This window comes from Peromyscus maniculatus, chromosome 3, assembly GCF_049852395.1.
Source record: "Peromyscus maniculatus bairdii isolate BWxNUB_F1_BW_parent chromosome 3, HU_Pman_BW_mat_3.1, whole genome shotgun sequence".
Classification (NCBI taxonomy): Eukaryota; Metazoa; Chordata; class Mammalia; order Rodentia; family Cricetidae; genus Peromyscus; species Peromyscus maniculatus.
This window is the reverse complement of record NC_134854.1, coordinates 105373869-105444427: the sequence shown is the minus strand read 5'-3', so window position 1 is coordinate 105444427 and position 70559 is coordinate 105373869. Positions and strand designations below refer to the sequence as shown.

Genomic DNA, 70559 nt, shown 5'->3' with positions numbered 1-70559 from the left:
TGCAATGGTAAACTTCCTAGAGTGCACAGCTGAGGCAGGAAGGTGCAGGACCCAGGGAAAGATTGCTAATGAACAAACAAAGCTAAAGCCGGTGGGAACAGCACAGTTGCCTGCTTTCCTACAAGTCCCGGGTTGATAGGTCCACAGCTGCAAAAAGAAATCTGAGAAAAAGGTTTCCTATTAGAGAAAGGACCTTTCTGGAAAAACAGTAAAGCTGAACTGTGTCTGAAGCAGTCGTGCTGCTGAGTCAGAACGCTGTCTGGGGAAAGAGCCCAGCCAGGGCAGAACAGAACTATCCAGGAGTAAAGCTTGCTTTTCTGTCAGAGAAAGCATCTCTTTGAGAAAGCTTTGTTTCAACTGACTCCCTGAGATGAGGGAGTGTAGCCCTGAGGGGTGATGGCCTCTGGCATAAACTCTGTTCTTGAGCACCCAGACAAGCAAACACAACCCACTGGGGGACTGGGCCAGGTGAAGGCCTGATAAGGCAAAGCACCTGTTCTAATGGGAGTTTAGAAACGGCAAAAACCTCCCTTGTTAGATTTTCAGTCTGTACGCAAACCACACAGACCCTGAAAACAAACGGACAAAAAGCCCCTACCTTCAGTAGCAGGGAAAGCCGCCACTGTAGTGTCGGAAACTGTTTCTGGGGTAGAGGGGATAAACTGAGACCAAACTGGGAACTGTCTGGGAGAAAGACTCTGAAGAAACAGAGAAGGGACATAATCCTCCCCAGAAAATATGACCTGAAAAAGCTGCTAGAATTTGAGGCAGATTCAGGGGGAGAAAAAAAAAAGCCCCTACCTCCAAAGGCAGCTAGCAGAGGTACAGAGCCGCAGACAGATAGCTGAAGCTCTGCATCTGGGGAAGGAACAAACAAGCAAAATGAGAAAAAAATCAGTGGGAGAAAATCTCTGAAGGAGCTATGGAAAAGCTGTTGCACATAATCTTGTTTTTCACTGACTGGCTAAGACAAGCACAAGCCCCGAGGAAAGTTGCTATCAGAAATGCCAGCCTCAATGCCAGCTAATGAGGCAGGTGCAGTTCTGATTTGGGGGCCAGTGTCTGATGAAGGAGAAACACCTGTTGAAGCCAGCGGAGAGCCCAGAACCTCCCAATGTACCATAATTGAAAATGTAAAATGCTTGTTCAAATCTCCTGTTGCAAAAGCAAATAACTTCGTTCAAACCTCCCGGGCAAGAATTTGTAAGCAAGTATGGTAAAAGAGAACCAGTTGACTCTCAAACCCGAAAAGAAATATGGGAAATGATATAAGGGACTGATATTATTATGGACTGATATAAAGGAAATGCATTCTGGGAAAGGTAGTTTTTCCGCTAAAGATGGCGACATTGCCCTGAAACACTTTTGCCAGCTCTAAACTTAAAATACAGCTTTTAAAAGAATAAGGAGGAAAATCATCTAAGAGTTTAAGTGTCAGTTCCAATGAAAAATTGAAAGGATACGGAACTAGGTGCTTTGCAGTTTGGGGGGGTTGGTAAAATGCCTTATTTACCCTAATAGCTGTGCAAAGTTTTTACAGTAGCTGGATGACAGAAAGCTACCTATAAGAGCAAACAAGCCACTTTAAAATCCTTAAAACAAGGGAAAGCAGTTTATACACTGAACGTTGTCTTAGATATGAAGAAACTTATGTTGAAATTAAAAAAGTTTTTGCCTTTTGAACAAACTACCTACAATGAGTAATTCCTTTGCAAATCTAATAAGGAGACAAGGAAACAGGCATTCAAAAAAGAAATGACTGCTTTATAGATGGGAAACAAACTTAAAATCTATCTGTCTTATAAAAGAGTTGCTTTACTTGAAAGTTCCTTATAAGAAATCAATGCTAAATATCACCGCTGCTAATAACATCAGGAGTTAAAGCTAATGAAGTGAAAATACTAAATCCTGAAACTCAAGTGAAATGGAAAGATCCCTGCTCGGGATTATGGAAGGGTCCCGAGCCTGTGTTAATATGGGGTCGAGGACATGTTTGTGTTTTTTCGCAAGAGGAGAATGAAGCTCGGTGGTTACCGGAGCATTTGGTAAGGAGTGTGGAACTAAGAAAAGTTAGCTCCAATGACGTTCCTGTAAAGGAACCAGAATGAAAGTGGCTCGATTAGTGCTTCTGAGGTTTTGTCACTGGTTTAATGCAAACAGTCAGGAAATAAGAGTTCAGAGCTGTGCTGCCTTTGGCTTTACTAGCTCCTTTAGAAAAATACCTTATATCACCTAATAGCTGTGCAGTATTGACGAAGAGCTTTACAGCAGCTAAATACAGTAATTTCACCCTCAGCGTAAAGTTTTTCAGTAGAACAAACCAAAAGTACTGCTGTGATAGAAACGTTTGTTTGAATTGAAGTTCTTAGGGGAGCTATTATGAATTTGGGTGAAGGGACAGTCTCTAGTTAAAAACCGTTTACCGCTGACAGTGCATCTCTGCCGGTCCGGAACGGCTGAGAGAACTGGCAACTTTGGAGTGTGGCTTAGTCCTGAGAATGTTACAATCCCCTAGCAACAAGTATCACAACTCTATAATGACAACACTCACTAAATCCCAGTGCTTTATAACAAAGCTAACTATAAACTGTAAACTTTAGAAATGATGTACGTACTTCCTGTCTAGTTAAGAGAATCTTTCTAATAGAGATGGTGATAATAATTAAGAGTAAGAAGTAGAAAGATGAATATAAGATATGTGAGTTTGTAAAAATTCTGTCTTGTTAGATCTGTATTAAGAAATCTTTAGGTGTTTGCTAAGTTATATAGGCTACCATTAGCACATATCTAAGTTTGTAAAATAGATCTATAGAGTTCATTTAAGAATATAAGCTTGTAAGAAGTATCTAAGGTAGTCTTAAGACATGTAGTAATAAGCTTGTAAGATGTTAGTTGTAAATGTAAGTTTAAATAAGAAATAAGATGGAATGAATATAAGTATATAAGAATTAATAAGAAATATATTTGCTGAAGTAGTTCTATAGTTTCCTTAAAGTATAAATAAGTAGATGTTAATATGTGAGTTTGTAAAAATGTGTAATGTTGAGTGAGTTTATGCTTAAGCACATGTTATGTGAGTTTGTGAAAAAGTGTAAATGTTAAGTGTGAGTCTATTCTTAATGTATATGGTGAAAACACCTGAGACACAGGAGATAGTGTCCTAGTAGACTGCAAAGTAGGCAGTCTGAATGGTTTCAAAAGCTCCAGAAGCCGCTAAGAAGCTAAGAATGGCGGATGCCAGAACCAGCACAAGGCATCCGCAGCTGAGATCCGTGGAATATCAACGCAGCACAGAAAAACCTGAGCTAACAGCAAAAACGGTGCGGTTTAAAATATTACTATAACTAAAAAGATCTGTCTGTGAGAACAAAAGTTGCAGAGATGCTTGTTTGAACAAAAATTACTAACTGCAAAAAGTTTTGGTTGAAAAACGTCTCTTCATATTTGGAAGTGAAAGCCTGATATCAGAATTTTTCTTGTTTGAACTTTTTGAACTTAAAAATGAGATAAAATTACAAAAAGATTTTGGTTATGGATTTCTCATATTTGGAAGGCTAGTACCAGAATTTATCATTTGAATTTTAAGACTTAAATGAAATGAACAATAGAGATTTCATTGCAATGGGACAATTTTGAGCTTACTTATAGTAATGACCTAGGAACAGTTTTCTGGAATTGGGTTAAAAATGGAACTGTATAAATGAAGAAATGTATTTCTACTTAGAATCAAGATGCAATTTTGTGTATGCGTATATGCTTTATTAACTGGTGATTTATGAGTTGTTTTGTGGAACTGTTTATGTAAAAATGGAATTACTTATGGAACTGGTTTTGTGTTACAAATGGAACTGTTTAAACAGATAAGTTTGGGTTCCTCTAACTAGGTTTGAGACTTTGTTTAAAAAATTATAAAGAAAAGGAGGAGTTATGAGATTGAATTATGTTCACAGAAACCTATTGATATTAATGCACCCTGGTTTTGTGGAGTTAAGGAAATATTTAAGTTTGATGTGAATACATTGAAGTTTTTCCTATGTTCTGTTAACAAGAAAATTCAAATGATTGAGTTAAAGTTGTAAGACGGAGAAAATTGTTAACTATATATAGCACCATATATGCTAATTCTAATGGTTCTGTTAAGAGTTTGCTTTGAGTTGTAAGATTGAGAGAATTGTGACTATGTATAGCAATATTTATGTTAACCTGTTAATGGTAATGATGAAGCTAAGGGATTCTTTAAGTTTGTAGTCGCCTTAAGAGTTTTGGTTTAGAAAGGGCCTGAGGCAGCTAAGACTGCTGTGGTCACCTTGGACCTAATTCAAAAGAGAAATGCCATTTATATCATCCTCTACTCCCATACTGGGAGGTGTAACAGCTATGGAGATTGCTGTAAGCCATTAATAGTTATTTTTTTATATATTAAGAAGGGGGGACCTGTGGGAGCCCGTTCTGGGGTTCCTTGTGGCTTTACCCAGCAGGTCCGAATAGAGGATGATCAGGACCACGGGCCTGAGTGCAGGTGTCTGAGATGGCCTGCACTTGGCTGTGCTGGGGGAGGAGGTCTTTTGCTCCACCCCTTGGCGACTCTATAAAAACCCTGGACCAGAGACAGTCCGGGCCCGTTGGAATAGGTTCCAGGCCCTCTTGAGGCTATCCTTTATTTTCTATCTGTTTATCTCCGCAAGATTCTCCACTATAAATCCTTCTATCTAATATTTCCTGCTGATCGCACTCAAGAAAACTCTGGGAAGCTGTGGGGGTGGTGGGTAAACGCCCCACATGGGAGCGACTATGTACAAGATGGGGTTAGGTATGCAGGAACAGGTGTGGGTGATGCTCATGGTGGTAATCTGGTCCCAATCTTCTTGCCCAAGAGACATCAGCTCTAAAAGCAGAACCGATAGCCTTGACCCAGGCACTAAGGTGGGGAAATAGCTACGCTGTAAACATCTATGCTGATGACCAGTATGCCTTGGCCACTGCACACATTCATGGTGCTTTGTGCCAAGAACAGGGTCTGTTGACCTCCACAGGAAAGGAAATAAAAAACAAAGAGATCTCTATTCTCTTAACATCTTTTTTTCTCCAGGAGAAGCTTGCTATATTATCAATTGTTCAGGACATAAAGAAGGAGACTGTGGTTGTTTCAGTAAGAATGGACCCAGAGTCACAGACCATGACAGCTAGATCTGAAAATATCAGGGAAGGATGCATGAAGGTGTCAGAATCAAAACAGAGTCATTAGTGTCAGCCCTAACAACAATAAAATGAGAAAAGCACAGACAGGGGGAAGAAAGGATTCAAATACAATCTTACACAAGATTGCCTGCTAGTCACAGAGACACTTCCAAAACTAGGAGCTTCCCCAGATGCCACAAAGTTATGTAGAATATCCCTTCACAAGTTCTGCCCAGCCACCCTCCATCCAACCTCCACTGGTTCCTACTGCTCCTTTGCTACATACCCCACTGCCTTCACACCCAAGAAACGCCATCCTATCCCTAGAGTCTCTTCTCCCTCACTTCTCTCTCTCTCTCTCTCTCTCTTTCTCTCTCTCTCTCTCTCTCTCTCTCTCTCTCTCTCTCTCTCTCTCTCTCTCTCTCTCTCTCTCTCTGAAAAACATCTTACTATGTGCCCTGATTGGCTTGGCACTCAGTTAGGTCAGGTCTGCCTGAAACTCACTGAGATCTACCTGTCTCTGTTGTGATAAAAGGTGTGTGAAACCATGCCTGACTGTTTCTGGCTTCTGGGACTGCCTTTTTCATAGGACTCTTTTTGGAAAATCTCATATTTTATTTTATGTATCCAAATGTTTTCCCTGCATGTATGTATACTACATCCCTAGAATGTTTTGCTTGCATGTTTGTATACAACCTGTCCTAGTGCCCAAAGATAGAAGACGGCATCAGATCTCCCTATAACTGAGGTTATGGAGAGTTATGACCTGCCATATTTTGTTGGGAAATTAACTCAGGATTTCTACAAGAATAGTATTCTTCCTACTGAGTCATTTCCGTTCACAGTACACTTTTGATGGTTATTGGTGAGTTTTGATTCTCATTCCTATGATCTTAGTTGAGTATGAAATATATGTGCTGGGAAGGGCAGAAATAGCCTAATATCCCTCTCATGTTCTGGAGTCTGCATAGAGATAGCCCTGCCCTTGGTCATACAGCAGTCTGTGGGCAGACGAGGGAGGGGTGTGCTGCCCTAGCTGGTGGCTGTGTCTTTGACAGGCTGGGGACTAACTCATAGTCTCAGAGGGGACTCAGTGACGAGTAATGAGGGTGTGACTAAGGGTGCCCCTTTACCAAGTTCACCCTGGCCATACTAAGGAATTTCAGGGCTGGGCTCTCCCTCTGCTTGTTCATGAGGCCTCTTGGTCTCCTCCCTGCCTGTGCCAACCAGCGTTCCTGACAGATGGTGGCCCATGGTGCACACATGTGTATATTAGTGAGTGAGTGGAGAGTGGGGGGCAGCCCCGTGGACTGTCTCGGTCCTTTGGGAAGCTTGATCCTGCATTTCCCCCTTCTCTTGGGCCAACACCCTACCTCTGTTTCTTAGGATCCCTTCAACTGACCTCGTGACATTTTCAAATCCAGATCCCAGGTTGATGAACAAAATATTGGAAGTGAAGAGTGATGCTGAGATGTTGAGAGGTCGTGTGGACAATATCAGCACCCTGGGTTCTGTTCTTGAGAAGGACAGAGGCCGTGTGGAGAAGGCTGAAGTTCAGATGCAGACACTGAACACCAGCCTCATCCGTGTGCATTCTCAGATTCTGTCTTTGAGGATCAGCATGGCACAAGCCAGTGCTCAGATTAGTGCCTTAACAAGAAGATGGGAGGAGGTTGATAATGTCAGTTCCAGAATCCCAGAGCTACAAAGAGATCTGGATAAAGCCAGCACCTTGAATGCGAGGGTCCGAGGACTGCAGAGCAGCTTGGAGAATGTCAACAAAGTGCTCCAAAGACAGAGTAAGTAAAGAGAAGATCACCCTGCAGGCTGACCAGTGGCCATAACACCCTACCTGTCTCGGAGAGCAGGCCAGCTAGTTTGTGGGTAGACAGAGGACAGGGAAGGGGGTGGGCTGGAAAGTTAACAAGGGAGGTGTCTTATTTAGGGTTTACTATTGCTGTTAAGAGACAAGTATTATAAAGAAAATATTTAATTGAGGGTGACTCGACTACAGATTCAGAGGTTCAGTCCATTATCATCATGAAAAGGAGCAAGGCAGCGTGCAGGCAGACATGGTGCTGGAGCTGAGAGTCCTTACATCTTGATAGGCAGGCAACAGAAATTCGATTGACTTCCTCACTGAGAGAAGCTTGAGAAAATGGATCTCAAAGCCCACCTCCACAGTGACACACTTCCTTCAACAAGGCCATGCCTCCTAATAGTGTCACTCCTTTTAGGCACCATTTTCTTTCAAACCACTACAGTAGGCCTTAACTATTGATCTGAGAGAACTTGGGTCAGTAGGAGAAAAAACACCAGGCCTAGCTTGGGTCTCCACACTAAGGTGCAGAGTGTAGAAGCATTAGGGAGCCTGTCCTGGTGTTCCCTATGCTCTAAAAAAAGTCGTATTTTAGCTTTTGAGAGAGTGAGTTTATTAAGTATATAGTGAACTAAATATAAAAGAGTGAATAACAAATGACAGATGGATAGATTACTGATAGACAGGTAGACAGATTCATAGGTGATAGATTGATATAGGAAAACATCAAGTTGGGCACTCAAAACATCCAGCAGAAATCAACTGGGGAAACCTGACTGAGACCCTCGGTTGGAGTTCTCGATGGAGAGTCCCTGAGGAGCAGAGTGTCCCCTTGGGTAAGGCTTTCAAGTAAAAGAACAAATAACAGCTGGAAGGTGACATCATCAAGTGGGGAGCTGCGAACATCCAGCAAAAACTGACTGGGGAAGTTGAAGCAGACAGCTGGAGTTCTAAGTTGAGCTTGCTCTCCTTAGAGGGGGCTTTGAGACAAACATGCTTGGGTCTGAAATTGGGAGGGGTAGGCAAACCCCTCCAGAGCCAGCTTCCCATTACCCCACATAACGACATTTCACTAATATAATATGTACACACGGCCTGTATCTTGCCTCTTCCCATGAAGTCCCTTACTGTGAGGCAGGGCCCAGGGGTAATGGCCTTTGTGTTCTTCTCATGTTCTCCCCTCCCTGCCCCTGTGCCTTTTCTACCCTCAGAGGGTCTATCACAAGTCTCAGACCTTTAGAGTTCCAATAGAGTGTCCCCAGTCTCTGACACTGGGAACCCAAGGACCCTTGGATCCATTCACTGCTGTCCCCAGGATTCCATCAAACACCCCATGCCAGTCAGGATGCAGAAGAATGTGGAGCACTGCTGTTACCTCAGCCTTTGCTTTCCAGGTGACATTCTGGAGATGATGTCTCGAGGCTGGAAGTACTTCGGGGGGAACTTCTATTACTTTTCACACACCCCAAAGTCCTGGTACAGCGCAGAACAGTTCTGCATTTCCAAGGAAGCTCATCTGACCTCAGTGACCTCAGAATCAGAGCAAGTGAGTGCAATCATCACAGACTGTGTGGAAGGCATGTGAGAGAGGCTGGGCAGGAGTTTGCTGCAGAAACAAAAATTCCTCAACAGTAGATGATCTAAGGATAGAGGCTCATTTCTTTTGTGAGTGTGTGCATGTGTGTGTGTGTGTGTGTGTGTGTTGTGTGTGTGCATGGGTCAGGAGCATGCACCCATGCATATGTGGAGGACATAAATTGTCCTGTTATATAACTTTGTCTCATTTCCTGGGTACTGACTGGTAACCAGCAAGTAAGTCTCAGTGATCTTGTGTCTCTGTCTTCCACAGGGCTGGGGTTATACGGGTGCCAGGGATTTGAACCCAGAGCCTCATGCTTGAGTAGCAAGGTCTCTTACCTACTGGGACATCTCCTTAGGCTCACCACCCTTGAAGGTTTATTTCTCATGTATACTGCCCATCTTTGAGGGACAGCAGGTGTGCTCTAAGTGTGGGTATCAAGGACCTAAGCCGTAGGAGGGTTTATTTCATCACACTTCACAGTTGCTGAGCAGCAAGGAGACACTGCCAGCTTCATTGATGTTAAAGATCTTACACTCAACTAACATGTCATTTCTGCTCACATGTCCCTAGCAAGAGTCTGTCACACAACCCTGCTAGCTTCAAAGAGGGCAGCGAGGGGGCGCTCTTTCCATGTGCCAGAGAATAGAAATAACTTGAACAACATTAGTGATGCCCCAGGACCCAGGAGGCCTCCCTCCTGGTGACGGAGTGTAGATGGGCTCATGATCTGGGAGTTGGAGGAGTGAAGCAGAGTGATGCTGAGTGTCACAGTCTGCCATCAAAATGTCCTGGAGCTTGGGGAGATGACTTACTTTTCCCAGGCCTCATCTTAAGTGAATTGATGAAATAGTGCCTGCCCCGGAGGATAAAGTAGGGAGGGAGGCATAGGGTCTTCTAGTCTCTGGCAAAATTAATCATGTAATTTAGATATTACAATTAGGACGATCCCTTGATGTTCTTTTTTTGCAGTTTAGCTGAATTTTCTTTTTATCTTCCTTCCTTCCTTCCTTCCTTCCTTCCTTCCTTCCTTCCTTCCCTCCCTCCTTCCCTCCTTTTCTCCTTCCTCCCTTCCTTCCCTCCTTCCTTCCTTCCTTCCTTCCTTCCTTCCTTCCTTCCTTCCTTCCTTCCTTCCTTCCTTCTTTCCTTCCTGTATTCCGTTCCTCCGTTTCTGTTTTATGGCTGTTTTCTTTTGTCACGATCTTAGTATGTAACTCAAGACTGGCCTTGAACTCTCAATCCCCTGGCCTCAGACTCCAGAGTGCAGGCATCTGCTGCCATGCCTGTCCAGCTGTGTCTCCCTTGTTCTCCAGCACCTCACTGGAGAGCACAGGCTCCAAGTTGCTAGCTGATAAGCAAAGAGCATCTAGGACTTGGAAGTGGGCTCTGGGCTCCAGACAAGGGCAAGGAGGTGCTGAGAGAAGATGCTGTACCAGTGATTTTGTGAATCGCCTGGGGTACCGTCAAGTTCAGAGGCTGCTGACTGCTCAAGTGAAGAGTACCCAATGGGCAGGTACTCAAAGTTTTCTGGTGGCGGCATGCCCTCACTTACTGTGTGTTCCTCACAGGAGTTTCTCTACAAGGCAGCAAATGGGCTTCCACTCTGGATTGGTCTCACCAAGGCAGGGAATGAAGGGGAATGGTACTGGGTGGATGAAACATCATTCAACATGAAGCAAAGTGAGAGGTGAGTGAGTCTGCTGTGGCCGCCCCAGCCTGTCTTGCTGGGTGGAGAGTTCCCATGAACACAGGGCTGTGCACTGACCCCCCCCCCCCCCAGCCTGTCTTGCTGGGTGGAGAGTTCCCATGAACACAGGGCTGTGCACTGCCTTTTTCTAGCACAGTGGCAGCTGAGGTGGACACCCAGCTAACTGCTGATGCTGCTCACAGGGTGGTACCTGGGGCCAGTTAGGACCCTGTATGTCCTGTGGTCTTGGCAGCAAGATGTTCTGCCCAGCTTGGGTGAGGGACTGACCCAAGTCCAGGCCTATGTGGTATGGGATTGTGAGAGCCTTGAGAGAAGGGGGCAGGGACCCAGCAACAGGAGCAGAGAGGAAGGTCTACTCATCTTCTTAGGGTTGGGAGCAGCACCTTGTAGTATTGTCTCTAAGGATGAACACTGGGATTGAAGCAGCCCATCAAAATGATTTATTTATTTTATTGTGTATGTACATGGTGTTTGTGTGAGGACATGTGCCACATCTGTGTTGAGGTCAGAGGACAACTTGTCATAGTCTGTTCTTTCCTGTCATATGAGTCCTAGGGATTAGACTTAGGCCATCAGGTTTGGTTGTAGGTACCCTAGCCCACTGAGCCATCTTTCAGGCTCTAAAATAACTACTTTATAAGACATTATCTCCCGTATCTCCGGCTGGCTTGGAACTTGCTATGTAGCCTAGGTTGACCTTGAACTTCTGATTCTCCTGCCTATACGTTATGAGTGCTAGGATAAAGGCATGTGGTGCTGTGGATCCAATGCAGGGCTCTCTACATTCTAGGCAGGCCTTCTGCCAGGTGAATAAAGTGTATTTGTTTTCTCACTTGTTAGGTTCTGGATTCCAGGTGAACCCAACAATACGGGGAACATTGAACATTGTGCCAATATAAAGTCATCCTCCCTCCGGGCCTGGAATGATGCCCCTTGTGACAACAGGTTCCTTTTTATTTGTAAGCGAGCTGCCATCTAGGCAGTCCCATGACAGGCCTGGCCCTGAGCTCAGCATTTGTGTTGCAACAGTGATCCAGCTTGAGGAGATGCTCTCTTTCACACTCCATTTTATGCCAGGCATTGATCTTGGTACCTAGTAGCCATTTTGTCTCTGACTCAAATTCATGGGAGCTAAATTCCATGCAACCTTGACTTCTTGACCCCAATCCAGAAAAGTGCAGCCGTGATGTGACCATCTGTTGTTATGCTATGACAAACTGCTGCATTTTGGCTTCTGTAACCTGCTTAGTCGGGTATTCTAGGACTGTTTTGAGGTCATCTTGAACACTTAATCTTGGCCAAGCAGAACAGCTCTTCTGAAACTTGTTTATAGTAGGACTTCTTGTGGCTTGCACCTTTAAAAGCCCCTCCTTCACCTGCCTCTGGGTAGCTTGTCTCTGAGTTGGGTTAGAGATTGCAGCCCTGCTGTAGTTTTAATAAATTTGGCTAATTATAATCTGAATTGAGTCTGGTAGTCTTTTCCTGGTGCTCTCAAACTCCGTAACGTTAACTTCATGGGTTTCCCTTCCTTGCTGCCTGGGAAATCCTTCAGCCGGCCAAGTTCATCTTGGGTGGGGTCATTCTCTCCATTGTGTGATACCTGCCTGCACCACCTTCAATCCTTGCTGATGGCTCTGCTCCTAGATGTCACTCTATGGGTCTCTGCAGACTGCAGAGAGGTGTCCTTCTCCCCTAGACACTGAGTATATGTGACTGGGAAGCCTCTGCTGGTCTATCTGTTCTGTGTCAGGTGTGGTTTGCTGAGTGAACACAGCTACATTGACCATTGGGATGAAGAGGAGGCCAATAGGAGTCTGTGGTTGTTCTTAGTGAGATGAGATGAGCTAGGGGGATCAGATTATTTTTCTGGGAAAAGAAACTGAACCAGAAAATACCAAGGGGGATGAATCAAACAACCAATGGGGGAAGCTATGTTGGAGGGTCTTGAATTGGAACAAAGTTAGGGGCACCATGGAGACCCAACAACAGAACCTCACAGCCCTGAGCCCTCATAGCCCGGAGCCTTCACGTTTCCGAGCCCTCACAGCTCTGAGTTCTCATAGTCCCGAAGTCCTCACAACATCAGGGGGAAGAGCTTCTCTTTTCCATTAGTTCTAACAAAAACTCAGGGCTGGGTCATATGCTGGTCTCTGAAGCCATGAGGAAGTCAGGGCAAGGGGTACTATGGGTTGTAGGTAGAGTTTTTCTGTCCCAACTGCCTGCTCCCAAATAACTGACACAGAGGCTTACAAATACTCAGCCAATAGCTCAAGCTTGTTACTAGTCAACTCTCATACTTAAATTAACCCATATTTCTTTTTTTAAAGATTTATTTATTTATTATGTATACAGTGAGTGTTCTGTCTGCAGGCCAGAAGAGGGAGCCAGATCTCATTGTAGATGGTTGTGAGCCACCATGTGGTTGCTGGGAATTGAACTCAGGACCTCTGGAAGAACAGCCAGTGATCTTAACCTCTGAGCCATCTCTCCAGCCCCCATATTTCTTATCTATGCTTTACCACACGACTCATGGCTTGTTGCCTCATTTTCTATACATCCTGCTTCCTCGGCAGCTGGCTGGCATCTCTCTGACTCCACCCTTCTTCCTCCCAAAGTCCTCTGTGTCTGGATGTCCTGCCTATACTTCCTGCCTGGCTACCCGCCTGTCAGCTTTTTATTAACCAACGAGAGCAATATATATTCACAGTGTACAGAAGGATTATTCCACAGCAATGGGTCAATCCAGTTTTCACTCCTGGTGCTGGGTCTTGGTCCAGCCTTGGCCATGCTGGCTAGGCTCATGGTGAGGAAAGGATGTTGCCAAGGCAAACCTTAAGTATGCAAACCTGAAGCTGGGAGCCATGTCAGCTCGCACAGGCACCTGTGGTGGGCACCTTGCTTGGGTCTTTCCCCTTCATCAATGGTTGATTAAGCCACTAGCAGGCTAACTCATCAGTTCTGAGGTGTTACATATTGACATTGTGTGTGTGTGTGTGTGTGTGTGTGTGTGTGTGTGTGTGTATCAACCTATAGTTGCTGAACTCACCCATCTCTGAGACCGGATGTGTGTCTCAGTGGTAGAACACTTGATTACTATGCACAGGTCCTGGATTCAATCTCCAGTATTGCTAACAAACAGAAAGGCAGACAAGCAAACAAATGAATAAATGGAATAAACACTCGAGGACCTTTAAGAGTAAGCCCCTGGGAATGTGCAGTGGGAGTGGAAAATAAACATGTGAATGATGCTCCTCGTGCAAATGTGCAAAAGGCCTCTTCACTTTTCTTTGTCTGAGAGTAGAGAAACCTCTAAGCAAGGACAGCACAGCATCCTGGACTCCATGCCTGCAGATGGTGTTCCCAGGGGAAACACAAGAGCTGGGACCCTGGAGTGAGGGGAGAGAACGGGGAAGGTGAGCAAGCCCAAGACACCTGGTCACAGACTGTGGGACGATGTCCCGCTCCTGCCCAGACTCTGCCCTTCTGCTGAGCAAGGGATCCCCACTGTTCTGCTTTCCAGGTCCTCCCAGCCTCTCAGGATGTCAGAGGAAAGAGTTTCTGAGTTGGGTCCAGCTTGACTCTTGTTGTGTATGGGGAAATTGAAACTAAGACCAGCCTTTTCCCTCTCCCTGTGATGCCTGGGAAGGCATTGCCTGTGGCACCCAACCCCACAGAGACAGGGGCTTGGCAGACCCTGCTGGGGTTCAGGTAGGGCTTCTGACTGACTTAGGATGGGTGCCTTTCCCCACACACCAGGCCAACATTCAATAGACAAGAGATGAAAGGTTAACAGTCGGTGGTTTTGAGATCCTATGTGTTCTGTTCTTCCCTGCATAGCTTTACACACACACACACACACACACACACACACACACACACACACACACACACACACACACACACTATCAAGAGTTGGATGAAGGTCACTTTTTCCTCTCTACCCAGCAGATCTACCTCCACAGGTCTATTTCCCACTGAGTGGACAGCAGTGCAGAGCCATGACACAGGCTCCTCCTTGACCACCAGGGCCACTGCTGGTCCCTGTCAGAGTGGCGTCTCTGATACTGGACTTGCAGGGTTCTCAGGCACTGCCCATGGGCCTATGGGAGGGTGGCTCGAAGGTCTGGGGGAGAGATAAGGGAATGAGATACAGGAACTAAGTATGAAAACAAGAGGCACCATATGGTACGCATGGGACAAGGTATCCACAAGTTTGTAATTGACAACTCCCGAGAGGCTGTGATACTGGCCGATCACTGTCATCAGGGTTGTAAGCTCCCCGAGGCAGGACCAGGGGGGAGGGGATTAGACTCTGCCAGGCTACCCTGACTTTGGAGGGGTGTCTTGGCTAGTAAGTGGCACTATTGGCCCTACTCCTGGTTCCCCCCTCAGTGGGATGGGGATACTACCCTAAAGAATGCCAAACTGCCCCCCGGAGGCTTCCCTTCTCATCCTATGGCCAATGAGCAGCAGGAAGCCCTAAAACAGTATTTGTTTTGGGTTTTGGAGACAGGATCTCACTCTGTAGTCCAGGTTAGCCCCAAACTCACTATGTAGTCCAAGTTGGTCCCAAGCTCGATGATCTTCCTGCCTCAGCCTCCTGAATGCTGCGAGTATAGACATGTGTTATCATGTGTCTTAGCTACTTTTCTATTACTGTGATAAGACACCATGGCCAAAACAACTTATAAAAGAAAACATTTCATTTGGGGCTCATAGTTATAGAGGGCTAGAGTCCATGACCATCGTGGTAGGGAGCACAGCAACAGACAGGCAGGCATGGTACTGGAGCAGTGCCCGAGAGCTTACATCTTGATCCACAAGTAAAAGGCAGGGAGAGAGAGCTGGTTAGGAACGGCATGGGCTTTTGGAACCTCAAAGTCCACTGCCAGTGACACAACAAGGCCACACCTCCTTCCTTCCCAAACAGTTTTACCAACTAGAAACCAAACATTCAAATATGTGAGCCTATGGGGGCTGTTCTTATTCAAACCACTGCACCATGCCAGACCCAAAGCACTGCTTATTCTCCTGGAGGAAGTGTTACAGGTCTCATTTAAAGCAGTACTTTGGGTCTTGTAAATTAATTTTGAGAACTTGGAGATATTGCACCTGATTGCTAATGAAGGCTTTATCATCGGTTCTCAATGTGTGGGTAACAACCCCTTTGACAAACTCTATCTCTGAAAATATTTACAATTCATAATAGCAGCAAAATTACAGTTATGAAGTAGTAACAAAAATAATTTCATGGTTCGGGGCACCATGACATGAGGAACCATATTAAAGGATCACAGCATTAGGAAAGTTGAGAACCACCGGCTTAGATGAAGGTGGATCCTGCTTCGTATTCTCTGACAGCTCTTCTGATACCAAGCTGTTTTTTCCTGCCATCAGCCCCTTTCCAACACCAGTGGTGCGCCCATCATTTGATTACTCTGATGTTAACTTAAGGCAGCTTCTTTTATTGTTTTATTAATAAAAAAAAATGGTCGCGAGTCAGATATTCGGGTAAAACCTGGTAGAGCCACAGAGCGATGGAGAAAACAATCAGAGACCTCTGCTCTCCATGCTTCTCCACCTGAAAGGGCTGGTGCATCTTCTTTGGCCCCTCCTTATTCCTCTTGTGTGTCTATCTCCTTTGAGTTTTTGAGGAAACTCCATGGTCCACTCCTGAATGTGGACCCCGCTCTCCAAATCAAGGCCAGACTCCCAACTCCACTGGCCATCTCCGAGCAACAACACAAACAAATCTCCCTCAACTCAACTCCCCAAGATAGCAGAGACCTCACAGTCTGAGAGCTCTAGCCCACAGGACTGCCTCCACTTCAGAAACCAGTGACTGTTGGGTTGCCAAGGGACCCACTCTTCTGCCTACCTTTATAGCCAATGTCACAACATTCTCTCACTTTTGATAGTTCCCTAGAACAAGCCATAGAGCTGTATAAACACTAAGTAGACTATTAGAGTTTATTGGAAGGGATAGCCTGAGCAAATGGAAAGACATGGGACAAGGTTTAGCAGGTCCTGAGCACAGAACTGTGTCTGAGGAGTCAGGGTGAGATTGATTCCTCCTGGATTTTCTTGTTCAAGTTTTTTGTTTGTTTGTTTGTTTGAGACAGGGTCTCATGTGTTCCAGGCTGGCCTCAAACTCTCTCTGCAGCTCAGAATGACTTTGAACTTCTGGTCCTTTCCTGTGGCAGTCTCCTGAGATGGACAATCAATGGCATGTACCCCTACAGCCTCTTTAAAGGCTGCTTGGGATGGAAGCCAGGGCCTCATGAGTGCCAGGCAAACTCTTTACCAACTGAGCCACAGCCTGAGCCCTGCCGTGTGTTAGGTATTAGTGTTCTTGTGACCCCCTTGAAGTGCCCCTCACAGGGATGACTGAGAGTAGGGGAGGGGGATGGAGGCTTCTAATCACATATGGTCTTTCTGGGACCAGTGGCTATCTTGAGAGAGCCCAAATCATCTCACCAACATGAGCACAGGTGTGCTCAGAGGAAGCTCATTATGAATAACCATCGGCGCTCTGTCACTCAGGAGTCAGGGTTGCAGAAACTCTGGACCAGGATCCAGCCAAAGACAAATACAAAGCACCTCAGGTCCTTTCCTATGACCTGTCTGCAACGTTCCGGAGTTCTGAACGGGTAGTCACCCACCCTTTGCCCATCCCCCAATCCTCCCCACCTCATGCACTGTTTTTGTTTGTTTGTTTTTGACACAGGGTCTAACTACGTGGCCCTGGCTGCCTTAGAACTCACTTATGTAGACCAGGATGACCTCAAACTCATAGAGATCCTCCTGCCTCTGCCTCCCAAGTGTTACCACCTCAAGCCTCATGGAAATCAGAGGTCAATATGTGTGTCTTCCCTGTTCTCTTTCCGCCCTTATTGAAAAAGAATTTCTTGCTGAATCCTGTGCTCACTGATTCAACTAGGCAGGCAGACTAGAAAATTCTAAGGATCTTCCTGCCTCTACCTCCCCTGTAACTATAGGCACGTGCTGCCATGCCCAGTTTTTGATGAGGGTGCTGGGGATCCAAAGACTGGTCTTCATGCTTGTGTGGCCGGCGCTTTACTGACTGAGCCACTCCTCAGTCCCGCAAGGATGCTTCCCCTATAAGGTTGGTGCTCCCCTTTCTGGTGCCTGTCTCAGACCCCACTGAAGAGGACCGGGGAGTATGTGGCTCAGAGGGTGGTGTGTAGGGCGCTGAGGGGGAGGGGCAGAGAGGAAGAGGGCTGTTGGGCTCTTGGCCTCTGGTACTCCCAGAGGAGGGGCCAGTGGTGACTCTGGGTTTCTGCAGAGTCAGAAGGGAGGAGGCAGGGTTGGGGAGTGGTCATGACCTCCTCAGGAGGACATAAATCAGTTGTCCCAGCTCCCACTGCTGTTGGCTCACAGGACGGACCTTTGGGGACCAGTGGCAGGAGCAGGACAAGAGGATGAAGGAGGTGGCGTTGAACAGAGATGTGGCCACATTCTGCAAAGGCAACCAGCGTGTCTCCCTACAGGCCCGAGGTGAGGACACTTAGGGTTCTTTCCTGTACCCTGCCCTCTGAGCCCATCCTTGTCAGTCCAGAGACTCATCTCACCTCCACCTTGGTCCCATAGTAAACAGGTCAGGGTACAATAAATGGGTCAGTGTAGCAGGGATCTTAAAAGTTCTTATTAATAAAATCAAGCCTGAGGCCAGTTATTGGGGTGAATACTGGAAGGTCAGAGAGACAGAACAAGCCACAGCTATCTCACCTGGCCAGCTTCTCAGCTGGTCCTGTTTCCTCAGGTTGGAAGCCTCTGAGTCCTCATCCAGAATGAATCTCAGCTGAACTGTGCTGCTTCAAAGCCTGAAAGCTTAACCAGCCACATGCTTAACCAGCCACATGCTTAACCAGCCAAATGCTTCTAGTTTCTGGCCCTCACGCCTTATATATCTTTCTGCTTTCTACCACCACTCTCTGGGATTAAAGGCTGGCTTTTTGGGATTAAAGGCGTGTGTCACCATGCTTGGCTGTTCCAATGTAGCCTTGAACTCACAGAGATCCAGAGGGATTTCTATCTCTGGAATGCTAGGATTAAAGGTGTGAGTGCCACCATTTTCTAGCCTTTGTATCTAGTGGCTGTCTGTTCTCTGACCCCAGATAAATTTATTAGGGTACACAATATTTTGGGGAACACAATACCACCACAGGTCAGCAGACCCGCAGAACTCTGAGAGCCCCAGCCTCCATATGGAACCTTCAGGAGACCCTCCACTGGATACAGTAACCCGATGGGAAAAAAGAGAGTGCATTTTGAGTTCAGATGGGCCTGGTTTTGAACCCCAACTTTGCATACTGCCTACCCCTATGTCCGCTGGGGCTGGTCGTTTCTAAGGTCATTAGTGGGTGTACCCTTGGCCCTTAATCACAGTTTCTAGAAGGTAAGGACACCTGTGACAACAAGCTCTGTGAAAGGCTCCAGGAATGCAACTGTCCACCCCAGGGGGCTATAATGCTTAGGTCAGGTTTGTTAACAAGACCAGATCTGGAGGTCTGGGCCCCTGCTGTGCGGGTCCCTTTCATCTCCCTCCCTCCTCCACTTTCTTCTCTCTTTCTGATCACACTTCTGTAGCCATGCCCTCTGGGGCAGGTGTTGTGTCTAGGGCCCCACTGCAGCCTCTGTGTGGTGCGAGCCCCTGATCGCTGGCTGTGACCTTGTCCACTGCAGCCTCTGTGGGGTGCGAGCCCCTGATCGCTGACTGTTACCGTGTCCACTGCAGCTTCTGTGGGGTGCAAGCCCCTGATCACTGACTGCTGTCTTGTCCACTGCAGCCTCTGTGGGGTGCGAGCCCCTGATTGCTGGCTGTGACCTTGTCCACTGCAGCCTCTGTGGGGTGCGAGCCCTTGATCGCTAGCTGTGACCTTGTCCACTGCAGCCTCTGTGGGATGTGAACCCCGATCGCTGGCTGTTGCCTTGATCACAGAGAACGTTTCCTTTTCCTGCTGATGGCTCCCCTGTGAGAAGCACGGTGGCTGTTCTCATCTCTCATGAACAAGCCAGGGTACTGTGCCAGAGACCAAGAGTCCTAGCCCTCCCAGCACCCCACCCCCTGCCACCAGGCCTTGGCTTCTCCCCTGCAGGGCTGGACCCTATACCAGCTGCTCCCAGGATGCTGAGGCATGTCCAGGCCATCTTGACATTCACGGCTGTGTTCCTCTCTCTCCTGGCTCTTCTTGTGGTGGGTAAGTTCTCAGGCGACCTGAGCCACCACCGAGTTTCTGTGCAAAGTCCCAAGGGATGCAAAGACCAGTCCTCTGGACATTTATGCTCTCAGAAGCAACAGCTTACCACCAGTCTAGGCCCAGACCTGGAGCCCCCCGTGCTGTGAGATGGCTTACGAGAATGGAGGCTTTCCAGAGAAACTGTGTGGGGTGGTCCTTGTGCCCCTCCCTTTGTCTGGGCTCTAGTTGGTGTGGGGCAGTCTGTGGTGTCAGGACTACAGATTGAGCTGACCCAGGAATGACTGCTTTGCAGCTTTACAGACTTGGAGACCCACGCAGAATGAAGATCACTTGTCTCTGGAAAACAAGCTTAATCGTCAGGAGGACAGTGAGTAGTCACAGTGAGGACAGAACTGGGGAGCCGGGCACTGGGGAGCCGGGCATTGGGGAGCTGGGCATTGGGGAGCCGGGCACTGGGAGCCAGGCCTTGGGTTCAGCTTCTATTGCCACATCCTAATTCCACCTCCCAACCCCCTCCTTAAAAGAAAATCTTTTAAACTTATTTTTTGATACAGGGTCTCATGCAGTCCAGGTTGGCTTCAAATAAAAACGCTAAGGATTTGGGGAAATAGAGTTCAACATACCCCAAGTGCAATGGGTGAGCCTTGTCCTGGGAAAACCACCTGCTTGAACATGGTGTCTCCCCTGATAGGCTGGGAGGTGGTAGCACACACCTTTAATTTCAGCACTTGGGAGGCAGAGCCAGGTGGACCTCTGAGTCTGAGGCCAGCCTGATCTACAGAGCGAGATCCAGGACAGACACCAAATCTACACAGAGAAACCCTGTCTTAAAAAAAAAAAAGCTAAGGATGACCTTTAACTTCTGATCCTTCTGCCTCTACCTCTCTAGTGCTGGGATTACAGGTGTGTGTTACCACACCCAGATTAAGTGGTGCTGGGGACTGAACCCATAACCCTGTGCAAGCTAAGCAACTATTCTATCAAATGAGAGATGTCTCCAAGCCCAAATTGCTCTGTTTTAAGCACAGCTTTATTGAGGTATAATAGGTGTAAATGTTGGGCACATACTTAAAACCTACAATCTGATAAATCCTGATGAAGGTTCCTGAAACCATCTCTATGGTCAAGATGAGGAGCCAATTCACCATCTCCATCCCCTCACACCTCCCCTCTCCCCTCACCCCCCCCCCCCCCCCCCCCCCCCCCCCCCGCGCCCGAGTTTACTTGCAGCCTTGATCCTTCCCATTCCCTCCTGACTTCAACCTCAGGCAGCCACTGCTTGTCATGACTAAAGAGCAGGTTTGTTATAGAGTTTCATACAAAAAAGGATCAAAAAAATCATGTTTTTCTTTTTAGTCCTTTTTCAGTTATATGATCTGAGAAAAATATTCTGGGTAGTGCTGGGAACTGAACCCAGGCAGAGTTTCAATTTTTCCTACTCCTTCACGTGTGTGCAGCAGCCAGTTAGCACTCCATCCACCTTGTTTTTAGGCCTGCATCCTTGTTTTTAGGACTCCATCCCTGGAGTCTAGGAAGCTGCAGGGACCAGTGGGCTGCCCTAGAATCACCGCGCTGCTTGTGGAGGTTTCTCTAATGTATCACACCATTGCAACAAACGCGTTATAAAAGCTGCTTAAGGAAGAGTTTGTCATGGCTCACAGTTTGAAGTCACAGTTCCTCATGGCCGGAAGGCACGGAAGAGAGAGTTTGAGGTAGTCAATTACATTTGCACCAGGAAGCCGAGAGCTATGGCGCTTGGTGCTCAGCTCTTGCTCTTTTTTCTTCATTCTAGGACCCCAGCCTATGGGATGGTACAGCCACATTCCACCCCCCAGCTCATGGGATGGTACAGCCTACATTCCACCCCTCTCCCCCCAACCCCCCACCCCCGGCCCACGGGTTGGGTCTTTCCATCTCAGTCAAACCTCTCTGGAAACTATCTTATAGACACACCTAGAGGTTTATCTTCTGGATGATTCTAGATCCTTCTGGATGATTCTAGATCCTTCCAAGTTGATAGTATTAACAATCATAACCTGGAACATTCTGAGTTGCCATCTGAACTTCCGTACATAATGGGCTTCTGTGGGCACCTCCTGTTTCCTCTTTTCAGATCATCAACAGCTTGGCAGGATGGCAGAAAAGCAAGAGGCTACCGAGGGCTTCAGGGTCTATGTGGGGAGTTCTAGCACTTGGCAGGAGGAGCTACAGATGCTGAAGTACCAAATGGACAATGTTAGTTCTCAGGTCCAGTTGCTCGGGAACCATCTGGAGAATGCCAGTGCGGACATCCAGCAGGCAAAAGGTGTGCTCAAGGACTCTGGTTCCTTGGCTTTGGAGACCCAGGCACTGAGAAGCTCCTTGGAGTTGGCCAATGCTGATATCCATAATCTGAAAGGAGATTTGGGAAAGGCAAATGCTATGACTTCCCAGACCCAAGGTCTCTTAAAGAGCAGCACAGAACACACCAGTGCTGAACTCCTCATGCTGGGCAAAGGCCTGAAGGAAGCCCAGACTGAGATCCAGGCGTTGAGGGGAAGTCTGCAGAGTTCAAATGACCTGAGCTCCCAGACCCAGAGCTTTCTCCAGCGCAGTGTGGACAACACTAGCGCTGAGATCCAGGCTGTGAGAGATCACCTGGAAAGGGCTGATGATGAAATGAGCTCATTAAAGAAAGATCTGGAAACAGTCACTGCTCAGGCTCAAAAGGCAAACGGCCACCTGGAGAAGGCCGATACCCAGATCCAGGTGTTAAAAGCTGAGCTGAAAAGCACCAGTTCCTTAAACTCCCATATCGAGGCAGTCAGTGGTCAACTGAAAGACACCACCAGGGAGTTACAGACCCTGAGAGGGGGCCTGGGGGATGTTGCAGCACTGAAGTCCAAGATCCAGGCGCTACAGAGCAATCTGCAGAAGGCCAAGGCAGAGATGCAGAGCTTGAAAACAGATCTCGAGGCTACCAAAACTCTCACTGCCAAGATTCAGGAAGAACAGAGCCGCCTGGGCGCCCTGCAGGAAGCTGTGGCTTCACAGGAGCAGGTGCAGAGGAATCAGAGTAAGTGAGAGATGTGTGTGTGTGTGTGTGTGTGTGTGTGTGTGTGTGTGTGTGTGTGTGTGTATCTGGGGAGGGACAACCTCTGGAAAGGATTCTGGCCTCTGACCCTTTAGCCTCTTTGCTTACCTAAACATCTGGGGAGGAAGATCAGGACTTTAGGAAAAGCTAATAGTTGCTTCTAGTAGCAGCCATCCTTTGACCTTTTTTCCTCCTCTTCAGTGTGTGTAAGGTAGGTACAGGTTACATAGGCGTGCACATGAGTACAGAGGCCAGATTGTCTGCCTCAGTCTCTCCCCACTCAATTTGTGTTATCATCTAGCTATTATCTCTATCTATCTATCTATCTATCTATCTATCTATCTATCTATCTATCTATCTATCTATTATCTATCTATCTATCTATCTATCTATCTATCTATCTATCTATCTATCTATCTATCATCTATCTATCATCTATCCATCCATCCATCCATCCATCCATCCATCTTTGAGACAGTTCCTTATTCCTAAGGCTTGCTATCTAACCACGGATGACCTTGAACTTCTTATCCCCCTGCCTTCACCTCCATGAGTTCTGGAACCTCAGAAGTACCCTACTGAGCCTGGGTTATGCAGTACTGTGGCCAGAACTCAGTGCTTTCTGCACAATAGGCAAACACTCTACCCACTGAGCGGCGTCCACAGCCCTCCCACCTTGTTTTTGGAGACAATGTTTCTCATCAGTCCCATTAAGCTGACTGGCCAATGAGTTTAAGAGACCTGCCTGTCTCCACCTCCCATCACTGATATTACAGGCACACCGTGCAGCACACTGGACTTTTATGTGGGTGCTGGGAGTTGAACGAGGTCCTCACACTTGTGCAGCCATCTCCCAAGTCCTTGAACTTTTTCTTTAAGGGAAAAGTAGAGAGTATTTTAGGCTTCTGTGTTGGAGGGTCTCTGTCAGAACTGCTTCCTGCTGCCCTATAGAGGAAGCAGCCCCCGATACCACAGGGCTGTGCTCCAGTAAGACTTTCAGTTTGCCCATCTCCGTTTCCACCTCAGACCTCAGACAATGCCAGAATCACCCACAGGGCAGGCAGAACCATGCACGCATGGTGTGTGTCAAAGGGCATTTGGGAGTTGAGCAGAGAAGGAACGTGCATCTCGGCCAGTTTCCAGACCATGCTGGCTCAGCCAGGTTGGGACCACACGTTGAGAATCCCTGTTTTCCACACTCACCGTCTTTCCCTGAGACCTCACTTCTTGCGTGGTCCTTGATGTTTCTGACTGATTGACAGTGTCTTCTTCCTGGCTGGGCCAGCTGGCTCAGCAGCTGAAGTGCTTGTCACCAAGACTGACAACCTGAGTTTGCTACTCGGAACCCACACGGTGGGAAGGGAGGACTGCTTCCTGCAAGCTGTCCCCTGGCTTCCACATGTGTGCTGTGCCACATGCGTGTGACGCCCTTCTAATAAATAAATTTAAAAAAATGTAAGCTGTGCCTCCATCCTGTTCTGGCTTCTCCAGTTTGAACATTCTCACAGAGAACGTGGGTGTGTGCTGGAGTCTGTGGGTGGAGAAGAAGTCAGGAAGTGAAAGAGGTTGCCAGTCGCAGGATCGGAAGTGGACTGAAATGGCCGGTGACTGTTATGAGTGGGAGAGTGTTGTATATCAGAAAGCAGGTATTTGCAGAGAGTGCTGATGGGTGACAAAGCTGAGACTCCCCAGGAGTGACAGAGACACCTAGGTGTCTTGGAAAACTGCTTCTAGGATGGGGCCATGGGACTGGGGTGTGATGTCCCAGTCCTGCTCCAGGAGCGCTGAGCATTGGGAATTGGCTGGGCTTGTGGTCATCCAAGGTCAGACCTGGTACAGTGGAGGCCGGCTTTGGGACATCCCTGTCTGCTTCTGACCCTTCCTCCCGACCTTTGTTCTAGATCAGCTTCTCCAGCTGATCCTACAGGGCTGGAAGGTCTTCCGTGGAAGCTTGTATTACTTTTCTCACGAGGAGAAGTCGTGGCACGAGGCTGAGGAGTTCTGTGTGTCCCAGGGAGCACACCTGGCATCAGTGACCTCTCAGGAAGAACAGGTCAGAGCTGCGGGCCTGGGGCAGGCTGAGGAGAGGTGTATGGTCAGGGGCACACAAACTTAGCCTTCTGTCCCCCTGATGGGTGGTGGAGCTCCTCATGTCCCCATTAGGCAAGGAACACGCATTTGCTGAGTCCCCAAGAGAACTCTGTACTGAGGCGGAAGCACCGCCAGCTGCTGCCAGCTGCTCAGGAAGGGAGGAAGACCTTCCAGCAGATACCAACAAGAAGGGCAGGAAAAGACACCTGTCCCACTCTTCAATCTAGGAGATGCGACTCTCTCTCAGCTCCTGCCAGCCTTCCTTTCTGGGCATCGGTCTAGATCAAAATGTTCAGTAGAAGCCTGCTGAAAAGGAGACGCAGGCCCTCTGGGAGCTTGACTCACTCCTAAAGGAGGGGGACTCTCTAAGGAAATACTGTCCTTAGAGGGGCTTCGGTTCAGGGCCTGGAAGGAACTCACCAGCCTAACAGGGGACTATGCAAGGTTCAGGTTGGTTCAACTTGCAGAACTGTCCGTTCCTTGCCATTCTCCTAGAACTTGTTACAGCTCAGCTAAGAATAAATTAGGATGAAAACTTCTGGCCCAGCAAAGCCACACCCCTTAAGACAGTCAATATGGGGGAAGCTGCTCCAGGTATTGGATAAGCCATGGAAGGTTCTGGAAGCTCCTGTATTGAGAAGGGCTTCCTGCGCAGGGGTCAGGGGAGGGATGGTCCGGAGAGTCAGTTCCTCACAGTCCTGCCTCCTCTGCACAGGCATTCCTGGTAAAGTCTACAAGTACTGTGTACCATTGGATCGGGCTCACTGACCAGGGTATGGGAGGCAACTGGCGCTGGGTAGATGGGACACCATTCAATCATGCCCAGAGCAAGGGGTGAGTCTAACCTCTGTTTAGCACTGTCTGGGAATTGTCTTGGGCAAGCTTTACTATCCTATGTGTATGATCCTGTGCAGTGAGTGATAGTTGTGTGTGTGTGTGTGTGTGTGTGTGTGTGTGTGTGTGACATATAGAGTGTATTTGTGATGTGTGCATGGAGTGTATATGTGTGTTCATATATGTGATGTGATGTGACGAGTGTGACATGTATGATGTACAATGTTTGTAGTGTGTGATAGGACATGTAGTATGTGGACCTATGAGGCCAGAAGAACAGCATCAGGAAATAACAGGCCCTGGGGCTGGCAGGCCAGTTGTCATCTTGTTTTTCTGATGTCATCTGTTCATCTGTCTCCTGCCTACTTGGCCTGGGCCCTTTTGATAGAGAGCCTCCGAGTGTGATTTCTGTGGAGGATGCCCCTGCAGACCCTGGATGATCTGTAACAGAGGGAGGGCAGCCTCAGCAGGGCCACTCTGAGGGCTCCTCCAGCCCCAGTCCTGGCCCCATCTGAGGTCTTTCTTTATGCATGGGAAAGGAATCCTGCTTTCTCCAGCAGAGTAAGGCCATGTTGCTTCCAGGTTTTGGGCAAAAAATCAGCCTGACAACTGGAGACACACGAATGGAGAGTTTGAAGACTGCGTCCACATGCAGCAGCTGTGGAATGACATACTCTGTGGGGCCACCTACCCCTGGGTGTGCAAGAAGCCCATAGGTCAGGCTGTGGCCTGAATGGTCCCGAGTGGAGTCCCAGAGCCTTGGACTCGCCACGGGCTTCTTGTGTCCGGTGCTGCCCCTTGTTTAACCATTTCATGCTTGCTTCTGGTGGCCCCTCCAGCGAGATGGCTTCTTAAAGATAAGCCTGCGTGCTTGTGCCCCCTTGGCACCCCGACATCCCTGCCCTGTCAGGTCTTCAATAAACACTCACTGAATGGAAGAAACTTGGTACCCGTTTGTCCTGTGGCTGCCTTCATCCTTGCGTCTCCCGGTACCGGCCCTCCTTCCCCTCAGGGTCTTTCTGTTCTTCCAGGCACACTTTCCACAGGTTTTGCAGTCAGCAATAGGGGTTCCCCAAGAACTGCAGGACCTTCTTAAGCCACCCCAGGTGTTACATGGGTTTCTTTTGGGTGCAGATGGGGTCCTGTTTCTCCCCCTTGTCCCCTGGAGGTGGGTAGGGTCTCTACCTTCTTGCTCATCTTGCTAATCTTTACAGGGATTCTATGTTTTGCTCACCTTAGGATGAGAACCTCAGTAGCTCTCCGTTGGTGTCTGTGGAACACAAGGAATCCCATGCAGGTTTCTGGATCTCTGTCTGTCTGTCTGTCTCTCTGGCTTCTTCATACTCTGCCCTCAAGTTGTAATGAGCTCTCTCTTTCCTCAGTGTGGATAGAATGCCATACCTTGGTTAATACTCTTTCCCCTGCTCTGTGGAAGAACTTTCAGAAAGAAAGCCAGGGAGGCCACAGGTTCCCCATCTGCTTCCCAGCTCCCTAACTTGGCCCAAAGTTTTAGTCTGCCTGTTGTCCAGTATCTGGAAATAGTGGTTTCTTGTATGTTAGTATGATGAGTTTTTTAGTTGTTTATGGCAAAAGGGCTCCTCCAGCTACGTCCAGAACTGGAAATTTGGGGGCTGGATGAAGGGCTCTGTGGTTAAGAGTGAGTACTGCTCTTGTAGAGGACACTAGTTCAGTCCCCAGAACGCTTGTCAGCAAGCTAACAACTGCCTGTAACTTCAACTCCAGAGAGTTCATGCCCTCTTTTGGCCTCCGTGGGCACTGCACCCCTACACAGATGCATGCACATACACATAATTAAAAATAAAGTAAATATTACAAGAGAAGTGGAATTTGTTAAGTCTGTTATTATTTTTTGACTGAACAGAACTTTATCTTGTTTATATTCATTTTTAACATTTTTTGTTTATTTCTTCTTCCTCCTCATCCTCTTCCTCCTTTTTCTTTGTGTGAGTGTGTGTGTGTGTGTGTGTGTGTGTGTGTGTGTGTGTTCGGTCATAGGAGCCAAGTGGCTCTATGTTTTGTTTTATTTTATTTTATTATTATTAAGAATTCATACAATATATTCTGATCATAGTCCCTTCCCTCATTTCCTCCAGATTGTTCCCATCTTTCCACCCAACTCCATGCCTTCTTTCCCTCTCTCTTTAGAAAACAACCAGGCAAGTAAAAACAAGAAAACAGATTTAAAAAACAATGAACAAGCACAAGAAACACACACACACACACACACACACACACACACACACACACGAGAGAGAGAGAGAGAGAGAGAGAGAGAGAGAGAGAGAGAGAGAGAGCGCAAAACCTATAAAAATACAAAATTGGAAAGTATAATATATAAGCAAAAACCAGTAAGGTAAAAAATACCCCCCCAAAAAAAACCCCAACATGAGACAAAACAAAAATAAAAACAAAACCAAAACCCTACAAAAACATCACTGAGTTCGTCTTTGTTGGCCACCTATGACATGCAGCCTACCCTTAAGTGTAGTTTGTATACCCAGTGAGACTCCATTGGAGAAAATTGATTTTTCCCTTGTAAGCGTTGTCAGTTGGAGACAGCTTCTCGGTTTGGCATGGCAGCCCGTGTCCACTTCCCTCTCTCAGTGCTGGGACCCCATCTGGCTTGAACCTGTGCAGGTCCTGTGCGTGCTGCCCTGTCTCTGTGTTCATATGTGTGTCAGTCCTGTAGTGAGACAGTTTCCATGGTGAGATCCACCCCCTCTGGCTCTTACAATCCGCCTGCCTTCTCTCCAAATTGTTTCCTGAGCTCCAAGGGGAGAGACTTGATGGAGCCATCCAATTTAGGACTGAGTGTTCCAAGATCTCTCCACTCTATGCTTATTGTCCAGTTGTGGGTCTCTGTATTCGTTCCCATCTGTGCAGGAGGAGGCTTCTCTGATGATGTCTGAGTGAGGCACTGACCTATGAGTTTATCAGAATGTCATTAGGAGTCATTTTATTGCTTTCTTTCTTTTTCTTCCTCCCTCCCTCCCTCCCTCTCTCCCTCCCTCTCTCCCTCTCTCCCTCCCCCTCTCTCTTTCTTTCTTTTAGCAGAACAACAGTATTTGGTTTTCCCTCAGGCCTACGACCTATCTAGTCTCAGTTTCTTGGTCACCTGAGCAGTGTCAGGCAAGGGTTTCATCTCATGGAGTGGGACATAAATCCATTGAGAGATGACTTGGTTACTCCTGCAATGTTTATGCCACTGTTGCCCCAATGTGTCATTCAGGCAGGTCGCCACTATAGAGCAAAGGGTTTGTAGCTGCATTGGTGGTTACCTTTTTCCTCTGATAGAGTGCAGACTACTGTAGCAGGAATCTTAAAAGGTCTTATTATTAAAATCAAACCTGAGCCATGTATTGGCGTGAATGCTGGAAGATCAGAGAAACAGAACAAGCCACAGCTTCCTTACCTCGGCAGTTCCTCAGCTGGTCCTGTTTCCTCAGACTGGAAGTCTCTGAGTCCTCATCCAGAATGAATCTCAACTGAACTGTGCTGCTAAAACCTGAAAGCTTAACCAGCCAAATACTTCTAGTTTCTGGTCCTCAGGCCTTATATATCTTTCTGTTTTCTGCCATCTTTCCCTGGGATTAAAGGCATGTGTCACCATGCCTGGCTATTTCCAGTGTGGCCTTGAACTCACAGATATTCATGCCTCCAGAAGGCTAGGATTAAAGGTGTGAGTGCCACCATTTTCTAGCCTCTGTATCTAGTGGCTGTTCCGTTCTCTGATCCCAGATAAGTTTATTAGGGTGCACAATATTTTGGGGAACACAATACCACCACAGACTACCTTTTAGTACCATGAACACTAGTCAGTAGCAACAAAGACTCTAGTTAGGCTTCAGCCAACTTCTCTGGGTTCAAGGAGTTATGTATTACCTTCATCAACAGGACTTTACCACCAGTTTGCAGAGTTCAACGAACAGCCTTGGCAATAGCTTGAGATGTTTGGGGGCTTTCTTTGGTCAATGGCTGGAGTAGATGTGGCTCGTTCCTGCACTGGGAGGTCCACTTGGTGGGAAGATACCTAGGTGGGGCATGGCCTCCCCTGTTATTTGGTGACTCCATTTTTATGTATATATTTGAAGCAGCTTCTGCTGTGGTAGGTTCCCAGTGGCCCCTCAAATGGCCTTTAGCTTTTGCTGTCCCTCCCTGCATTGCCACCTTTACTCGTCTCTTGGATCCCCCCCTTGTTTAATCATCTTGTTCCAGACTCCCCTATCTCCCCCATAGCTGTATATTCTATTTCCTCTTCCTTGAGCAATCCTCCCCCTCCCCTAGTTGCTTACTTTATACTTAAGCTCTGTGGTTATATGGATTGTAGCACTCCTATTGAAGGCTAATATATAAGCCACATGTAAGAGAATACATACCATATTGTCTTTTTGGGTCTGGGTTACCTCACTGCAGTTGAGTTTTTCTAGCTCCATCCATTTACCTGCAAATTCATGAGTTTTCAAAAACTTTCCATTGTGTAAATGTACCACATTTTCCTGATTCACTCGTCTGTTGATGGACATCTATCTAGGCTGCTTCTGATTTCTGGCTATTATAAATAGGGCAGCAATGAGCACGGATGAATGAATGTCTCTGTAGTGGAATGTTGAGTCCTTTGGCTATATGCCTAAGAGTGGTATGGTTTAAAGTTGAGGTAGATCTATTCTCAGCTTCTCGAGGACTGCCACACTGGTTTCCATAGTGGCTATACCAGCAATGGATGAGTGTCCCTTTTTCCTCACATCCTTGCCAGCATGAGCTGTCATTTGTTTTATTGATCTTGGCCATTCTGACTAGTACATAAGGTGAAATCTGAGAGTAGTTTTGAATCACATTTCCCAGATGATTAAGGATGTTGAAAATCTCTCTAATTATTTCTCAGTCATTTGTGTCTCATCTTTTGAGAACTCTGTTTAATTCTGTACCCCATTTAAATGGGTTATTTGTCTTCCTGATGTTCAGTTTTTTTTAGTTCATTGTATGTTTTAGATATTAAGCCTTTATTGGATATGTAGTTGGTAAAGATCTCTTCCCATTCTGTAGCCTCTCATTTTTCCTGAATGATGGTGTCCCTTGTTATATAGAAGCTTTTCATTTTCACGAGGTCTGCTTATTGCTGTTCTTAGTACCTGTGCTATCAGTGTCCTGTTCAGAGAGTCTTTTCCTGTGATAATGAGTTCAAGACTAGTCCCCATTTTCTCTTCTATTAGATTAAGGGTATCTGGTCTTATGTTGAGGTCCTTGATCCATTTGGGTTTGAGTTTTATGCATGGTGATAACTATAGATCTGTTTCTATTTTGTGAAATAATTTGAGGAGTATTGATTATTATTAATTCTTCTTTGAAGGTCTGGTAGAATTCTTCCCTGAATCCATTTGACCCTTGGCTTTTTTTGTTAGGAGACTTTTAATTACTACTTCTATTTCACTAGGAGTCATGGGTCTGTTTAAATGGATTTAACTTTGGTAGGTCATATATCCATTTCTTTGTTGCTTCTTAGTTTTCTATCAGTAGGACTACATTTCATTTAGCACTTTTCAGGTTAAGTAGTTTTCACTCTTTCAAAAAGCCCATCTCAAGTATCACGTTCACGAGGCTGCTTCTGCACTTCTGATTTCATGCCAATGGGCTCTTCTTATACTGGAATCACACTGTTCTAATTATTGCAGTTTTATTGTCTGGTAGGGAACATGACACTTAAAAGCTATTTGTGTGTTTACATGAGGTGTGATATATCCAAAGTATGTGCATGTGTATGTACCCTAAAAGTATGTCAGGAGTCCTCTTTTGTCATTCTTTGTTCCTCAAGGCCAGGTCTCTCACTGAAGCTGGGACTTAGAAATCACTCCTAAGTAGGTTTCAGAACCTATCAAAATTCTAATGAAGTTTTCATTATTTTGAGACATGATAGAAAGAGAAAATTACAGGGACCTTGGTAGGGACAGGAGCCTCTCATCCAGGAGTCTGGTTGAAGCCTTTTTTCAGGCTAGTTGAGAATCAAGAAATGGAACATAATTATCACTTGCTTATGACCTCCCTTCCCTGTACACCTGCAGCTCTCTAGAAATCCCATGAAAATTCCCCTTGATAATGAAAGGACATTTTCAATCCCCATGGTGGAAGCTTAGTGGCTCCTGGTTCTGTTTATCAGCCTGGAATCCCATCCGAGCCACCCTGTAATCTCACTTACAAAAAAGGGAAAGGAAAGGTAACACTTTAGCCATCCTTTGAGATGGAACTTGAACCACCACTTAATTGTGACTCTTGCTTGAGGAGTCCATATCCACACTTGGGTATGTTTCTGTTTCCCCCGACTGTCTCTTTCTTCTAATTCCTGTGCTTAAAAATCTATGTTGAAAATGTATTTCAAAGATGGCAAGTTCCTCTTTGGGACACCCATGCCAGTGTATTTATCAGTTTTAATAAACCCAATTCTGCTTCCCACTGGCTTACCCTGACTTGGCTTTCTGTGGCAAAGCCAAGAATCCTGGTTTTACCTGAGATGAATCCCTAAAAGATGAAGGGACCTCCTCAAGTTGCTGTAGGTGGCTGTGGCACTATGCTTCTGTCTCTCCTGCTGTTGACATTATTTTAACACAATAGGAACATTTAACACAATTGGCCTTTCTCGGAAGATGAGGTATTGGTGCAGTTTTGAACAGTCCTGATTTCTTTTTCTTTTGAGGTAGGTCTCACTGTGTCATGCAAGGATGGCGTCAAAGTTTTGCTGGCCCAGCCTCCTGAGGACTGGGTGTAGACATGAGCCACTACACCTGGCTATGGTATTCTTTTAATATTTTGTCACGTCTGTAGACATAGTAAAATGGCTTGTTTGTCTGTCTCTGTGCACATAATGGTTTACAACAATATTCTAATGAGAAATAATTACTCACAATGTTATACATATGTATATATAATATACTTTGATCATATGCCCCCTTTTCCCAGTATCCTTTTATTTCCCTTTCCCACTTGATAGCTTCTTCTCTTCTCCTAATTTTGTATTTTTAAATTAGGGTTGCTTGCATGCACGTGGGGGTGGGGTTCTTTCCTGGATCATGGGCAACTTACCAGTAGCTTCACCCCTGGAGAAAAATGACCTCCCATTCTCCAGCAATGGACAGGGCATCACAAACCCCTCTCCATCTATGCCAGAACTCTGAATGGCTCGATCCTGTGTAGATCTTGTGCAGACAGTCACGGCTGCTGTTAGTCAGTTCATGAGTACAGTGGTCTTGCCAACTCCAGATGCCAGCATTGGGCAGTCCCCTCCCCATTCTCTGACTCATAGATTCTCTCCAGCCCTGCTTCCCCTGTGTTCCCTGAGTCTTGATGGGTGGGGGATGGTGGTGGAGATGCAGATGTTTTCTTTAGGCTTGAGCACTCAGTACTCACGTCTCAGTAGCTGTTACATTTTCCTTGTACACCTTTCCATTCTTTGTTTTAGGGTTTCCCAGCTTCATAGCCGCAGAGGCCAGTATTTAATAATGTCCTGCTTTGGGGAAATTTTCTGAGCACATGAACAATTTTTTATAGATGTTCCATCAGCACATTGTTTAAGTTTAGCTTTTGTAATGCAAATTATCCTACCTCCTTATTTATGCTTTCTTTACTCAAGCTAGGAATTTATGTGAATTTCAAAAAGATTCATTTATCTTTTCAATATATGTATATGTGTTTGTGTGTGGTTATGTGCCCATTTGAGGAATATTCACTGTGTGTCTTCTGTGGGCCAAGTACTTTCTTAAGTTTTAGGTACTCAACAGTGAACCAATACCACAATCCCAGTTTTCACAGGGCCAGTCCTCTGGCAGGGAGGAGAGGAGAGGGCGTTAGAACATAAGCTCATGCCGGGCGGTGGTGGCGCACGCCTTTAATCCCAGCACTCGGGAGGCAGAGCCAGGTGGATCTCTGTGAGTTCGAGGCCAGCCTGGGCTACCAAGTGAGCTCCAGGAAAGGCGCAAAGCTACGCAGAGAAACCCTGTCTCGAAAAACCAAAAAAAAAAAAAAAAAAAAAAAGAACATAAGCTCATAGGAAAGACCCTGTGAGCTGGGGTGCTGGGGTGCTGGGGTGCTGGGGTGCTGGGGTGCTGGAGTACAAGAAGCCACGCATCACTCTAACCACCCACTGTCAAAAGACAGAAAGGCAATCTGGGCATGATGGTGCGCTCCTTTAATCCCAGGACTCAGGATGCAGAGGCAGCAGATCTCTGTGAGTTCGAAGCCAGCCTGGTCCACATAGTGAATTCCAGGACAGCCAGGGCTATGTAGACAGACTCTGTTAAAAAAAAAAAAAAAAAAAAAAAAAAAAAAAAAGACAATTGGGCGGAGGGAGGACAGGATTGTTGATAATTTCCCAGGGTCAGTGCTCAGGCCCAGGCTGGCTACTTCTCCTCCAGAGCTTGGCAGAGGCAGAGGGGTGAAGTTCTCCACAGACTGACTGGAGCCTTCTGAGGAGACAGAGATCCTCAGCTGGTTTGGGGGAAGTGACCACCCTGTCACCCTGGAGTGCTTGTCTACCTGTCTGTCCTGTGGGAACTCCATATAGACTCCATACAGCTGCTGTCTGTGACATGGATTGCTTGGGGTACTAGCAGGCCGCGGCAATACCTAGCACATGTGTTATACTGTTGGTATCCCAGGGCCCCTAGCCTGGAGCTCACCACTGACAGAAGGTGGGCTTCTACAAAATGCCGAGAGAGAGCACGACTCTAAAAGAGAAAAGCTGTAGACCTCACAGTTGGTTTTCTGGGGATGAGGAGCAGTTTCTTAGTCAAGAGAGTGAGCACTATGAAGGAATACATCATAGCATTAAACAAAAAATTATTTTTGTGTGTGTTGCTGTGCTTGTAGAGGTCAAAGGTCAACTCTGTGAAGTGGGTTCCCTTGTTCCCTTTACTCGGGTTCCGGGAGTTGAACTCAGGTCCAGATTGCACAGGAAGTGTCTTTGCCCACTGAGCCATCTTGCCAGCTCTGTGACATATGATGAGGGAGGCCAGCAGAGAAAAGGAAATACGAAGTGACTCAGTCCTCCAGCAAGTCGTCCCCACACTCTGTGCTGCAAATCTGTGTACGTCCAATCCTCAAAATTAGCTCTGCTGCCCCTGCCTGGGTGCCTGGGTGGACAACACACCCGTTAGCGGTGTCTTCCGTCTTCACAGCCTTCAGTTATAACAGCCGGTACTAGTGGTTCTTCAGGGGGCCACAGGCAACTCCTCATGCAGTTCAAATGCCACCAACCCTAGGGACCCCAATCCAAGCTTGAAGTCTCAGTGACAATCAGAGGGGAGGGAAGAGCCTGGGCTGCACGTGGGAGATGGGGAGCCCCATGAACCTTAGAAGAGGGAGGACCCCGTGGCTCTCCTACTGTAGAACGAGGCTTTGATCTGCAGCATCCACGGCGTAGTTCTGTCTCCCCCACTACACCTCGGTCCCCAGTGTGCATTTGTGTGGGCAAGTGTGTACGTGTGCATGCGTGCAGATGTGGCGGGCGTGAGATAACCATGGGTGCCAGTCCTCAGGCACCTTCTACCTTTTGTCTGAGACAGTCTCTCACTGGCGTAACTGCCGTGCGGGCCAGGCTAGCTGAAAGCTCCAGCTGTCCTGCCTCTGCCCTCATCCTCCCATCCTTAGGACTGAAGACACGGAACCTGGCTTTTCCGTGGACTTCAGAGATCCAAACCGACGTCTCCAGGCTCCTGAGGTTGAGCACTCTACTGACTGAGCCTTCTCCCCAGCTTCCTATTGCCTTCTGAGTCTCCCCAAAGTCCTGCCTTTCTTCTCATCCTCTGTTTGGGTCTCCTACAGATCCCAGGACTGGCAGTCTGGGCTCTCCTCAGGTTGGCCTTTGGGCGCCTTCCTCACATCTCTGAAAAGGTCACCTGAACTGAGTCATGCCCCCCAGCAGTTCCTCTCAATGCTCTGAGAGCCTCCTGCACATGCGCTCTGGTTACCTTCTACCTGGGCCCTCTCCATCTGTCTGGACAATAGCAGAGCTCCTACATTGTCTGGTTTAGAACCATCTTTGCTATCGGAGCCTCAGTTTACCTCATGGGCTGTGCCAGGCAAGAGGGATGGGTACAGCTCCACCTTGGCCTTTGTAGCTAGAAGAGCAGCTTCCTGTGTCTGTTTCCTTCTCTATGGCATGGCAGCGGCTAGAGAAGACCCTCTTGGGGCTAATGTGGGAATTGGAGCCACTGCATAGAACCCTGGACAAGCACTCCATAGTGACGGGGTGGTCACTTCCCCCAAACCAGCTGAGGATCTCTGTCTCCTCAGAAGGCTCCAGTCAGTCTGTGGAGAACTTCACCCCTCTGCCTCTGTCAAGCTCTGGAGGAGAAGTAGCCAGCCTGGGCCTGAGCACTGACCCTGGGAAATTATCAACAATCCTGTCCTCCCTCCGCCCAATTGTCTTTTTTTTTTTTTTAACAGAGTCTGTCTACATAGCCCAGCTGGTCCTACTTGGGAGCTGAAGGCAGAAGGATCAGGAGTTCAAAGTCATCCTCCATGACAGCAAGTTAAAGGCCAGTCTAGACTGCATGAGACCCTCTCTCTAAAAGACAAGTTAACTGTATAGGATGCGTTTAGAATCAAGTTTCCCACATAGATCCCACTGTCCACGTGTGCAGTGCTGTGTTTCCCACATAGATCCCACCGTCCACGTGTGCAGTGCTCACTGTGTTTTCCACATAGATCCCACCGTCCATGTGTGCAATGCTGTGTTTCCCACATAGATCCCACCGTCCACGTGTACAGTGCTCACTGTGTTTCCACATAGATCCCACTGTCCACGTATGCAGTGATCACTGTGTTTTCCACATAGATCCCACCATCCATTTGTGCAATGCTCACTGTGCTTCCCACATAGATCCCACCGTCCACGTGTGCAGTGCTCACTGTGTTTCCACATAGATCCCACCGTCCATGTGTACAGTGCTCACTGTTTTCCACATAGATCGCACCGTCCACATGTGCAGTGCTCACTGTGCTTCCCACATAGATCCCACTGTCCACGTGTGCAGTGCTCACTGCGTTTCCACATAGATCCCACCGTCCACGTGTGCAGTGCTCACTGTGTTTTCCACATAGATCCCACTGTCCACGTGTGCAGTGCTCGCTGTGTTTCCCACATAGATCCCACTGTCCACATGTGCAGTGCTGTGTTTCCTACATAGATCCCACTGTCCACATGTGCAGTGCTCACTGTGTTTCCACATAGATCCTACCGTCCACGTGTGCAGTGCTCACTGTGTTTCCCACACAGATCCCACCATCCACATGTGCAGTGCTCACTGTGTTTCCCACATAGATCCCACTGTCCACGTGGGCAGTGCTCACTGTGTTTCCCACATAGATCCCACTGTCCACGTGTGCAGTGCTCACTGTGTTTTCACACAGATCCCACCATCCACATGTGCAGTGCTCACTGTGTTTCCCACATAGATCCCACTGTCCACGTGTGCAGTGCTCACTGTTTCCCACATAGATCCCACCGTCCACGTGTGCAGTGCTCACTGTGTTTTCCACATAGATCTCACTGTTCACGTGTGCAGTGCTCACTGTGTTTCCACATAGATCCCACCATCCACGTGTGCAATGCTCACTGTTTTCCACATAGATCCTACCATCCACATGTGCAGTGCTCACTGTGTTTTCCACATAGATCCCACTGTCCACGTGTGCAGTGCTCACTGTGTTTCCCACATAGATCCCACTGCCCACATGTGCAGTGCTCACTGTGGTTCCCACATAGATCCCACCGTCCACGTGTGCAGTGCTCACTGTGTTTTCACACAGATCCCACTGCCCACGTGTGCAGTGCTCACTGTGTTTTCCACACAGATCCCACCATCCATTTGTGCAGAGCTCACTGTGTTTCCACATAGATCTCACTGTCCATATATGCAGAGCTCACTGTGTTTTCCACATAGATCCCACTGCCCACATGTGCAGTGCTCACTGTGTTTCCACATAGATCTCACTGTCCATATATGCAGAGCTCACTGTGGTGAGATGGACTTTCTGACTCCCTACTCACTCCAAGGAGAGTTCTCTCTAGTCCAGACTTCTCTGGCCCTGTCCTCTGCTGTGGCTTCCATCCCTGCCTGAGTGGCAGCTCCTCTGTGGCCAAAGCACACACAGGGCTCTGCACTGGCACTGTCTTGTGGCTCATGGCTCTGAAGGCCCACGTGGAGAACAGGAAGGGTCTGTCCTGAGGGTCCTTGTGAGGAAATGACCTCTGACTGTTCCCTAGGGAGGAACTGTGGTCAGCGCCTGTGTGTCTGTTCTCCTTCTCTGTTTCTGCTGGAGATGTACTTTTGACCACTGTGAAGCCTGTGGTGGTGTGGCCCAGACAGTCACCCCAGCTTGCATGTGGTGAAGGTGCAGGAAGGGAGCCAGGGAGAGCAGAAGGTTGACTCTTTACTGCATTCCTTCCAACTCCCCGAGTGAACGAGCAGCTTCCCCAATTTTATCTCATTTTTTAAATTTTTTTTTCTCCAGAGGTGTGGTTTGACCTGTCTGTCACTCCAGGATACTAGAGTCTGAGGCAGGAGGATGACTTGTGCCCAGAAATTCAAACCTACTTTATGCAGTGCCTGAGGAAATCTCACATAAAAAAAATTAAAAACAGTTAAAATAGTTTGGAAAAATATAATGAAAGTGGTAAGTCAGTCAGGAAGAGACAGAAGTTGCAACAAGTAGCCAGTGTGAGAGCTGAACAAGGGGCCTCACACCAGGGAGCACAGGGGGGGGGGCTCTTTGCAGCCTGTGGTTTTGTCTAAGGATGGAACCCAGGACTTCATCAGTGTTAGGCAAGAGGTCTACTGCTGAGAACTTCTGGGAGCTTTATATAAATGTTTACAGAGTGTGTAAATGTGTGTTTGTACCTATGTGTATACATTTGCATACATCCAGGATCTCAGGCCCATGAAGTCAGAACCTTGGGCACAGGCACCTCAGTATGTGTATGTGAAAAAAAAAAAAAAACAACACTCGCTTCCAGCTTGTGGGCCAACCTGAGTCCTGGTGCTGTGACCCAGTGTTCACAATTAGTACCTGGGGCTTTTAGGAGTTTCCAACAGGAAACACACAGGCCTGGAGCACTGAGGCCTGATATCTGCAGGTGGTGGATCCTCCTGGGCCCTGCCCTCCTCCTGATCCCCACAGACACATCCTCTGTCTCCTTCTGCCTTTTACAGCCGAAGTGGGACAGGCATAAGGCTCCTTGATTGCACAGTCTGACCTTCCACACGTCTTGTTCTTCATGGGACCCTGCCAAAGCCTCCTGCAAGTGTAAGGAAGATGTAAGGTCTTAGATCATGGACCTGCTTGTGTTCCAGCTGGAACCTAGATCATCCTCTTCCCCATAGCATGTCCTGACACACAGTGAGTCCCTCCCTGGCCTTCTGAACTGAAGGAGAAGGTGCAGAGGGTCTAAGACCCTTTGACCTTGGATCTGTGAACATCTGGTCTAGTCCCATAATGCACTGAAGTCACGAGTGCAATAGCCTTGCCATATCCAGAAGACAGCATCTCACAGCACCCCTCCCCACCCTCCAGCTCGTACTTTCTTTTTATTGCCTCTTCACCAATGCGCCCTGAGTGATGTCACAGCACAGATGTCTCCTGTAGAGCTGGGCACTCAACTGTCACTTATTCTCTGCATTTTGACAAGTTAGGGTTATTTATTATGAGGGGATTTTGAGACAGGTCTTCACTGCATGCTCAGGCTGGCTTGCAACTCAGAATCCTCCTGTATCTTCCTCCCAAGCGCTGGGATTGCAACTTTGATAACTGGTCTAACTGTGGAGCTTTAAAAAAGCTGCAAAAAGGGGGCTGGAGAGATGTCTCAGTGGTTGAGAGCACTGGCTGCTTTTCCAGAGGACCCAGGTTCAATTCCCAGCAACTACATGGCAAATCACAACTGTCTGTAACTCCAGTTCCAGGATCCGACTCCATCACACAGACAAATGTGCACATAAAAAAAGCTGCAAAGAGCGGGGCGGTGGTGGCGCATGCCTTTAATCCCAGCACTTGGGAGGCAGAGCCAGGCGGATCCCTGTGAGTTCGAGGCCAGCCTGGGCTACCAAGTGAGTTCCAGGAAAGGTGCAAAGCTACACAGAGAAACCCTGTCTCGAAAAAACCAAAAACCAAAAACCAAAAAAAAAAAAAAAAAAAAAAGCTGCAAAGAGACAGAAGAATCCTGCAAAGAAAACATGCCGCAAACTATGTTATTTCATAGTGCTGGAGTTATGTCTGATTGTTGGGACAAATGTTTATATTCAAATTACATATACACATATAAATCATATTTATGGTTAAAATCTAGATTGTACCAACATTGACTGAAAACAGAAAATTCAGGAGCAGGGACAAACTCTAAAGAGAGAACCAATTGCAAAATGACAAGAAGGTCCTGACGGCACTCAACGTTCAGTTACGCCAATGAACTAAAAAGAAAGAGGAGAAGCATCCAGAGGCACAGGAAGAAGCCCCACTGCTTTAGGCCAGCCTGTGGTTGACAGTGAGACCCTGTCTCAAAAAAGACCCCACACAATAAAATGCACACAGAAAGATGGAACCATGAGCACCCTGGTTATATAAGGCATGCAGCAAAGGCATCCAGGCAGCATGTGGAAACGCAGTCACCTAGACTTTCACTGGCCGTTCTTTACAAAGGACTTCGCTGGACTTGTTCTGAGCTTCCTGCCATGTGTTCACAAGGACTAACAATATGGGAAAACAATATGGTGTTTGTGTTGTCTAATGCCGGGGGAAAGAATCCACAGAAACCCTCAGTTCTTGGTGTGATTCATTCACTCAGCACAGAAAGTCTAAGAAGCTGAGGTCATTGGGGTTAGGGCTGGGGCTGGGCAGAGGGGCTGGGGCTGGGGAGACCAGTGTCTCATGATTACAGGATGTACTCGAGGAGGAGGAACTATATTTAGGCACAGTGAGTAAGCATTACAGTTCCATTCCTGTCTCCAATGCCTTTTGTTTGTGTCTGCATGAGTATGTGGGTACATGCAGGTAAATGTGCTGGTGTGTACATGTATGTAAAGGCCAATGGTCAACCTTGAGTGTCCTTCCTCAGGAGCCACCCAACTTGCTTTCTGAGAAATGTCTCTGATTGACCTGGACCTCCCTGAACTGGGTAAGAACTTTGTTGACTTAGCCATCTTCCCCAGTCCTGTGTCTTTGTCTCTGCAAAGGGTTCCATTATATAACCTAGGCTGGCTTTGAACTCCTGATCCTCTTGCCTCAGTCTCAAAATCCCAACCTCCGTTTGCAACAGCAAGTAAAAACCATGTAATTAGGAAACCATTAGCTTCCCTGTCAAAATCACCCGTGAAGGAAGGGCAGACTTCACATCAGCATAAGGTAGAAGCCAATGAATTCCCAAAGAAAATAAAAATGTTAAATACAGAGTTCTGGGGATGAAGAGAAGTCTTGGTGCTTTAGAGCATGTGCTATGCAAGCATGTGGACCATAGTTCAGATATCAGCACTTCCTTAACAATCACTGTGTCCTATGTGCACCTGTAAGCCGAGCCCTGACCGAGATGGAGACAGAAGAGCTGTGAGACTTGCTGACTTCCAGCCTAGCAGAAAGACACACGAGCTCCAAGATCCAGGAGAGAGCCTGCCTTAAAGGAGGTTCCTCAAAGGAACAGGGAAAGAGTGACAGAGCAGGACATGCAATGACCTCCACTAGTCCACATATGTGCACATGCACACCTGCACACACACATATATGACACTCAGACACAGACATGCACACCAAAAGACCCACCAAAATTCTTAGAAAATAATAGTGTTCCACTTAACTCTGCCTTATGACAGTATTTTGTACACGTCAAATCAATTCTCAGATTTTGTTAAAATTCTCAGATTTTGTTAAAAAGATCAAAGGGAGAAAAGCATTTTTTTCAGGAGCAAGCTCCACTTCAAATTTCTGTTAGAGAATGAAGCAAGAGAATAAACATGTTCTTAAAATCCTTCACCACATGATATGGACACACAATGAAACCCACAAAAAGGGCAAGGTCCACTCTTCTGGTAACTCCACTACAATCTTCCATGCTGGGAAGAAAGAAAACTCACATTCAGATATGTGTGAATGTCTTGTGTAGTTAGGGGGAGGTTGTGTGTGTGTGTTACCTGCACACATGTGGGTGCACACAGCTGTCCACATGTGTAGAGGGCAGAGCAGGATGTCAGGTGTCTTCCTCCACTGCTTTCCATCTACGGCCTTGAGATAGGATCTCCCCAGAAAGGGAAGCTCATCATGTTGGCTAGGCAGGCTGGCCAGCCAGCTCTCTGAATCTGCCCACCTTCCCCTCCACCTCTATACTGGGGTTACAGTAACATGCAGCCACGCCTGGCTGTTTAGCCAGGTGCTGGGTATTCAAACCGAGGTCCTCACACTTGCATAGCAAGAATTCCTACACCTAAGCTATCTCCAAACCCTTATTTTGGAAATCTGTGAAACAGATAATTTTCTGTAGTCCATGTTGGTCAGGAACTTGCTTTGAAAACCAGGCTGGCTTTGATGTTGTGATTTCCTCTGACATACTTTCCAAGTTCTGGGATTACACATGAGTACCACAATGCCTGCCATGATACCTATACATACATGGAAACATATATTCATCTATGTACTTCTGTGCTCATTTGTGTCCCACTCTTGAATGAGTTCAGAATGTGAACATTAATACAGGAAAAAAGTTCCTATTTACCTATTCTTGAGCATATAACTCAATTCCACAAAATGTTCATAATGTTTTCTTCCCCACAACTTTAATTTTCATTGGGTTTCCGGAAGTACCTGTCTTATTGACATAGGGAATACTGTACTGTTTATGTTTCTAGGATAGTCAGACTGACACATTCACACACTGAAACACATTTTCATAAAGTTGGTTATTCTTTACATCACAGGTATATTATGCGAATGTAGATTATACTGATCTCGGAATTTCAAGTTAGTAAAGGGACATTACAAAATGTTTGCTCTAGGAAAAGAAAATGGAGGGCTGCCTCACTGGGAACAGGCATTCTACACGGGGAATTTAGATTTCTGAAAAAATCCTGAATTAACTTTCACAAAGTAACTTTGAAATCAGCAAATGAGTCCCAGGCATCTGCTGCAGACTGGACATGGTCTTTCCACCTGTGACATAGGTCTGTGGTTAGCCATGTTGCCTTCATCCTTTTCACTGAATGAAGGTGCCTTTAAGATGGGGGACCAAGCCCACACGGCACGCCCCTTCTCTCTGCTCTGCCTTTTGCCACTCAGGGCACACACCACATCTAATAACAACCTCCACTTTCCTTCTTCTTGATTCCTTGTCTTGAAAATAGATATAAGGCAACAGACTGGTGCAGGGGTCTCCACCAATAATCAATACCCCAAACCATGGACAGACAGAACTTCTGCATCCCTGATAAAGCTCAGCCTGGCATCCAATGCTAAGGTGATATAAACAGCGTGAAAGCAGAAGGGGGATTTTGTCAGAGGAAGGAAGGGTCTAAAGGGGGAGGGTAACAAGAGATGGGACTGGGGACAAAGGAAAGACAAGTGACAGCTTCTCACACGTGGAATCTAAGTTTAAATATATACACACTACACATGTATGTATACACACATACAAGAATGAACATGTAAGGTTGACTATTTGGGGAAGAAAAATCAGTGGGAGGTGCAAAGGACACAGAGGAGAGTAGCAGGAGTGAACGTGAGCAAAGTGCAAGGATTATGTGCATGAAATCAGAATGAAACCTTGTCTTTCGCACGCTAACTAAATTTTCAATGAAAATGCTAAGGAGTAATGAGGAGTATGTACACACTGGATGAAAGAGCTCAAATTCTGTCCTTTCACTGACAAATGTCTTCAGTCCCCACATAACTGACATCAGTTCCATCAGTAGAACGCTCCAAGATCTTATAGGAGGAGACAACCTTAACTTCAACCACGCCAGGGGTCAGCGTGGAGAGTGAGAGCTGAGGTAGTTTATGTCCATGAATTGCAGCTAAGCAGGGTTCATTCAGTAAACATGAAGATCAGAAAGTGAGGACTGAGTGGCAAGAGACCCAGGCTGGAGATAAGAGGACTCAGGATTGGAAGAACTTAGTCTTGTAGTCCATAACAAGGAGCTGATTTTTAATTTGCAAAAAGTTTAAGGTCTTGGAGCTGCCTCCCGACTTGATTTCAGTTTTAAGTAATTCACCATATTTAGGGTTTCTTGTGTAAAAATGCATGAAAGGAAATGAGACTAGGTAACTGGACACATGTAGGGCTCTTCTGCAATAGGTCAGTAAGATCTGCACTAGGATGCTGAAAGAGGGAGGCTGCCAGACTCTAAAGACATTCGGGAGATAAAGCAACCGGTTCAGTGAACTCAGGGAAGGGGAACAGAGAGTGGCAGGAAGTAAAGGGGACACCAGCACCTGTGAGGTAAGTCTAAAACCATCCAGTGGCAATGACAAGGGAAACGCCCTCAAATGACACCTCTGCCTTCAGAGTCCTGGAAGTGACAGAGCCTCTCCAGCTGGTACCCAGGGCAGGGTGGCTTCAGCTCAGACTGGATCTTTTAAGCTGTCTGTGTCTAAATAACAACCTGTGGACTACGGGTTCCTGTTATGAAAGGGGTACTCAATACTGGCAGCTGCGCCCCATGGTGCCCTTCCACGCTGGCCCAAACTCCGCGGACCTGAGACCCCAGAATTCAGGGTGGCGCTAAGAACTCCGGGAGGCCAAAGGGAGCAAGGTCTCGGAGATCATTGAGATCCAAGGTTGCCAAGGCTGGAACAGAGCGCTTTCCCATTCTGGGATGTGGTTCCTGCCCTTCTTCTTCGGTGGGGCACAGCCAGCTACGTCCAGGACCCCACCATGGCCACCGTGGCCGTGATGTCATCCTGGCTCACGTGGGAGACGTGACACCGCCCACTCCACGCGCTGCGGCCACCAACCGTTAGAGCAACGACCTCGGGGTCACCACCAACGGCCTCAGGAGCATGCTGCAGGTTCTACAGTAACCTTACTGCAAGGCACTCCGGGTCCTGTGCCTCCCTGGTGTGCCAGCCGGCCAGCCAACCGGCTCTACTGACCTCGGACAAGGATGCGAAAGAGCTGGATTTATCAACAGCCTTTGGGGACCACAGCGCCCTCTGTAGCTCGAGTCCGGTAGGGCAGGTATGGAAGATCGAGTTCTCACCTGCAGAACTCCATTTGCTCAGGATAGGAACAAAAATTCAGTTCTCCTACCCCACCCCAGAACCTGTGCCTTCTTTATGAAGTAGTATATCGTGTACATTTTGTATATTGTTCAGGCATTTACTTTCACGCATGTATAATCTCTTTCTGTTCAAAAGCAAACACTATACATTTACAACATTTCCCCCTCTGTTCTTGCCAATGGTTGGTTTTGTGACTGTGCTCACAGGTGCTAGTGACTCCTTTACTTCTTGTGACTGTCTGCTCTGTTTTCTAGAGTCTTCAGTAAGCACTTTATCCCCTGAACATCTATGCAATATGTATGTGTATATATACATATATTTTAATTTCTGTTCAAGGGATTTCACTGGTTATAATTAATGTAACTAAAAGTACCACAGTTCATTTAAACCTATCCAGTAGTGACATTCCTCTGCCTGTTAGGAGGTTGTTTGCTTGCTTGTTTGTTTGACTGTGGTTTTGATCTCCTGTGACAGAAAATGCTGAGACTGCATGAACATCCTTACGACAGTAGAACTTTTCTAAATTCAGAGACATGGATGGAATGAAGGAAACACATGCTAACATTTAAAATAATTCCATCTAACTGCCAAAAAATGGTATCAATACACTCATTCACTGATGGCCAGTTTTCCTGGCATCACACAGCAGGTGCCACGACAGCTTTGCACATCATGGTTTTCCGTTCAGTAAACACCAGAGAGAACAGAGAAAAGAGGAGCTCAAGTGCAAGATTCCCACAGCACTCAGGCAGAGGCTCCTGTGCCTGCTACGGAATCTCTGATTCACCTACAAGAGGAACCAAAGGACGGGACATTGACGTCAGAGCAGTGGACTAAGTCCCTGAGTAGACTGTGGGAACTCATGGTGGCCACTAATAAAAACGTTTACCTTAGTTTATAATTCCAGAGGTACCTTCCATCTGCTCATGGTAATATTCACAGCAACTTAGATCTGCATAAGCTGACAGAAAAGTCAGAGTTATTGGATGAGTGAGTGAATGAATGAGCAAGCAATCACTAGTCAAATCTTTTGGGGAAAGTCACATTTTTAGTCAATTTAAATCCACGTGTGTTTACCATTCTGAAATCATCCCATAATGAAAAACAGTTCAATATCAGTATATTGCTAATTGGAAAAGTAAAAGCTGTAAGTTAACAGAACAAAGTTTGTTTACTATTGAAGAGATTGTAAACATAAATTAGGCACATTCCAAATTGACATTAACTGATAAAATAGTTTGTTGACAATGTGCAGAAAGTATGAGACTTTAGAAGACTCAGTCCTAAATGGGACGTCTTCATCAAACCCTTGGGCTCAGGTAGCAATTTGGCGGAGGAGGCAGAAGGATTGTAAGACCCAGTCTGGTACATATATGTTCGGAATAGTTTTAAAAAACTCAGTACTTTGGAAACTATGTAAAATTGTTTGTGACCCAAAGAACAAATAGTAGAAATGCCTACAGGCATGATAATAATATGGAAATATCATCTAAATTTATCAGGAACTACAAAAGCCAAATTAGTTTTTTTATGGACAAAATTTTCTTGGGGAGATTCAACACACACACACACACACACACACACACACACACACACACACACACACACATCTATTCATCCCAGATGGAGAGTCCATGACAGATCCAAGTATGGATACCACCAAACTCCAATTTGGTGAACGAATGAATTTTATTGGGGTTACTTACAGGAGCAAGAATGACTCTTAAGACAGCCGCATTACTAAAGCCCACGTCAGCATGGGTGACAGTTTACAAAAGCTGAAAATCTGGAGCACACTGCACAGCCTGCAGGCAGCTCAATGTGCAGGGAAGTGTCCTTTCCAGGTGGCTGAGAGGGTCTAATCCTCTTCCTGGCAGCTCCTCTGGTTTCTGCTTTCCAGGCAGTTGGTCTGGTCTCAGCCTTCTTTGCAGCTTACCTTAGCTGGGAGCCACAGCAGTCTTTATTGTTCACTATTGGGAGGGAGGGACCTAGTGAGTCTGGTCAGTTTTAGGGACTTCCTGAAGCTATTTTGAGTTGTTATTTTTCTGTCTAAAGGATCTTTCTGGCAGGATGGAATTATTTTCATTTCGGAGCAGACTGCTATACAGCAACATTTTACTTTAAATCTTCCAGAACTCACCAATTTAGAGTGGGAAGAACTAACCTTAAATTGGTCCAAGAAAATCAGACTTATTGATGAACAGAGATGTAAAAAAACTGCTCATAAAATATTTGCAAGTGGAATCCTAGAAGTCATCAAAACAGTAATTCACCACAATGAAGTTAGCTTCATCCCAGAAATGCAGGGATAGTTCTAAATATGAAGGTCAATGAATGTAATATGTCAAATAAATGTGCTCAAGGTCAGAAATCACATGGTCATCTCAGTTTGTGTACTAAAAGCTTTTGGCAAAATTGTCCTTTCATGATAAGAGCCTGGGAGACACTTGGAATAGAAGGAACATATTTCAATATAGTAACTGGTATATGACAAACCAAGAGCTAATATTACACCAAATAGGAAAAAAATCAAGCCATTGTCACTAAATATGGGTGAAATAAAGATGTCTGCTTTTGTCACTCTCATTCAGTATTGGACATGAAGTCTAAGCTAGAGAAATAAGATGAATGAAAGAAATGAAAGGGTCCAAGTGAGAAAGGAAGAGATCCAAGTGTCCTTATTTGCAGAGGGTATGATGCTGTGTGACATCAAAAGACTCCCATCAGACAACTCTAGGTGTGATCAACACTCTCAGAAAAACAGGAGAACACAAAACTAACATAAAGAGACTAGACACAGAGAGTGTAAGCTAAAATTAAGTGCTGGAGCTATGGACAGAAAATTGCTGTAGATGCAGATTGTAGAAGCTGAGGACCAGGGAAGGACGCACAGCATTTGCCTACACGGAACTGAGCATACACATGATACTCACATGTGTAAACATCAAATTTCCATGAAACCGACCCCTGTGGATGCTATAGGTTGATCAGGAATGCTTCTATATCTTCATATATTTCAGGGTTAGTCCCCAGCTGAGTTCTATTAGAAAATGATGGATCCTACGGGAGTGGTGTAGGCATCTGTCCATTGAGAGCATGCCCTTGCAGGGACAAGGTGCCCCAGCCTATCCCCTCTCTCCTCTCTCTCTCCCTATCTTGTTAAACACAAGGTCTCTTGCACCTCCATCAGCCTTGAACTTATTATGCAGGTAAGGATGTCCTCGGACTTCTGATCCTCCTGCCTCCACAAACACTGGGATTATGGGCAAGGATCCCCATGGTAAGTATCATAGGATGCTGGAGGTAGAACAATGCAAGCTAGGCAAGCAACTGAGGTCATCCTCAGTGCCCCTCTTTGTCTTGTTTGCCCAGTCTATGGGGGAGAAACTGGCTCTACTGAGTGCTCCTTGCCATGACACCCTCCTTTACTACAGGACAAAAATTCACAGGACCAAATGACTGACTGTGGACTGAAGCCTCCAGCACTGTGAACCAAGACAAGCCTTTTCTCTTCATAGCTAGCTCTCCCTCCTGTTTCACAAGACAGAAATCTCCCTACCATACCACCCTTCCCTCAATACTATTACTACACCACTTTTGCCTGTTAGTAGCACATCTTCTCCCCAATGGTTCACGTCTCACCTTCTTGTCTTTTGCATCACAGTGGGGGCTCACAACCAAGGGGGCAATACTGTTTGTCTTTAAAATGCACCACACTTCTCACAAACACCCTCACTCCCCAGCAGAGTTCAAGACAGGCTTGTGCAAGTGCAAGGTGTGGAACACCTCTGAGCTCACAGCTCAAAGGTTTATTTCCCTCTGCTGCCTCTCAGCCCTAGTCCCTGGCATCCTTAAACAAGAATTGAATTTTCCTTCTTCACTGTCCCTGGAGTGTGGACACAGACTGGAACATGATAGATACTTACTAAAGGAATGAGGGCACCCGACCTTGATGCCTTTTGCTTCTGGCTCTGACTGCATTGTAGAAGGCATGAGTTGGGATCCTGACCCACTGAGTTCCTCTCTAATAAATAGCCTTGGTGACACCAGGAGAAGGCTGTGTGTGGTGACCGCAGGCTTAATGTTTATGCAGAACCCTCTGACAAATGTCTCACTCATAGCTACTTAAAGTCTTCTAGTGATAATCTAAATATCTAGACTGTTTGTATTCTTACCCCCTTAAGTTAAATTCTACTCAAGAGCTGCTTTGCATTATGTTCTCAAGGGGTACAGGTGTTCCTGGTGCCTACTCCACTGCTCGGGTTTCCTTAGTATTAATGTCCCCAGATGGATTTGTTCACTGAATTTATTTAAGTCATCACTTCATCTGGTGTTTTATCTTCTCTAATATTTTAAGAAGAGGTCTGTGATATACATATGTTCTGTGCTGGACCACTGGGATGGCTGTTGCAGGGCTTAGATGTTATCTCTTTTTGCTCTCTCTCTTTCTTTTTTTCTCAGAATGACCCAATCTTTGTCTCACCACAGAGTGAATGAAGAATTTAACCAAACTTGGCCACAAACCCGAATTCAACCAAGACTTTTCTTGTGCTTGCTGTATCAGCTGTGGAGATGCCACCATCTTCATGGTGTCAGCCATTATAAAGGGCGACACAGAAGAGGACTTCCCCTTATCCAACAAATTTTAACGTGAGAACCTGCAGCTTCCATCTCCTCTCCCGTGATGGATCCCTCACTTATCCTGCCCTCCTCTTTATGCTTCTCACTTTTGTAGAAAGTATGGAACTTGACATTGTCATCTTTTAATCAGGTTTCTGGCCGCTCACACATATGCTTGTCCTTTCAAAGACGTGGGAACCAAAGGTGGTGTTGTCATGACTCAGGAATTTCATGAGTAGAAGACTTGGCTCTGTCTGTGCCCACATGGCCTAGCTGTTAGATGAGCTGGCAGGTAAGCAGGGCGTGTCCACATCGGTGAGTGTTTTGACTGCCTTTTCTCTACTTGGGTAGCCAGTCCCAGGCTTATCACTGGTGTGTGGCAGAGACCAGATTCCTCATCTCCTCTTCCTGTAGTCTGTAGGAAAGGGATTTCCTTCTTAGCCTTCACTATAGCCACACAGTCTACCAGATGACTATGGACTAATTGCTGTCTGTGTGGATCATCACATAAGACCTTTCCTGAGCTGTTCATCATTTTTGGGTAGGCATATAAATACAAAATTTCAGAGCTGTTACAGGGAAGGACTCCTAAAGCCTCAGAGAAGACTGCTTCATGGCTAGTCTACACTTTAGGATTCCAGGATCTGAAGAGTTTCCCATGACTCTGAGGAGCTCTGAGGAGCTCTGGGGCTCAGGAGAGATTTCCCTGGCAAAATTTCCTTGATCTTCACAGTGTGCACCAAGTAGGAGCCTTGCTATCCAGTTATAGTCTGCAGAAGAGCAAACTCAGGGTTAGGAATGAGCCTGAGTTTCAGTTAGTAGTGACATTTCCCAGGCTTTGTAACTCCAATTTCAGGCTTCATTCTAGAGCATGGGTTCTTTTTGTTTTCCATCTAGACTTACAGATAGCAGTTCCTTGAGATCATAGTATACCTCCCTCTGCATTCCTCCCTCCCTAAGACACCAACTCTAACCAGTTCCGCATGTTTCCTCCCAGACAGACAGACATACATCAGTCATCACACTGAGTTTCTTATCAGTCCATCAGTCATGACACACTGAGTTTCTTCCTCCCTCCCCCTTCCCCCGAGACAGGGTTTCTCTGTGTAACAGCTCTGGCTGTCCTGGAACTCATTTTGTAGACCAAGTTGGCCTCAAACTCAGAGATCCACCTGCCTCTGCCTTCTGAGTGCTGGGATTAAAGGTGTGTATCACCAGTACCCAGCCTACACTGAGTCTCTTATCAGCCCATCAGTCATGACACATTGAGTCTATCAGTCTTCTCAAGCACCATTCTGACACAGTAGGGACTCCGCGGTCCTGTGACTGAGCCGAGTGTTGAAGGTTAGCAGCATCCCTGGGGGAAGCATCCCACTCAGTGACAGCATCACTAACAACCCCAGTCTCTCCTGGCTTCGCCTAAAGCTGTCTGAGGTGGAGTGTTGCCCTGGCTGAGAGTTAATGTGCCAATTACTGTGCGAGCAAAGATCCGCATTGTGACTTGAGAGTGGAGGAAAGGGACAAATACATTCATTCCTGTTTTGAAGTAATGAGTGTGGACTGTTTCCTCTAGGTTCTAGTGGTCCACCAATGCCATCCACAGCCTCCTGAGTGCTGTAATTACAGGCATGCATCACTCAGATAGCTGGAGTTTACTTTCAAGTGCCTGCTCTTGGAGAAGATTAGAGGCCTCTCTCTCTGGGCATGGGGAAGAGGGAGACAAGGACTTTCAAGGTGTACCTCTTTTCACTTCAGGGACCTCTGGAACCCTGCATTCAGGGGTCATGTCTTTTCAGGATATTTGCACATTTTCTATGCAGCTTAGTCATTCTGGTCTGTTTCCTTAGACTATAGAGAAATTGCTTAAATGCCACAGATTTTGATCATCTGCCACCACTGCAATGAGAAAGGACATCCTCAGGGTGGGTCTTCATTGTCACTGTGTTCTACCTGGAATCTGCAGAGCAGAACAGAGCACCTGAGACGAAGACCAGAGTACCACAGACCCTGAGCATTGGGTGGGAGAGAGGAGCTCAGGCTGTCTCTGCAGAGCAGAAGGACAGGATGTCAGGGCAGAGGTTCACATCCTGTGGGAGACACTGCGCCTCTCCTGACCTGTCTTCTCTCTCTCTCTTAGCTGACATCCCGATTCTCTATTTCTGCTTTCTATCACAGACTCTAAATAAAATTGTTTTTCCCGGAGCTGAGCAGCTGAAGCCCCAGGACCTACAGAGCCCCATGAGTATGAATGGCATGCGTCAGACAAGGTCAGTGTGAACAGCACTGAGGCAGGAAGGCAGTGTGTTGGCTTCCCAGAATGTGCCCTGGGTTGTGCTGTACCACATAAGTGGAGGTTTTTATTTAAGGGAAAGTTCATTTTGGGGGCACAAAGACCAATTACTCAAAAAAGTTGCTCACCAAATGGTGATTTGGAGAATTCCAACAGTTTGAGCCTATGTGTCCAAGAGGATGACTTGAGGACAATGGCTATGACCTTTCTGTCATATCAAGAGCAAGGAAGAAACCTGACCATAGTGAACATTGTCACCAGAGCATAGAGTGTTTCCGATCTCAGGAGTGGGAAGTTTGGATCATGTGCTTATTCCTAAAGCTTTGTGTAGTCACTGACCTTCCCCAGTGGAATGCTTTAACTAAATCTCCATCATTCTAATTATGAATAAGACTTGAGATTCAAAAGCTGGAGTGAAAACCTGTGAGCTCAGAGAGGCTGAGTAGCAACTAGCTACGCTCTGTCCTTGCTGGCGTCCATAGAAGACCCAAGCTTCTGCTTCACCAAACCAAAAAATCCTGCACACTCCAACCCCCATCCTAGTCCTTCCTCTCTACCTCTCCTAGATACCCTCTGAGGCTTAATGATTGCTTTCTGTCAACTAGTTGCTAACACAGCCTCCTGACTCACGGTTAATTTTATTTAACGAACACAAATGGAAACTCGGGATCACTGTGTGATCAAATATTCCCCAACAGTGCAGACAGCGTGGAAGCATGGGGGAAAATACTGAACTAAACTCTGGTACCATAGCATTTGTCTTGGCCCTGATATGCCTGGGGTTGTGATTTTGGACAGAGCATTTCCTCTCTCACTAAGTGGATCTTCACCTTCCACCAGGGAATAACCGACAGACTTCTCTGTGCTCACTTTAGGAGCACAGAATAGAGAAGGAAACCAGGGAGTCCCCAGCGTTTCAACAGAAGCAGAGAAAGCGCTGGTGTGCAGACAGGCACACTCAGAGCCAGGATGCTTCCCTGCAGGAGCAGCCCTCCACTCAGTTTTCACATTAGCATGTCCATGTCGGTGCTGTTCAGCAGTCGCGTTGGGATGTGAGGGGACTTGGCTGCCACATCTGCCGCCCCTCCATGAGCAGGGTCGCCTTGGCTGACATGGAGAAGCAGCTGTGTCCTGCTCAGGGCTCAGTGTGAGACTCTCCTGGACTGGGGGTTTACAGTTAGGACCGGACCTTCAGGAGAGAGAATGAGACTGTGTTTCTGTCTATGGCACAGGATCATCCCTGCTGTCAGCCTCCAAACAAACTCTCTAAAAGTAATGTCACCTCAACACATGTGGTCTGAGGCAGCTGGGTCACCACTACTTCATGGCTAGCTTCTGTTTCATACTGAGTTCCTAGCAAGCATGCTCTATGAAGTAAAATTCTATTATGTTTTAAAGGAAATTTTTCTTCATGTTAAAATTCATTGTAAATTCATGTAAAAAAGCATTGATTCAATTTCATTTTTAAAAAATCAAAATTGTTTTTGTGTCACTCTGCAATGCAGGTGGCTACCCTCTTGCCTCCCTCAGCCAAGAATTACAAGCCTATATCTCCATGGCCATAGTGGTCACTACTTTAGCAATGTACTCGTTAAAATAAATGAATGTAAGTTCCCAGATGAACAAAGGAATCTGCTTTCCTAACTACTTGTTTACCTGGTGACAGGCAATAGCCTTATTAAAGCCTGGAGCTCAGCCCACCAGAGCCCTCAAGTACTGCAGGACGTTGAACAGCTGGAGCTTCAAGTGAGCCAATTCTCCTAGAGTTAAAAAGAGGTAATTTGCATGCAAACACATGGGAAAATTTAAAGTCCCAGGGCCTTTTTCCTGTGTTTAAAAGTTAACTTTATATCGTTTGGTCCAAGGGGCCATGCCTCACTTTTTCTTACTTTGCCAGTGGGATCACAGAGAACAGGTCAATAGTGTGACCAGTTTGTCTTTAGAGTGCACCGCATGTTTGCAATTAAACACCCTCAGTTCTGAGCAACGTTCACGACAGGCTTGTGCAGTGCTCTGGGACATGGAGCTCATTCACGGCTCTCAAAGGAGGGTTTCCTTCTCCTGCCTCTCAGCCCTGGACCCAGATATCCTTAAACAGCAGGGAGAGAGTTTTCCTTCCTCGTAGTCCCTCAAGTGTGCCTGCAGACTTGAGCGTGGGAGACACTAAGTTAATGAGCACACCCATCACGCCTTCTGCTTCTAGCAGGGATCGCACTGGGGAGGACATGAGCTGTGCTCCCCCCAGGCTTAGGTGCCCCCCCTTACTAGTGATATCAGGGGGAGCCTGGGTGGTGACTGCTGGGTTTATGCTTTTGCACAACCCTCTGACGTGTGCACAACCACTAACAGCTGCTTCAAGTCTTCTAGTGCTGTTCTCAATAAAAGGGCTGTGTGTAAGGTCTGCTCCCTAAGGTAAAGCTTCCCAAGAGCTCCTCCGCGTTATGTTTTCAAGGGGCACAGACACTGCCAGTCCCCACACTGCCACTTTACTGCTGTAGTGAGAGTATCCCAGGCTGGGTTTGTTCACTAAATTTTGAGCTGAATCACTCCATGTGGTGTTTTGTTAGATCTCATTTCTTTAGGGAGAGGCCTGTCTCTCTCTCTCTCTCTCTCTCTCTCACACACACACACACACACACACACACACACACACACACACACACGCACACACACACACACACACTCGAGTATGCTAGACCGCTGGAATGGCAGGATGGCAGGAGATGGGTTGTGATGCTCCCTGTCTTCTCTTTTCTCTCTTAGATCAGTTCCATTTTTAGAATGGAAGATGTTAATCTCCTGCCCCAAGAGTGATTCCAAATTTTACATGCTGTTGGCCAGAGTGTTGAAATAAACAACAAACTATCCTGGGCCTCTTACATTGTCTTGGGGAAAAGCATCCTAGGGATGGCAGCAGCCCACCATAAACACGGACATCTAGAAGTCGCCTTCATGCTGCACCACAAGTTTTTAACATGAGAACGTGCAGCTTCCACCTCCTCTCCCGGGACGGATCCCTCACTCATCCTGCCCTCCTCTTCATGCTTCTCATCTTTGCGGACAGTACAGAACTTGACATAGTCATCTTTTAATCAGGTTTCTGGCCGCTCACACATATGCTTTTCCTTGCTACTCAAAGACATGGGGATCAAAGATGGTGGTATCACAAATAAAGAATTTCATGAGTAGGAGACTTGGTTCTGTCTGTGCCCACATGTCCTACCTATTAGACAAAAGAGTTGGCAGGTAAGGTACAAGTAGGGTGTGTCCGAATTGGCTACTAGTTACAGGCTTATCGCTGTGTGTGGCAGAGCCCAGATTCCTTCTATTTTCATCTGTAATTCATTGAGTGGTATAGGAAAGATGTTAGCCTTCCCTGTAGCTACACAGTCACCAGAGGACTGTGGACCACCTAAGGAGATGTGTATGGCTCTCAGGAGCTCAGGCACTGAGGAGGGGTTTCCTGGGCATAACTTCACTGATCTTCACAACTTTGTGTGTGCTGCGTAGGCACATCACCTTTTTGCATTTCCCAGGTTGTGCAATTCCTACATCAGGGTTCATTCTAGAACATAGGTTCTTTTGTTTTCCATTTTTGGTATTCTGTAAGAGGAAGGCAGTCTCTTAAGATCATAGTAAAACTCCCTCTCACTTCCTCCCACTTCAAGGACAAGTCAGTCTTACCAGGGACTCATGTGTCCTCCCAGACACCAGTTTGTCACACTGAGGTCCTGAGCACAGCCTCCTCTCAAGCAGTTCATGACACAGCCGTGAATCTTTCCTGGTTCTTGAACTGAGTGAGTGTTGAAGCAGGTTAGCAGCATCCCTGGGTCCAGCATCCCATTAGGTCTCCACAGCATAGTTCCTCCTAGCTCTGGGCACCCCATCTGTCTCCTTTCATTACCTATTGATCTCTAAGGCGAGGTTGAGTCTTGTTGAAAAACAATACACTAAGGTGCTAGATGAGCAAAGATCCCTAGCTCTTACACTTAATTTAAACTCAGCCCATTTCTGCTCATCTATATGTCACCATGTGTTCCGTGGCTTTACCTGTGTGCCATTATATGCTGTTCCCTGGACAGCAGGCTGGTGTCTCCTCACTCAGCCTTCCTCTTCCCAGAATTCTCCTTGTCTGCTTATCCTGCCTATACTTCCTGCCTGTCTACTGGCCAATCAGTGTTTTATTAAACCAGTGTACAAAAGCATTATCCCACAGCATTTCCCCTTTTCTGTTTATTTAAAAAGGAAGGTTTTAACTTTAACATAGTAAAATTATATATAACAAAACAGTTATCAAGTAAGAATTACAGTTACAATATCTATTTATATTTGGCAAATTCAAAGAAAATATTCTATTTATCCTATATTTGTGAGTCTAAAGTTTCATATCTAATTTATCCTTTATCTTAACCAAGGAAAATTATAACTATCTAGTCTTCAACTACACCAAAGATCTCAGAAGGATATAATATTACCTAAGTAAACAGGAAATGCATTGTAAGCAACTTGCAAAAATCTAGAATGACAGAGACAGCTGGCAGCATGGATAGTTACCCAAAGTTCTTTTGCAATGTTGGGGCATCCATTCTTCAGCCTACAGGCCTTGAGTCTCTCAGTCACTTCTTTCTGTGTCCTGTAGAATGTCTGGCAGTTTCCTCTGCAAATCAGGAACTTGAAGGACCATCTCATCGTGCAAAGTTCAGTAGTCATCTTCCTATGGGTCCTGCATGTCAACATTTTGTCAAGCAGTTCAGGCAAGAACAGTTTCTTGCTCAAATGGCTATTTTTGCCAAGAAGAAGATAAATTCCATATGGAGTGTCTTCAATGCCCATCTTTCCCTTTGAAGTAATTGGTGCTGCCAGGAGCAAATGTGTCATTGTCCATTTAAAACATTTTAAATGCCATATTCTGTAGGTCTTTGAAGTGTTTAAAGATTATCTACCTAATTAAATTATATCTATGTATAACTAGAAAACTTAACATGATTGTAAGTTTGACTACCATAGAAGACTAATTATTAATCTGTATTTCTTAATTATCCATTACAATTTAAATGAGCTGTGCAAACATAATACTTTAAACAAGAGTAGAAATATATATATATATATATACATATATATATACAGTATAACAAAATTAACTTTGATTTGTATCAATAAACTAAAATCTATAGCAATGTAAAACATTTCAAACAAGTTGTTGCTCTTTAAAAGTAGATTCAATAATCTACCCTTTCACCCTATCTATAACACCCCCCTTTTTTTTTTTACTTTAGAAAGAGATTGACTATGACCAATAACAATTTGTAAACTAACAACCCAAACAATGACAAATATCCATAATCCATATTTTGGGAATGTGGGTGTAGTTTTTTAGGCTGCTTCCTGCTGATTGAGGGCACTGTATTCTTACAGGGATCCTGAGAAAATTAAGAATTATAGTTAAATCTTGGCTGTAGTCTGTGAGGATGGATTGTCTCAGCTAGTTGCTTTGAAGCTGATTTTTGGATGTTGGATGATTTAGGCCATGGTGTCATTGGTGACCTTTCAGGGGGTCTTGGCTAATCAAATCTGATGTATCTTAACCTGGAACAAATCCATAGCTTCTTGCTTTCTGTGGGAACAAAAGCAGAGCCTCCTTTCCAAAGCAACATATCCTTATATCCAAATTTTGAAGTCAAGATACCTTTAAAATATACATATTGGTTTAACTGAGCAGCCTTTATAATCAAATGTCTTTCTGCAGTTAAAAATCCCAAAGACAATATAATCCAGACTCTCTGTATGACTTCCATCTTTATGTGGCTTATTTTTATATTACTTTTACTGTCCCTTTAAAATATTTTATTTTTTAAAACTATTTCTTTATATAATTGTCTATATTCATTTTCTTCTTTCTTCCAAGCCTATGTACATTTTTATACACATTGTAAACCGTTTAAGATCTTATTCTATCTGAATCTGCCTTGTTGTGAATCTATTGCTTTAAAGTGCAGTGGTTAGTACTGAAGCAGCAGCCTTACCTGTTGACTCTGCCCATCTCAGCTTTTCAACATGGTGGGGATAATTCACTGCCAGCTCTGGGAACCATGCTGTCTGTTGGCTATGGGAAGCAGTGGGTCTATGCTTCCATCTAGCAGTGTGTAGTCCTGAAACCTCTTTTTTCTCCCTTGTACTAGCAAAAGCTAAATTTGTCACAATGCAGTGCACTGTGCCACTTGGAGACACCACTGGTACTGTGGCAGAAATCTACTATGCTGCACTCAAACCCACACATCACTGAGAACCTGCCATACTGTAGCTCATGGATGGCCTGAGAGACACAACTAGGAAGCTGTTTTTAGCTCTGTTTTAGAATCTTTGTTGTTTTTTAGCTTTCTCACGTTTTAGGTGGAAACACTTGCCCCATGTTTTGGCACCATTTGTAGCTGAATGTTTTCCTGGTTCTGTCCGCCTCCTGTGGCCCCATGGTCTGCAGCCACTCAGACCCAAGTAAACAGACTGGCTTATATTAATTAAAACTGCTAGGCCATTAGCTCAGGCCTACCACTGACTACCTCTTACACTTAATTTAAACTCAGCCTATGTCACCATGTGTTCCGTGGCTTTACCTTTGTGCCATTACATGCTGCTCCCTGGATGGCAGGCTGGCATCTCCTGACTCAGCCTAACTCTTCCCAGAATTCTCCTTGTTTGCTTATCCTGCCTATACTCCCTACCTGGCTACTGGCCAATCAGTGTTTTATTAAACCAGTGTACAAAAGCATTATCCCACAGCACCATATTGTTATTGGGAGTGGAAGAAAGAACCCGCTGTCTTTATTTCCTGTTTGGAAGTTCAGCAGTATGGCCTGTTTCTTCGAAGTTCTAGGGATCACTAATTCAATCCTCAGTCTCCTGAGCACTGGGATGACAAGCAAGCACCAGGTCAGCTTAGCCATACTTCTCGATAGCTGCTGTTTGCTGAGTGTGCTGGCTGACTGAGAGCGTGAGCCTCTCTCTCTTCAGGCACTGGGATGGAAGGGAATCGGGATTTCAGGGTGTGCCTCCAGGCATCTCTGAAACTCTCTGTGCAGAAACACATTTCCTCAGGGCCTCATTTAGACATTTGGACATTTTATGTACATCTTAGTCACTCTGCTCTATTCCTTTAGATGCTTTGCTGAGAAACTGAAAAAAGACAGTAAATATGGAAACATTGCTACCACTGGGAGAAGAAACAACATCCTCAGGTGGATCTTCACTGAACCAGCATCCTCAAGGTGGGTCTTCACTGTCTATGTGGCTGACCTAAATCTCCAGAGCGGCACAGAACTACTGAGAGAAAAGCCACAGATCCTGACCCTGGGTGGGAGAGGAACTGCCGCTGCCACTGCTGAGCAGTACAGAGGCTCAGGATGGCAGGGAATGAGACATGGCTGCCTCTCCCAACTTGTCTTCTTTTTCTCCTTCTGACACTAGAACTGTTTTAACTCTCCACTTTGGTTTTGTATTGCAGATTGTAAATCTTATTTTAGAAAGGGCTGAGAACCTAAAGTGCCAGTTCCTACAGAGGCACACCAGGGAATATGAACAACACCTGGCAGATAAGGTCAGTGTGGAGATCACAGAGACAGGAGGATTTTGTGTTGGCTACTCAGCCTGTGCCTGGGACTGTGCTGTGCTGCACCAGCAGAGTCTGTAATTCAATGGACTGGCTCACTTGCACACACATGTTCAGGCAGCCACAGAAGCCCCCAACTGCCCTCTACAAAGTGCAGTGGGATACTGAGAATATCAGGACTTAGCTGTTACTGAAGTCAGCAACTGAGGAAGGGGTGGTGGCTGTGCTTCATGGCACCAGGGTTATGGAGGGGCACATGGACTCTATGCTGAGATGTCAGGCTTGAAAAGATGACTTTGGTCATCTCTGTGCTGACAAGGCTTTTTCATCTAAGATTTGAAGTATTGGTATCTTAGTTATGGTTTCTACTGCTGTGAAGAGACACCATGACCATGGCGACTCTTATAAAGGAAAAAATTTAATTGAGTGGCTTACAGTTTCAGAGGTTTAGTCAATTGTCATCATGGTGGGACATGGCAGTGTGCAGGCAGACATGGTGCTGGAGAAGAAGCTGAAAGTTCTGCACCTTAATCTGCAGGCAACAGGAAATGAACTGTGTCACTGGGCATAGCTTGAGCATAGGAGACCTCAAAGTCCATACCTGCAGAGACATGCTTCCTCCAATAAGATCATACTTATTCCAACAAAGCCATACCTCCTAATGGTACCACTCCCTATGGGGGGACATTTTCTTTCAAACCACCATAGTTATCCTGAATCCTTTTCCTTTTCTGTAGAAGAAAACAAAAAGAAAAGAAAGTGGTACAGAAAGCTGCTTTCTGGGAAGACATAAAGACTATTCTACAGAAAACTTCAGAAGTATTTGCCAAGGGGATCTCTCATCCAGCCGGGTCTTTGGATGGTGGTGAAAAAAATAACAGTGAGGAGGTGGACCGTGGTACAGCATGGTCATCTACAAAGGCTGAAGTCTCTTCTGTAGGAACCACACCTGGCAAAACACTGTTGGTGTGGCCCAGAGGAAGCCTCTGATGAGTTAGCGCCCAGCACATCGGCATCAGCCACTCAGCCCGGGGAAAGTGTGATGCTGACAAGGCCAGGTTAGTCACCACAGGTCCCTGACTTGGAAAAGACTGGTGTAGAAGTGGTCCCCATTGCGTCTGGGTCAGCCACACAGGAGTGAGCCTGGAGCTCACTGGTCAGCTGAGGCAGTGCCGGTGGACGGTGTCTGGAGTCTGGAGCACTGAGCACCACAGAGAATGCTGTGTCCCCTTGTCCACGTCCTCAGGCTTTTGTTCCGTGATCCACTGACTCTGCTGTGGGGACAGAACCTCGTGTGATGAGTGCTGTATTTGTGTGTCTTGCTACTCTGTCTTGTAAAAATGGCCTTTAACTTAGGCTAAGCCAGTTCAGTTCCTTCAAAACTTGTTGGAAGTCAGACACTCATCTTTTAAAATTATTATTAAATTTTTTATTTATTTTACATACCAACCACACTTTCCCCTCCCTCCTTTCTTCCCATTCCCCTCCCTTCCCTCCTTTCCACACCCCCACCATCCACTCATCAGAAAGGGCAAGACCTCCCATGTGAGTCAACAATGCGTGACATATCAAGTTGAGGCAGGACCAAGCTCCTCCCCCCTGCATCAAGGCTGAAGGAGGCATTCCACCATAGGGAATAGGTTCCAAAAAAAAGTCCTCTCGTGTGCCAGAGATGGATCCTGGTCCCACTGCTAGGAGCCCCACAAACAGACCAAGCTACACAACTGTCACTCACATGCAGAGGTCCCAGGTAGGTCCCATGCATGCTCCCTTGCTGTCGGTCTAGAGTCTGTGAGCTCCCACGGGCTCAGGTCAGCTGTTTCTGTTGGTTTCCCCATCATGACCTTGACCCTCCTTGCTTGTATAACCCTTCCTCCCTCTCTTCAGCTGGACTCCTGGAGTTCAGCCTAGTGCTTGACTGTGGATCTCTGCATCTGCTTCCATCAGTTACTGGATGAAGGCTCTATGATGACAATTATAGATTACAGGAGAAGGCCAGTTCAGGCACCTTCTCCACTATTGCTAGTAGTCTAAGCTGGGGTCATCCTTGTGGATTCCTGGGGTTTTCCCTGGCACCAGGTTTCTCCCTAACCCCATAATGTCCCCCCTCTATCAAGATATGTCTTTCATTGCTTTCCCTCTCCGTCCCTCCCCCAACTCAACCATCCTGATCCTTCATGTTCCCATCTCTCATCCCTCCCCCCTTTTCCCTCCTGCACCACCCTCATTTTACCCAGGAGATCTCATCTATTTCCCCTTCCCAGGGGGGCGATCCATGTATCCCTCTTAGGGTCCTCCTTGTTACCTAGTTTCTCTAGGGCTGTGGGTTATATGTAGCCTGGTTATCCTTTGCTTTACATCTACTACCCACTTATGTAGGCACTCATCTTTTAAGAGCTCTGTAGAGATTTGAAGAATCACATTAAGAAAATACGGAGTCATCTGTCACAAGGAATATGTTGTGCACTGTTATTCTTTGAAAGTCAGACTATGGGATAATCTTGTGTCACTGGGAGAGATGTGAAGGTAAGAGAATTTCCGTTGCATGAGATTGTTCTCAGCATTTGGTAGACCCTCAGAGGAAATCCTCAAGTGTAGCCAGGGAGATGGTGACTCCGTGGATGAAGCACTAGCGGTGACGGTGTTAGGACCTGGGACAGAACCTCCAGAAAGCGCATGAACACAGGGGAGCGCTGGCCACCTCTGTATTCAAAGTTCTCTCAAGGTGAGGGGATGTGGAGAGAGGAGAAGCCCTGGCTTCTGACAGCACAGCCAGCAGGGCAGACACAGCAGCACAGAAGAGACTCTGTTTGACCAAAACGTCAGGGAAGGACAGCACTCGAGGCCGTCTGCTCACCTCCGCAGGTGTGCTGAAGCACCTGCCTGTTCTTGCTCACACATGAACGCACATTTTCAAAATAGACACAGATCATCAACACATACTCACAGATCACACCTAAAGGATTAAAAAGGGAAATCTACAAATATCTAAGAAATATAAAGTTCCTAAATACCTTAGCCAAATTGCTCGTCATTTGCAACTCCTGGTTTTGTAGCCAGAATAATCCTGACTTGAGGCCATGGTGCCTCAGCACGCAAATGCTGAAATTCCCTGTGTGCATCACTAGGGCTGGCTTTTCAGAAGTTTCTGAAGTATTGGTTGATTCTTGTCTTGCTTTGCATCAGTCAAAACCTCTTCTTGAATGAAGAGGAGCTTCAATTCAAATCACAATGCTCTGTCTTAGTTAGACCCAGGTGAGAGAGTCAGCCTTCCCCCGACTCGAGCCCGTGCTCGAGTGGAGCCAGGAATCCACACACTTGCACAATGCCATGAAGGAGCAGGAGGAAGCTGTTCAGTTCCTATTGGTCTGGGAGAAATAATCAGGGAAGGGTTGACTGGTTCCAGCTAAGTTGATATCTCTGGCCCTGTGGCTTTGCTGGCCTTAGGGAACCATCTTCACCCACAATTGCTTGGGCTGCAGCTTTTCCAGGCTTTATGAACACATGGATCACCCTGCAGTTCTGGGGTCTCAAGGGTCTCCCCATCTCTACAACATTGCCCTATTGGGGATAGTCTGTGGTAGTCTAACCTTGAGACAAGCTTCTCTGTGTGTTTCCAGGCTGTATGCAACCTCTTAAAATTTCGTGGTTACTCATGAGAAACCTCTCATGGCCTCACAGCTCTTGGGGAAAATGGTCTATATGGCCGAGCATCTCCCAAACATGCTTTCTAGAGGTGGTAGCTCTGGAATACTGGTTGTTTGGCTCTGTCCACATTTGAAAGGCACAGAGCATGGAAGCCACTTGTGTGAGTTTAGGCCTAAGGCAAGAGCTAGGGAAACCCAGGGAAACATAAGCCTGCACCTTAGAGTCCAGAGACCAGCAGACCTGGAGATCTAAGGACAAAGAAAACATGTCTGTTTCAGGAGAGATACAGCAAAGTTTTTCTTTTCTCTTGTCTGTTTAGTTCCCAGAAGTCTTCATGTTGCCCACCTGAGTTGACCCCTCTCAACTTTGCCCACTGAGTCCACAAACCCACACAGAAAGTTTTTACAATTAAACTCATAATCACGTCCAGAAGTATTGCTCCACTCACTCAAGCTAACAGTAAAGTCCATCATCACAGCTCCCTGTCAGCTGTGGCCAGAGCTTTGTGGTTCTATCATGGGGAGGGGACTCAGAGAGAACCCCCAGGGCTTTGTGTTTTTCTCCCAGGCTGCCAGGCCGAGTTCTGCTCAGAGACACCAGGCCCCTGTCTCCTCAGACTTTTCTCTCTTGTCCATTGCAGTTCAGAGTCTCAAGGGCCTATGCCCTGTGGTCATTCCACAAGATTTGTACAACCAGAACCTCCATTTTGCACCAAAGAACACCGAGAGAGAGGAACAAACACACATGGTATCCTTTGTGGTACACTGATAAAGATATGAAAACTTCCTGATCTAAGACTGTTTCTTCCCCCTCGGCTGCCAGTGACTCTCCGGAAACTATCCAGGGTCAGAGTCTGTATATATCACTCCACAGAATGAACAGGGGGTAGAAAGGCCTGGGTACTTTGAATTTGATGACTTCATACTTGGCTGCTTTTCAGAGACCCTTGAATTATCAATTTGTTTCAATGTGACAGTTAGAAATATTCATTCTTCTGGTAGCTAAGGCCAGTATTCCCAGCCCTTTGCAAACTGAGACCAAAGGCTTCATACGAGGTCAAGGCCAGCCTCTGATGGAGTGTGAGACATTGTCTCACAGGAAAAGAAGGCAGGCAAGCAGGCAGACAGGCTGGCATGAGGCAGGAAGGCTGGCTTGTTGACTCATTCTAAATAGAGGACTCAGGTTTTTTTTTGTATCCTGTTCTGAGCTCCTCCTGAGTGGTGGCCTGGGGACATAAATTATCTAAGGTCTTTGTATGTGTCCATAAAGTGTGCAGTCCTTTGCAGAGATGGAAGGAACCCTGGATAGAGAGAGTGCTGAGCAGTGTGTTCACTAGGAGATGTAGGGACTGTGAGGAAGGCAGGGCCACGCTTGAACCCATTCCTCATTTCCAAACAAGTCAAGGAGTCATGCAAAGCAAACCTCACCTTGATGTTAATGAGGAAGCTGGAGCAGGGAAGCTGCTTTAGGCAGCCGAGGGGTGGGGCTCCTTCCAGAACACTTCAAGAATGCTGAGCAGGCCAGCTAGGCCTAGCATGTGCTAGGGGGACATCTCAGGTTCACCTTGGCATCTGTGGCTTAATACTGCACCCCAGCAAAGCAGAACAGCCAAGGCTGTGAATAACTGAGGTGACGGAGAAAGATGAGTGTCATTTACTTCCGGGGGGCGGGGTGTTTCACATGTGTTATGAGTGGGACTGAGAGCGCCAAGAGATTGTGACAAGTTGTTTTCTATTGGCAGGTGAGAGAGGAGTAAATCATAACACATGTGATTGTCCCAGAGCAGAACAGAGGGCCTGAGCGTTGTCACAAACAGAACAAGGAAGATCTTGACCTCCTCTCTAATGGCAGCTCCTCCTATCTCCTAGAAGGACACTGGCCACGTTTCTCTGTGAGCAGATTTCGCTCCAGATCACCTGTCTCTGAGCATATACAGTCACTAGTGTTCCAGTGTTGAGTCAAAGGAGCATTTGCTTTTCTAATTTTATCTGTTACTAAAAGTGACTCTTCAAAGTTCCAATTCCTTGTGAGTCTGCGTGGTGACAAGTAGCTTGCTTAGGATGTATGTGGATGCAGTATAGAGACCATGTACTGTAGAAGTGGGAGTTCATTCTCTGATGGGTGCATTTTGTTTTTATGAAGCAGAACTCTCCTTTTGCACACCCATATGCATATTTTCAAGTGTTTGCACATGCCACACATTTTGGGTGTCCCTGAAAGCATTATGGCCAACAGGGAAACAATCCAGGTAAGGTAAAATGAAATTTGGGTTCAGCTTGACTTTAGTTGGCCAGCACTAGGTCGAAATTTCTGGAGTCTGACGTCAAGCAATTTATTTCTTACACATTTAAACATAGTCAGACTTTGGGGAAAAGTTTCCATGTGACACAAAGCTTCATAGCAGCACCTCATACATGTCAGATCAATTATCAGTCAAAGCTCTTCAGTTTTGTTTTTGTTAAAACAATCCAAAGGAGAAAAGCATTCTTCAGGGCAAGCTTCACGTCAAGTTTCTGTCAAGCATGAAGTAGGAGAAAATAAGCATGTGCTAAAAGTCCTTTGCCACATTATGTGTTCTTCCAGCCCCCGTGACATGCAGGAAAGGGCAGAGATTCTTCTGGAAGACCCATTACAACCTCTCTTCCAGTGCTGGGAAGAAAGAAAACTCACTTTCAGATATGTGTGAGTGTCTTGTGTAGCTTGGGGGAGTCTATGTTCCCTGCACATGTATAGGTGCACACAGCGTCCACATGTGTGCAGAGGGGAGGGGAGGGGAGGGGAGGAGTGTCTCCTTCTCCTGCTCTCTTCCTAGGGCCTTACTAGGGTCTCCCACAGAAAGGGAAGCTCATCATTTTGGCTAGGCTGGCTAGCCAGCAAGCTCTCAGAATCTGCCCATCTGTGGGGGGAGGGGCTACCCACCACACCCACATTTCCTCAGAGTGCTCTTGAGTAAGAGCAGCAGGAAATATTAGAAGGATTTAGAGTGTGGAGATAAACAGATAGAAAATATAGGATAGCCTCAGGAGGGCCTGGAACCTATTCCATTGGGCTGACTATCTCTCCCTAGGGTATTTAAAGGAATGCCAAAGGGTGGAGCAAAAGACCTCCTCCCAGCACAGCCCAGTGCAGACCATCTCAGACACCTGCACTCAGGCCCGTGGTCCAATCATCTTCTCCATGCAGACCTGCTGGGTAAAGCCACTAGGAAACCTGAAAACGGGCTCCCATACCCATCTTCCCACTCAACCTCTAATCTGGGGTTACAGGAACATGCATCCATGCTTAGCTAATTACACAGATGCTGGATATTCAAAATGAGCCACCTCCAAGCCCTAATTTTGGATTCTTTAAAACATATTTTTCTGTAGTCCACATTGGCCCAGAACTTGAAGACCAGGCTGGCATAGATGTTGTGGTCTCCTCTGACATACCTTCGAAGTACTGGGATTACACACGTACCACAATACCTGCCTCTCATGGTCGCCATTCTAGTGTTGTGTAATGAGTTCTGCTCCTTTCCATGATTGGGACTAAAACCTTATAGAAATGGACTGCTTAGGTTTAATGTAGCCAACAGCTGTAGCCTTCTGAACTTTTGGGTAATGGGGCACACAGCTGTTTAACCTGTCCTACAAGGATCTTGGCCTGCTCAAAAGAATCTTGATATTTCTATGCCAATTCCATATAATATCATTCAAGTTATATAGAGGATGTGTAGCTTTGGAAAGATGGGGTATGAAAATCTGCCAATATCCCAAGAGCCCCCCAAATGTTTCTAACTCCTTTACATTTACATATATGAGCTGTTGTAGGATTTTCTCAACAACATTGTCATATACATTTCTTACCAGATCATAATACCCCATGAATTTTACAGCTGTGTCTGGGCCCTATACCTTGTGTGGATCTCACAGCCTTCTTCCTTTAGATGTGCCTGTATGTTTCTCCCATGGCTTTCTGAATCTGCAAACACTCAGAGGTTAGCATCATGCCACTTATGTAAGAAAACCTTCTCCAAAAGATGGGCATGTCACAGCAACATCCTGAGCCACCATCCCACAACCAATAGTGCAGTTAAGATAACTTTGGTGAAGCGCTCTGAAAGTCCATTGTCACAGATTCTGAGCAAGTGTCAGGTGATCCCAGAAACTTACAACTCTGAAGGTACTAAAGTCCAACATAATCAAGGTCTAAGACTGTGGAAAGTTTCCATCCATTTCTATCGGTTGCTTCCTCTGCAGATCAAGGTTGAGTCCAAAAGCATGGAAAGGAGGAGCTAACATAATTAGCTCTCTGTACTCCTCGGTCATTCTCTCTGAGCCGTTACATTTCCCTATCCTAGTGATCTTCCATGGCTCCTCTGTTCATCTCTCCACCCTTGATGAACTCAGCGGGTCTGACTGAATTTGTTTAGACCTCCCCTGGGACAAGAGGGAACATGGCCTTGCTCTCCCCTGCTGCACCTGCTGGATCCCTGGGTCCAAGAGGCCCTGGATTGGCACTGTTCCTGTAGCCATAGCTGTTGCCTCTCCATTCACCAGAGCATGGCTGGGCAAACCATTTCCACCTGCAGCATTGCCTATTACGGGAAAGAAATATCCCTCCTCAGTCTGGGGAGGATAATTATCCATTCCTGAGACAGGCTTGGCTGTCCTCACCTGCATTGTTCCATCACAGACGTCTTCTGTGACGCCTCCTTGGGCTTTCAAGGCTCCCAGTAGCTCCTTAGCCTAGGATTTGGTTATCAGTGTTTTTCCGTAAGAACTCTGGATCCAAACAAAAATAGCCACATTTGTCTTGAAGTAAGCAATACAGACCTTTCTTCCTTTTCTTTTCTCCCCTTGGTTTCTCTCTCTTTACAGACACTTGATGTCACTAGATCTGAGAAAGACTTGCCCATTTTATAAAGATCCTGCCCCTCCAAGGGGCTCAGAACAGTTGCTAAAGCACCAGACCAGCCTTGAGGTCCCTGCTGGATCAAACTCTTCTTTAACTCTGTCAACATAGTTCTATCTGCCTTATGAAGTGGGGTTCAAGCTCAGCTTCTATCCCCAGTTTGCTCAAGAGCGTCTGCCCCTCCTCTGTGGTCCACCACCCCTGGCATTTACTCGGACCTCAGATGGAGATCACCAAGTGTTCCCAAAGGCTCTAATAAGCCAGCTCATCAGGGAATTATTTCCCTCATACTGTCTCATTTAATGCAGCCTTTGCCTTCAGGAGGGATAGGTAGTCACGTCACTCAGTTCTTCTGCAGTTAGACTGACCCCATCCATGTCCCAGCGCCTCACAAGCCAACCTGTGTCAGGTCTTTTGCTGCTTGTTTAAAAGTCTGTTCTAATTCCAGCTGTTTAAGGGCTGGGTATTTCCTTCTGGCCCTCGTTTCTTGGTCAGAGCTATTGTTAAGGTCCTCATCTGCATCGGAACACATAGCTCCCCCTTTTAGAGGCCTGAAGGGCATCTTCTGTTGCTCTTACCACTCTCTCATCCTCTCACTTATCTAACTTACTTGCCCTGTAGGAGGCCAACACTGAGGATGCTAGCTGCATCTCCCTTTCTTATTGTAATTCCTCCTTTACACAATTTCCTGTGTGGCCACCCTATCAGCTTCCGATGCATTTCTTCTACACAAAAGAGTGGGCAGGCAACTTCTGCCATTGCTTGCATACAAACTCTGTCAGTGCACAATCTCAAGACTCCAAAATCTCTAAGTCCTTCGCCTTTTCTGGGCATCTCCATATACACGTGGTAAACTCTGCTTGTCAAGCAGTCATGCCGCCTTGTAGCACATAAAGACTGCCACCCTGTGAGTCTCCTACAGACACTCCTAATGACAGCTCAGCCTCAGTTTGCCATCTCACTACACATACCCAGAAACATGCAACTGCTGCCATAGCAAAAAGGAACACTTAGATGCATCATACAGGAAAGGTCACATTGGAATTTCCTCCTCAGCATCATTTGTTTCCTTGCTACCCAGAGCCAGTGCAGGGCACTAAGCCAGTGGAAAATCATCCCGCTCCTGGCCTGTCTCCAAACCCAGGACTTGGAAATCCCCGCCCCCTGACTCAGGGTCAATGGTCAAGCAATACTTGTGGCCATGCTGTGCTTTTTCCACTAACTCACTGAATATGCCCCAAGGACCTTATAAAAGCCTGCCCCTTCTGTCATTCTGTGTTTCTCTCCAATAAATCTCTTGTGTGAAGTTTGTTGCGTGCTGTGACTTTGTGGTTTTCCTTGGCTCCTAATTACAAAGATACCCTTACTATGGAAAATCCTTTCAGCCAGTACCAGGCATTCATTCCTCCCCAGCTTTGGTTCTGTTGAGTATTTGTTTGTGTGCCAATTATATTGTATGACAGACTCTTCCTGGGGAGATACAACACATGTCCACTCAACTCCAATAGGGAACCCACCACAGACCAATGTACAGATACCACCAGTGTCTAACTTTGAGAAGCAATGGGTTTTATTGGGTCATTTACAGGAATATGGATTATTGGTTACTTATAGAAGAAGAAATGACAAAGACAGCTGCATCACCAAGGTCCACCCAGGGTGGGTGACAGACATCTCACAAAAGCTGAAAATTGAGTACAGTCAGAAGGCAGCTCAAAAGGTTGGAGAATATCCTTTAGAGTTGGCTCAGTTGGTCTAATTTTCTCTCTTTCAGGCAGCTCTGCTGTTCTCTGCTGCTTGTCAGGCTGCTTAGCTGCTCTGCCTTTTCCAGGCAGCTGGGCTGGTCTCAGTCTTCTTTGCAGCTTGCCTTCTCTGAGCCTGACTCTCAGAAGCTTTATTGTTTACTGCTGGGAGGAGGGTGGGCTGTGAACATGGTCGGTTTCAGGAATTTCCTGAACCTATTTTGAATTTTTACTATATTTTCAAAGAGCTTCCCTGTAGGATGATATATTTCAATCTTGGAGGAAATTGATACACAACAGTTTCTTACTTCAAATCTGCTAGCACTTACCAATTTAAGGTATGTTTTCACCTCACAAACTCACCTCATAAAGAAAATTCAGACTTGATGAACAAAAATGCAAAAATTGTTCATGAAATCTTTGCAAATGGAATGCAAGAAAACACCAAAGTATTCCAGAGATACAGTGATGGGTCAATACAAGCAAATCAATGAATCTAACATGTAACTAATGGCCTCAAGGAGAGAAATCACATGATCATTGAAGTTTGTGCACCAAATGCTTTTTAAAAGCTTTTATTTAATTCTTTTATCAGCTTTTTTATTTTACATTTTTAGACAATATGTCCTGATTATGATTTTCTCTCCCTCTACTCCTCCCAGTATTTCCCTCCCTCCCTCCCATCTGGATCCACCCCTTTTCTTTCCCTCATTAGAAAACACATGCATTGAAGGAATAATAATAAAATATAAGATAAAATGAAAGCAAACACATCAGAATAGGACAAAACAAACAGGAAGAAAAGAGCCAAAGAAAAGACACAAGAAACAGATACAGATGCAGAGACCCACTTGTTTGCACGCTTAGGAATCCCAGAAAAATCACAACACCTAAAGCCGTAATATATACACAAAGGACATGTAGGGCTAAAACAAGAGAGAGAGAGAGAGAAATTAAACTTAAAATTAGAAAACAAATAAAGTTAAAAAGAGAAAGA

General features: G+C 46.3%; 2 protein-coding genes and 1 long non-coding RNA gene across 5 annotated transcripts; all 3 read left to right on the top strand.

Annotated features, from left to right (window-relative positions):
* The first annotated feature begins 6623 nt into the window (after window positions 1-6623).
* On the top strand, window positions 6624-11345 carry LOC143272413 (C-type lectin domain family 4 member K-like). Its single transcript, XM_076567027.1, has 4 exons — window positions 6624-6977; window positions 8392-8543; window positions 10145-10263; window positions 11125-11345. The coding sequence occupies exons 1-4, from the start codon at window positions 6650-6652 to the stop codon at window positions 11261-11263; spliced, it is 738 nt and encodes a 245-aa protein (XP_076423142.1). The 5' UTR covers window positions 6624-6649; the 3' UTR covers window positions 11264-11345.
* A 6298-nt stretch (window positions 11346-17643) lies between these two features.
* Clec4f (C-type lectin domain family 4 member F) lies at window positions 17644-26445 on the top strand. Its single transcript, XM_006998170.4, has 7 exons — window positions 17644-17802; window positions 19404-19505; window positions 19798-19872; window positions 21619-22560; window positions 24480-24631; window positions 25385-25503; window positions 26086-26445. The coding sequence occupies exons 1-7, from the start codon at window positions 17727-17729 to the stop codon at window positions 26234-26236; spliced, it is 1617 nt and encodes a 538-aa protein (XP_006998232.3). The 5' UTR covers window positions 17644-17726; the 3' UTR covers window positions 26237-26445.
* A 13154-nt stretch (window positions 26446-39599) lies between these two features.
* Window positions 39600-69126, top strand: LOC107400327 (uncharacterized). 3 transcript variants are annotated; one of them, XR_013049944.1, is made up of 9 exons: window positions 39600-44719; window positions 49252-49413; window positions 49535-49675; window positions 51559-51650; window positions 53340-53449; window positions 58828-58935; window positions 59172-59264; window positions 60014-65606; window positions 66293-69126. It is a non-coding gene; the product is annotated as an uncharacterized LOC107400327 (long non-coding RNA). The 3 variants fall into 3 exon arrangements; XR_013049943.1 differs by having other exon boundaries at window positions 39606-44719; window positions 60014-63769; window positions 64666-69126; XR_013049942.1 differs by having other exon boundaries at window positions 39611-44719; window positions 60014-69126.
* Window positions 69127-70559: the final 1433 nt, after the last annotated feature.

What these genes read in the sequence shown, in the direction of transcription:
- LOC143272413 (XM_076567027.1), top strand. Translation starts at nt 6,650, where the DNA reads ATGTTGAGAGGTCGTGTGGACAATATCAGCACCCTGGGTTCTGTTCTT. An exon ending in TGACCTCAGAATCAGAGCAA is followed by an intron (nt 8,544 to 10,144) that starts GTGAGTGCAATC and finishes TGTTCCTCACAG; the next exon opens with GAGTTTCTCTACAAGGCAGC. An exon ending in AACATGAAGCAAAGTGAGAG is followed by an intron (nt 10,264 to 11,124) that starts GTGAGTGAGTCT and finishes CTCACTTGTTAG; the next exon opens with GTTCTGGATTCCAGGTGAAC.
- Clec4f (XM_006998170.4), top strand. Translation starts at nt 17,727, where the DNA reads ATGAAGGAGGTGGCGTTGAACAGAGATGTGGCCACATTCTGCAAAGGC. An exon ending in TGTCTCCCTACAGGCCCGAG is followed by an intron (nt 17,803 to 19,403) that starts GTGAGGACACTT and finishes TCTCCCCTGCAG; the next exon opens with GGCTGGACCCTATACCAGCT. An exon ending in TGACCTCTCAGGAAGAACAG is followed by an intron (nt 24,632 to 25,384) that starts GTCAGAGCTGCG and finishes TCCTCTGCACAG; the next exon opens with GCATTCCTGGTAAAGTCTAC.